Source organism: Protopterus annectens, chromosome 8.part0 (assembly GCF_019279795.1).
Source record: "Protopterus annectens isolate FY-2018-M chromosome 8.part0, PAN1.0, whole genome shotgun sequence".
Taxonomy (NCBI): domain Eukaryota; kingdom Metazoa; phylum Chordata; order Ceratodontiformes; family Protopteridae; genus Protopterus; species Protopterus annectens.
The window spans coordinates 251,126,383-251,198,471 of NC_056741.1; positions in this window are offsets into that span (position 1 = coordinate 251,126,383).

The following is a 72,089-nucleotide window of genomic DNA, read 5'->3' on the forward strand; positions in this document are numbered from 1 at the left end:
AAAGCATTGCTACTTTAATGCAGAGCAACAGGGCACTGCAACAGCATGCATTTTATGAATAATAAGAAGCATAAATCAACAGTATAAAAATATGACCGAAAACCAGAACATTCTGCAAAATCAAGGACAGATGAAAAGCCATGGTCGTACTTGTGGTCTACCTTGGATGGGGGAATACTCTGCACACTTACACTGCATAACTGCTCCTTGCCTTGCTTGGACACATCCAGATCCACTACAATGGGGAGTGGGGTGCAACAAGTAGGTCACAGTTTGAAATGTGTCTGGCTGATGGTGATGTCTCTGACACTCATACCTCTCAACCTCAGAGCAAGAAATCTGGACAAAACCATATATAGAAGTGGGACACAGGCCCAAAAATAAAGACAATGTTTAAATATTGCTCTTATAATCTTAGAAAGATAATAGAATAGTAGTAGGTCTTGCATTAGTATGAATTTTTGAAGGTATGGAATCTGAAGCTCAAATGTCTGCCATTATTTTCTAACTTCAGTCTTTAATGATTTGCTACTAATTTGCCAGAAAACCACAATTGTATGAAAAACAGACCAAAAATGTTATGCAAAAATATAAAATTGCCACACAATACAGCTGGGAACCTGTTAAAGAAGGGACACCCTTTTTAAAATTAGTACTGTTAACTTGAGCAGCTGACAAAATAAGATCATCTACATGCATTTCTGAAATAAAAGTAATCTATAACTCTGATCATTGCAGTTACTTATAATTGTAAACCCTCCATGTTTTCTTCCAAAATTTCCATTTTGCAGAGGGATTATTAGGGGGAGAGCAACATTTTGAGCCAAAATTGTGGCAGTTGAGAGGTTTGGATATTCCTAATTCTATAAAGCGATTTATTTGCATGTACCTCTCAACCTCTTAATGCAGGAAATCTGGAGAAGGCCAAATATATTGGGGGAACATGCAAACAGTATTAAAATTGCTCTTGTATAAACTTAAGACAGTTGATAGAATAACAGGTCTTGCTTTAGCATGCATTTTTCTGAAGGTTATGACATCTGAAACTCAATGTCTGTCATTATTTAATGACTTCATTCCTAAATACTTTGGCAGAAAACCACAAATTTTATGAGAAACAAACCAAAAATAAGAAGCAAAAATCTATTCATTCTGCAAAATTCTGGACAGTTGAGAGGTATAGTTCAGCCAGGGCTGTCTGAGTTTGCTGCCCCCCTCCTCACAAAATCATGGTCAAATTGAGCGTCCCCCCTGCAGCCATTCCAATGTCCCATTCCCTAGTTATTTCGCCCCATTTGCCATAAACACTGTAATTAGCATACAGCTTTACTTCTGCGATGATATGGATTTCATTTGAAAGTTTTATTTTATATTTTACAGCATAAGCCCTAATAGATATCTGCTAAACAAAGCAATGCAGTCTTACAATGAAAATAGACTTATCAATAAAATGTCTCTGCCCTTGAAACTCACATTCATTGAAACAGCATTGAAACCCACATTCAAAGAAAATACATTTTGCCAGTGGCAGATAAAGATTAATTTTGGCCTGTTTTCAAATCATAGGGCCCTTGAACACGAAACATATGCATGCTCTTTGATACACCTTCCTGACTGTATTAAATTATATTTCTTGTACAATACAGTACAGTTGTTAGAGGGCATTTTAAATTTATTGTTTTGAACATGTTTCCAGTAAATGAAACAAAATGCATGCACCAATAATGACAAAACTGCCCAATTCAGAACATTTACATCATAAAAGTCTACTCAAACTTCAACAGTCCACCAGTATCAGTAAATATGCACAATCTCTGAAGAAATAAAAGCCATCTAAATAATTCCACATTAAAGAAATCTGTTAACTAATGAAGAGGTTACTGCTAGCAAACAACTTTATATGTCATTGTTTCATCTACAAATAAAGTGCCTGTTGCCCTTGAGGAATAAATTGCTTATGTTGCATTAAAAAAATGATAATGCTAGTAATATCGCAATAGGGAATGGATGGCAAACTGATAATAGGTTCATAGTTACTAGGTATCTTCGCCAAAGAGGACTGCAGCATCCATCCCCTTTACAACAGAGTACAGTATCAACAATGTATCTACCTACTGTGGGAGTAGAACCCACAGCCTTCTGCATGAAAATCAAGTACAGTACCTGTTGTGCTATTTACCATATAAGCAGCTCTGGCATAAGCAGCACTAAACTTTTGTTCCCCTGCAGCTCTCAGCTCCTTATAAAATCTACTCGACACTCAGCTGTATCTCTGAACTTTGCAGCACATGAAATCTGGACAAAGCCAAAATTTATTTGGGGGGTGGACAAAAGCCCAAAAACCAGGGACACATTTTAAACATTGCTTGTATAATGTTGGAAAGTTGCTAGAATAAAATGCTGTGTTACCACCATACATTTCACTGTAAAGTATTGAACCCAGGTCCCTGTGCAAAATAGCCAGAGCAACATACCACTATGCTAAATCATCTATTTTTAGGAAAGAAAGGAAGACTGAAACTTAAATGGCTACCATTTAGTGAATTCAGTTCTCACCATAGCTGTCAACATCTTAGCACAAAACACCTGAACAAAGCCAATAATGGGGGAATACAGCCCCCAAACATATTCAGTGAGTTCAGTTATCACAATAGCTCTGAACCTTGGCACAAAAAAACCTGGGCAAAGCCAAAAATGGGGGAATACAGTCCAAAAAATAGGGATAAATATCCACTGAGGACACCAGAGCAAACCCACACACGACATGCAGACTCCACACAGAAGCCACTCCAGCCACGAATCAAACCAGACACTCCATAGCTATCAGGCAACACTGCTACCACAGCACTGCTGTCTGTTTTAAGTAACAAAAATACAGAAACCACAGATTTTATGAAGAACAGAACAAATATGGGGCAAAAATCTGCAAATGCTTTAGAAATGGTGGTGGGTAGGGAATTCAGGCCTTTTGTCACTTAGGCCCAAGGTACAGGAATCAAGCCTTATTCTCCACCCACCACCATGAAGCAACCAGGGCTTTAAACACATATGTGAAATGTGTACTTAGTGCCTGATCAGTCCTCCATACCAGCTCATGCTTGCTGTGGTCTCCCACTATGTTATTGGTCCAGCCTGCAGGTGATGCAGTCCAGTGACCTTCCGGTTTGTGTGGTTGTCACCACACAGATCTCTGGGTTGGAAGGGTGGAGTTAACTCCCTTCCCTATCCGGACTGCCTAACTGAGCAGTCTGGAGCTAAGGAATGCCTGAGCATGTGTGCTTGGAGTTCTGGTCTGCCTAACACAGCAGTCAGGAACTAAGCACGCATGTGTGGAGTCCGAGATTTTGTTTATTTTTGTATGTTCTATGGATATTTTTTTAGTTTTATATGTTCTACAGTGGGGGGACTGGGGACTTTATTTTATGCAGGTGGAGGACCCATTTTACAGGTGGGAGGGCTGCAGTCCCACAGTCTTATAGCATGAGCCACCCCTGGATGATACTGTGATCTGTAGTGAGAGTAGGGAACAGGTTGAGGAGACCCTGGAGAGGTGGAGATATGCTCTAGAGAGGAGAGAAATGAAGGTCAGCAGGACTAAGACAGAATATATGTGTGTGAATGAGAGGAAGGACAGAGGAATGCTGAGGATGTAGGGAGTAGAGTTGGTGAAGGCGGATGAGTTTAAATACTTAGGATCAACAGTTCAGAGTAATGGTGAGTGTGAAAGAGAGGTGAAAAAGGCAGGGTGGAGAAGAGCATCAGGAGTGATTTGTGACAGATAGGTATAAGAGTGAAAGGGAAGGTCTAAGGATGCTCTGATTTGTTTCTTAGTAACAGGAAATAGCCACGCTTGGATAGCTTCCATCTTAACAGGTTCTGGCCTAATTTTACCACTTCCTACTCTGTGTCCTAAGTAAGCGACCTCTGCCATACCCACTTGACACCTACTGGGTTTAATGATTAATCCTGCCCTACTTAATCTATCCAAGATTTCCCTCACATGTTGGAGATGTTCCGGCCAGGAGTGGCTATAAATAGCAATATCATACAAGTATGCAAGAGCATATTCCCCTGCTCCTACCAGGATGCAGTCTACCAGCCTCTGGAAAGTTGCTGTAGCATTTTTCATTCCAAAAGGCATCCTAGTAAATTCATACAATCCATAAGGGGTTACAAAGGCTGACTTTTCTCTAGCAGTAGATGTCAAGGGTACCTGCCAGTACCCCTTAGTCAAATCAATAGTAGTCAGATACCTAGCCCTACGCAGCTGTTCTAGGGATTTGTCTGTCCTTGGCATGGGGTATGCATCTGACTCTGTCCAACTATTTAAATTCTGGTAGTATACATAGAATCTCACATTACCATCCTTCTTTGGCACTAGCACTACTAGGGAAGCCCAAGGACTATTAGATTCTTGAATTACCCCCAGTTCTAGCATTTCCCTTATTTCTTCTTTCAGAATCTGCTTCACTCTCTCAGGTACTCTATAAGGAACCTGCTTAACAGGTTTTTGGAGTTCTGTGTCCACATGGCGCTGCACCAAGTCAGTACACCCACATTTCCCTGTGAGCATATCCCCAAATTCCTGCAATACCATTTTTATCTCCCAGACTCAATTAGGAGTTGACTGCGGTGATATGGCAATCTCTTCCACAGAGGTGTCAATCCTAGCCTCACCCAAAAGATTGGTTACCATATCCCTTTCAGAGTCTTCCTGCCATCCACTATGAATGCTCAATAATAGGGCCTCCCTGTCATGATAAGGTTTCATCATATTCGCATGGTACATTTTGTGCCCTTGTCTCCTACCTACCAAAATCATTTATTTATTTATTTTATTTTACATTTGTTGACCAGGTTTATCCGACTGAGCTAAGTAGCCCTTTTTCAGTGGAGGCCCGGGGAGAAAAGCTCCACATGTTCTACAGATTATAATTTACAAAAATAAGTAAACAATCAACAACTGGTTTACAGAAAATATTTAAAGCAACATATATTTAAAAAACAAGGATTTACTACAGTAAACTAATCATTATGTTTGTAAGATTTAGAATCCTACATCATTCAGAAGGACTAACAATAGTTTTGTCACCAGATGTAAAATCTTACATTATGCAGATAAGAATTATATAATGTGCTTAGAATAGAAATGTTAATGTGGGACAATGTCTAGAGAAAGTTACATAGGTTGGGAGCAGAGAGAGAAGTGTGCAGTTAGGGTTGGTAAGCTGTTTAAGCGGGGTGGGTACAGAGGCAGGTCCATTGTAGGGTTACCACCTGTCCCACTTTGTGAGGGACAGTCCCTCTTTGGGCAGTTGTGTCCTGACAAAAAACTGTAAAAATGGCAAAGGTCCTGAGATTTTAGGACAAAATTATTTCCTATATTTTATGTAACAGTTGGCTTAACAGGTATTCTTTAGTGGCTAGCTTGAATTGACTGGGTTGCTTGAGTGACCTCTAGTGGGAGTTTGTTCCATGCCTTGGAAGGATTATAGCTATAGAGAATACATCCTTTCTTAGTTGTAGGTTTGTGGATTTGTAGCAGATCTAGGTTATAGCTCCAGAGGGATCTAGCAGGTGAAGAGTGGCAGATGACAGATTACTAGGTAGGACAGTAAGAAGGCTGATAAAGTATGGAGTGGATGATCTGGAGTTGAGGGAGAAGAAGCTGGTAAGGTAGTTCAAGCCAGTTAAGGTGTCTGAGTGAGAGACAGCGATGTGACTTGTAAGTCTGATGTGCTGCAAATTTGGCTATCCTGTTGTAGGTAGATTCAAGTTTGGCAAGGAGTGTGGCATTGAGGCAAGTAAGAATTTGAGAGCCATAAAATAGACTGTAGGCATACAAGAGAGTTACTTTAGCTTCACTGGTGAGAAACTTTTTGTTGTGGTAGAGGAGCCCTAGTTTCTGATGAGTTTTCTTGATACAGTTATTAATGTGTAGATCATATTTAAGTTGGTCTTCAATGATGACACCAAGGAGTTTAGTGCTAGTTTCCACCTCGATATGTGTGTTATTGAGGGACAGGATTGTAAAAGTGGATTTAATGTGGTTGTAGTTTTAGGAAGAAAAAGCAGTAGCTTAGTTTTTGTTGTGTTAAGGATAAGCTGGTTATCAGAGAGCCAGTTTTCTACTGAGTTAAAGGAAGTCTGTGTTGTAGAGATGCGATCAGAGGGAGAGTCAGCAATAGTGATGACAGTAGAGTCATTAGCATATTAGACCAGTGATAACTGAGGACAGGGAGAATAAAGAAGATTACTGAAGATGTTGAAAAGTAGTGGACCAAGGATGGAACCCTGAGGAACACCCATTTTAACTGGGAGAGGAGGGGAGAGTGCAAATTGCCACTTCACTGCTTGAGATCTGTCAGTGAGGTAGCTGGAAAACCATGCAACAGTAGCAGGGGAGAAGTTAAGGTTGGTTCGTTTGTGCGGAAGGAGAGGGCGAGAGATTGTGTCAAAAGCTTTAGAGAGATCTAAGAATAGGCAGGAGACAAGTTTGTTGTTATCTCTGGTAAGGGCTATAGTATTAAGGAATGATAGTAGGGCAGCAGTAGTACTATACTTTGGTCTAAAGCCATGTTGAGTAGGTGTAAGCAGATTTTCAGAGAGTAGGTAGTGCATAACTTATTTATGTATACATTTTTCTAGAACTTTAGAGAGAGGAGAGAGAATGGCAATTGGTCTAAAATTAGTGATGTTACCTCCTTTATGTATTGGTAGAGTGAAGAATTGTTTCCTTATGGAAGGGACTTTGGACTCTGAAATGGAGCAATTGATTAAGATAGATACAGGGAAAGCAAAAGAGTCAGCAGCTAACTGAAGGCAAAGAGAAGGAATGTTGTTGGCAAAAGCTGAGCAAAGTTTGAATTTAGAAAGTAGGGATTTGATGTAGCTAGTGGGTACAGGTTTGAGGGAAAAAGAATCTGATGTAGTTCACATGACTGATTTTTCTCACCACCTCAAAGGGTCCCTCCTAAGCTGCTTGCAACTTGTTGTGTCTAACAGGAACAAGTACCATCACCTTCGGTCCCATACATACTCTCGGGCCTGAACATTCCTGTCATACCACACCTTCTTTTGTTGTTGAGTCACTGCTAGGTTCTCTTGAGCTAGACCCATGAGCTCCTTAAGTCTTGTCTAAAAGTTAAGAACATAAGCCACAACAGACTCTTTATGAGATTCATTCTCACCTTCCCACTCATCTCAAATTAAATCTAAAGGCCTCTTCACCCTATGCATGTATAACAGCTCAAATGGTGAAAAACCTGTAGATTCCTGCAGTACTTCCCTGTACGCGAATAACAGATGGGGCAAATACTTGCCCCACTCCCTTTTGAACTGGTCTGCAAATGCATGTTGCATAGTCTTCAATGTAGTTTAACCTGTCCACAAGACCATTAGTCTGGGGATGGTAGGGGGTGGTGTTTAGATGTTTCACCTCACTACGCTGCCACAGACAAGTCAGCAGGTCTGACATGAAGTTGGCACCTTGGTTAGTCAGTATTTCCAGTGGAAAACGTACTCTGCTGAAGATTTTTATCAAAGCATTTGCCACATTCTCTGCCTCAATAGACAACAGATCCACAACCTCAGGATATCTGGTAGCATAGTCTACTACCACCAAGATCTATTTCTTTGCTGTAGAACCTGCAGTACTCAGGGGTCCCACAATATCCAAGGCCATTCTCTGAAACGGCACTTTGATAACAGGCAAAGGCATTAACGGAGCCTTAGCCTTGTCCCCTACTTTGCCAACATTTTGGCACTATTCACAAGTTGTACAGTATCCTACCACATCCTTCATAATCCTAGGCCAATAGAAATTTTGCTTAATACATCTTTTAGCACGTCTTATACTTATGATCAGAGAAAGGATTGTCATGCACAATCGCTAAGAGTGGCAGATGGTAAACTCTAGGCACTACCAACTGCCATATCACTTCATCTTCTAGCCCACCTCCAGGAGTCCATTCTCTATACAATAAACCTTTGTTCCAGTGCACAGACTCCCCTCTTCCTTGAGTCTCAGGTGCCTCCTTAACTATCTTTCCCAAACCTTGTAATGTAGGATCCATAAGTTGAGCCTGTCTCAACTCTACCTTTGTGTCCTTCCCCAGCTCCTCTTCCACAGGAAGCTTAGTCATTTCCAACAGCTGTGCCTAGCTGTCAGTCTGGGTACTACCACTCACCTCCACCCTTGAAGTCACCGTGTCCAAGGGAACATCAGTGCCCACCAGCAGCTGTGGCTCACATTCAGACTTGCTGCTACAGATAGCACCTTCTCTGAAACAGCCACATCAGTCCCAGCTTCAGGTATGAGATCTTTCTGAGACTTTCCCAGACTACCAGACCTGCACATGCCTTAATCCAAGCCTGACTGCATGTCACTGCATGTACAGAAGGTACTGCATCATCAGTTATTCCCTATCAGGACATCTGCAGAAATACCCTCAAACACACCTACTTACTTGCTTCCTCTTCCACCACCCCAATCAAAATAAACCCTAGCCCAAGGTATTTGGAATGGGGTCCCTCCCAAAGCTCTGACTGGAGTGGACTGTCCAAGCAAGTACTGCTGTTCTCTAACCACTGCAGGCCTCAGAATGGTTATATCTGAAGCTGTGTCTCTCTTAGCAGTTACCTGTTTATCATCTACTAAGACTGGATAAAAGTTTGACGATAATTTGGCATACCAGTTGTTTCTAAACAACTTACCACTGGCAGTTTGTCATCGCCATTTGCTTGCTCCCTCAACTTCTCTTTCTCACCTTGCCTCAATGGACATTTGACTGCTATGTGTCCCCTCTGGTTATACTTGAGACAATTAATCCCTAACCGTGTACTTGGATTAGTAGTTCCCCCATTACTGGTGTACTTTGTTGGAGTGGTTTAGACTGTCCCCATGGGTTCTCTTATTTCCATATACAGCAATGGGTATCCTTCTCCTATGCAGTGGTACTCTGCTTGCCAAGTAGATATCCCTTTTCTCCCCAGCTCCTCTGCAGAGTTGCACTCACAGTCTGCTAACCAGGCTCTCATGTCATCAGGCAAAGTACTGAAGGCTTGTTCCCTCACCTAAAGGTCTGCCAATCCCTCAAAAGTGGTAACCTGACACGTACTCACCCATCTGTGAAAGTAAGTACTTAAATCAGCAATATAATCACATACACTTTCATCTGCCTTGCGTCTGTGTTCACAAAAAGTTTTTCTATAAGCTTCAGGTGCAAGTTTGAAACAGTCAAGCAAGCAACATTTCACTTTTTCATAATTCAAACAATCTACATCATTTAACTTTGATACAGCCTGAACCATGGAGTAAGGGAGTCAGGACCTGAACCCAGAGCTCACAGTCAACATCATACTGTCTACATACCCTCTCAAAAATATGAATAAAACTATCAAAGTTGTCCCCATCCCTGTACAGAGGAAACAGTTTACTGACCTTTTCAACTTCTGGGGTCCAGTTATTCCCTTCCCTATTACCTCCATTACCCTCTCTAAGGGTTTGAAGCTCCATTTCATGCCAGAGCTGTATCTCATTGTCCTCAGCTTCTAGACACCTCAGCTTCTCTGCTGATTCCAGTTCAAGATGTTTGGTTTCCAATTCATGTTGGCCATATCTCTCCTCAGTCTCTAGTCAGTTGGCTTCCAGTTCATATTGATGCTGCTTCTCCCTTTCCTCAGCCTCCAGATGTTGGGATTCCATGTGCAGTCCTTCCTCATTCTCCAGACATTGGGCTTCCAAGTGCAGTCTTTCCTCAGTTTCCAGACATGGGGCTTCCAGGTGCAGTCTCTCCAACTCCTGACAGATTGTCAGGTCTTCTGAAGAAAATGTGGACTGTCCTGTCTCGGCAGGCTGCACATAATCAAAACCAAGCTGGATATGCTCTGAATGGCTGGTCTGAGCTGTGGCTGCAACCAATGCTGAAATAATTGCTTCCTTGGTCAGGTTGGCATACACCAATCATTTGGCTTCACACTCCTTAGCCAACTGGATCTTTATCAGCTTGCTAAAATCTTCTGCTGACATCCTTGCCTGCTATCTCTGACTATCTAACTAAAAAATAAATAAAACTGTGGTAGGTTGAAATTCTGAATGTTTACCTTGTGGCTGTCAAGAGTGCAATTACCCACAGGCTACTGAAATCCAATTAAAAATCCCATACCGCTGTCACCAAGTAATGTGACGTCCGTCGATATCTCACCAGACTGCCAACAATTAAATGACATCCCTTACTATCCTGGGTCAGAAACTAAGGAGCTTCAGTCCTTACTACTGACTCCAATAAGAGACTGTCACTTAAACAGAAGTAATGTTTCACAATTTTCCCCTAAGAACACAAAAGGAACAAGCTCTATTTTCTGGGGCTGGACTATATATCTCTGTCCACCCAAATGTATATTCTTATTACACAATTCAGAGCAAAGTGTCCCAGTTTATGACCTCTGATACACTCACAATCAAAGTAAATTTAAATCTCACACATCCAAACACTTCTGAGAAAGCCTAACACAGATTTCCAGCTGTGTCTCTTTCCCATAATAAAGCAGTAACACTGCCACCAATCAGAGGGTCTTTATGCCCTTCTAAAGACATGTCCAGTTATGAAAATGAATTATCAAAATAAATGATAGCTATGACCAGAACAGCCAGGCCTTTGAGGTTACCTGGAGATTATCAAACAGGTAGAAGCACTCTCTAATCTCTAAAGAAAAACACTGGTTTCCAGTCACAATGTAAAGTAATGAAAAACATTTAATAATAGTAAAATATTGTAAATCAATAACTCTCAATAAACACTAGAACTCAATCACCAGAAATGTAAAATCAAACTGCAGGATATGAGTCTATTATTCTAGAACAAATATATCTTAATAACTAAGTTTTCTTGATCTAACTAAAGAATACTGTCCCTGATCTAGAGCAAGGCCAAGGCAAGCTTACAGTTTTCTTTGGTGAGTTGTCTTTTATTGGTGCTTCTGACTACTTAGTACTTGACAAACTGCAGTCTGAACTGTCTAATTTCAAAATATAAAAATCAGCTGTTTAAAAATCTCTTAGCACCCAGGAACATCCTAATGGCATCACTTACTGTTCAGCTGATTTTCCACAGTTTGTACTTTAGAATGTCCCTCTCAGACATGTGCAGTTAGAAATGTATCAAAACAGTGACAGAGTCATTAAACATTCTGTTTAAACAGAGAAATACTCAAGATTTTAAAACGTATTTACATTTTCACAATTAGGCATGCTGGCATACAATACAAGTTAATCTGAGAATATGCACAAACCTCCTGCTAGATACGGTAACACAGATGATAGTGTTTTCAGTTTCTTCACACTATGTATCTTTCTATTTTTATGTCTGTCTATATATATTAGAAAACACTGACTGAGATTCAAGATGGTTAGTGCATTGCATGGTGCAACTTATTGCATGGAAACTGGACAAGTCTAAGACTCAGATAGTGAAACTGCACAATTGTTAAAATATTACAGTATGCAGTGCATGCTAATGAGCACACAATAACATGTAAGTGAGAAGCCCCATGCAAATGAATCACATGGATTTCAATGCCTTCAGTCTTGTGTGCAGCTGCAGCAGTCCCTGGCATACAGCCAGCTCACAGACTAACAAAGAGTGGACAGACCATTTCTGAGTGAACAGTCATATTGTAAGGGATCTAGTCTGTGCTACTCATAATGAAATTGAGGGAGATGCATGGCATTTATATCTGCGTTCATGCAATGATATGTGTGCTTAACCATCTCAGAAGAGCTTTCTACTGACCAATGGGGGGGGCACATTAGAGTTACAATGGGTGTCAGTTTGGCCATTCCTAAACCAGTTCTTTGGCATTATAGTAGAGAACCATGTCTCATTCCTGAGAACAGCAAAAATATGAACTTGCATCAAGTAGACCTTTTATGACATAGCACATTTTCCTGAGGTTCTGGAACATTGTATACATGTTATTAGTAGACTCCACCTGCTCTAAAAGGCCTATGATACATCAAAATGAGGGTCTTCCAATCCCTGAACAGACAGGTGGCTTGTAAGGTCCAGGGCCTTATTTAGTGGCTGTGTATTAACTGGTCAGTTCACATGATACAGATACTTGGCACAAATCCATCTTATACCAATGGATCTTACAAGGGGTACATTGCACAGGGTGACCTGGTTGATAGGGGCACATACACACAGGCTTAATAGACAGGTTTATATACATAGGTACCATGCAAGATGGGAGCAGAACATATAAAATTGTATTTATATGTTGTTTGCTATGTGATGCAGGTAACATAGTATATTCTCTAGACCTATGGTTGATGACCATGAGATGGAACCCCCAGCTCTTACAGACATTAAATAATTTAGCTCCAGTGCATAATAAAATAGTAAGGCCCAACCCCACACCATGGTTGACAAAGAAAATAAAAAATAATGATAAGAGGGATAAAGCCTTGAAAAAATGGTATAAAAATAGAACTCAAAATGCCCTCCAGTAATTTAGACATTTTAGAAACCTTAACAAGATAAGAACACATATTATACCAAACTACAATACAAACATATAAACAGCCCAAATTTTTTTGGTCATCACTAAATAAACTACTCCACCCTGGCAAGACCACTAGTTCCTCTAACAGACAATATGACAGACTCTACCCCCACACTGTTTAACTCCTACTTTATACAATCAATATTATCTTTCTTAGATACTAACACATCTGCCCCATCACTCTACCCCTGTTCTATCAAAATCACCCACAGCTCTTCAATTTTAGTTCAGGACCTACCCCACTTTTATTTATTTACTAGTATTTATTTTCCAGGAAAGTCTGACTGGACACACGTCCTTTTTCAGTGGAGGCTCAGGGAGAAAAGCTCCAGATACAAGGATATTGTTAACATATACTAGTATACATAAAGTACAAGTTACAGACAACTCCATAGTTTAACAAACATACAGGATACAATTTTGATGGTAAAAAAGTACAAAAAAAGTTGAAGACATACATTTCATTTCATAGAAAAGGTCTCATTATAGATCATAATGCTATAGTTGCAGTTGAAATGATTGAGATGGTTATACACATACAGATGTAGTTGCTACAAATGTGATTGAAATGATAAAAGGGTTATAGTCTTAACAGATGAAATTACTACATGTTGTTATATAAGATAAAAAGGTTAGTAGATCATTTGGGAAATCAGGAGGGCCTAATCAGGGGAGTTACAAGAGCAAAGTCAGGTGTCCACTAGGTGTGATTGTAAGGAAGTTGCTCCTTAAATTAAAAACTGCATCTGTAGCTGTAGAATAAATACCATTAGACTACGTAAAAATGGCTGCAGAAGTCATAGCCTTCCCTGTGTCCATACTAATTGTTAGATTAGGGACTTCCATTTTAAAGTAGTTATTAGAAACTAAACATGCTAAAGGGTAATAAAATAAGATGTGTTTCATTTATGCATAAAAGACAGTTAAGCAGAAATTAAAATAACCTTGCTGGTCAGGCATGACAGTTTATTAGAAAGGAAAGCTAAGCATAAACTGTGTAAAAAATACAAAAATGCAGAATGTTCTTTTCTCAAGGAAAAGATACTGGGCAGGATTTACGAAGGCTTGCACGGAGTGTAAGAGATGTGTAAGACTCCATGCAAGCCTCACAATCCAGGAACAGCCCGAAACTCCGTGTAAGAGACCAGCTAAAACGTCTCTTACACGGACTGGGCGTGGATATGCTAAATACCTCACTTGCAGCTGAAAGGCATGCAAATGAGGTAGAGTAGCGATCCACGAAGCAGAAAGCAGCCCGTGTAAGAGCCGTTTTAACTGCAGAAATGTACTCAGTTGACAACCGAGTACGTTTCTGCAAAAATCACAATGGAGCCATGTCAGCTCCAAATAAAGGGTGCATATGTGTCAGGCAGCATGCCAATGGCCAAATATGTGGCCACTGGCAAGGTACCCTGATGCAATTATGAAAAATAATTTTTTTTTTCAGCGATGTTTAAACGCAGCGCAGCCCCGCGCAAACGGGTTGCGCTGTATAAAACATAAAAATGAAGGTTATAAACCCACAAATGTGGGTTTTATGCAATACATGGATTTACAATACAGGGACCAGCAGACCAAAAACAACATGGCCACCGTTTAGTGGTTGCTAAGGGGGGAAGCTGAGTCTAAGAGATGTAACTAAGCATTAGTAGGCAATCTGATGTAAATGAGTGTTAGGATACTGAATTCCACTGTCACATAGTAAATGAGCATATTCTGAGTAGTGTAAGAGATACATAAAGGGGAGGAATAGAGTAGGAGATAGGTGACATCACAGGGCGGGAATGGTAGAAAGAAATGCAGTTCATTGGAGGTCAGTGTTACATGACAGATGTCAGACACATATCATGGAAAGCGGAGTGCCACAAGATAAGCATGGAAAAGTCAAGAAATGGAAGGTGTACACTGTTGCTTACACCAAAGTTTCTTGTTGGGTGTGCATGTGCACGTGTGTGCACCATGAGGCGTGGGTAGGGCAGTGTGTGCGCGTGTAAGGCAGACTGAGCATGTGGGAGCCTGTTGGCAGACTTGTAAGACTGTTTGCGCTAGTGTGTGCGCATGTAAGGCAGACTGAGCTTGTGGGAGCCTGTTGGCAGACTTGTAACACTGTTTGCGCTGGTGTGCGCGCGTTTTAACCTGAATAAGATGATTCTAAACCGTGTAAGCATGTGTGCGCGCGTGTAAGCCACTGTGAGCGTGTTTCTGCTGGTATACGCGTTGCTCCCCCCTGAGGAAACAGAAAGGAAAAAGGAAGCAACAGAATTAGTAGGAAGCTAGCAGGGAATACTGCTTGAGCTAGCAGGTGAAAACAGTTAGAAGCAGGCAATTACACAGGCAGAATAGTAGCTCAGCCAAGCACTTAAAACTCTGCAAACAGCAGTGCAGGATGTTTCTCTCAAGAGACACTGCAAGACAGGAGTAAGCTATTAGAAGTGAAAACTGAAAAAGCTGAACTCAGAGCAGAAATGCTAGGGGCTGCCATAGCTGTCATAAGGAGACATAGACGACTTGCTGAGGGTGGTGACAATGCAGATGGTCCCAGACAACACACAGTGAGAAGACGGAGAAGAGTGTACAGGCCCAGGGTCACCTACCACGGGTTACATGAGCTGGAGATAGTAGAGCGCTATAGAGTGGACAGAGACCTCCTGCAGCAAATTGTCGAGCTGTGCAGGCCATGCCTCACACACAGAACCAACAGAGGGGAACCCATCCCAGTGGAAACCAAGGTATGTGTTGGCCTAAGAATACTAGCAACAGGTACCTTCCAGAGACCAACTGGTGATATGATGGGGATATCACAGGCATCAGCCTCCAGGGTACTGCACCAGTTCCTGGATGCCATGTCAGCACATGTCGGTGATCATGTATATTTCCCCAATGCCCGTGAGGTATTGGCCAGCAATATGCGTCTCTTCCAGCAAATAGCGGAATACCCTGAGGTAGTGGGTGCAATAGACTGCACGCACATATGCATCAAAGCACCATCCGGTGAGCGGGGTAGGGCATACATCAACCACAAGGGCTTCCCCTCCATCAATTGCCAGGTCATGTGTGATGCCCAGGGCATAATAATGAATGTGTGTGCTGGCTGTCCTGGGAGCTACCATGATTCCCACATCTGGCATTTGACGCAGCTGTACCAGACATTTGCCAATGGGGACATCCCGCACGGACACCTAGTGGGGGATGCAGGTTATGCACTGGAGCCGTGGCTGATGACACCCATCAGAAACGCACACACACCTGAACAGGAACGCCATAATGAGGCACATGCACAAACACATAATGTAATAGAGCGTGTGTTTGGGCTGCTCAAGTCACGGTTCCAGTGTCTGGACACGTCTGGTGAAGCCTTGCAGTACTCACCAACTACATGTACCCAAATTGTCATGGTATGTGCTATGCTACATAATATGATCTTGTGAAAACAGCTGCAGCAGGACCAGCATAGGGCCGGGCCAAACAGCCCCCCACCATTGCCAAGGCCATCACAGGCAGAGCGTTCCTCGGAGGAGGAACAATCTGAGCCTGCCCCAGTAGGCAGAAGGAGGCGTGCCCACTATGCCCTGGCCTTGGCAAAGAGGCAATGCATAACACATACACTGGCTCAGTAGGAACCCTGGGAATGATACCCCTCTCTGACTCACTCATATAATAACATGGATGCCTACAATGACATAACCTGCTCTCAAACATGTACAGGGAGTGTAATATGTGCATCCAACAGAGACAGCCCTGCAGCACCACCTGAGGCATGAATGCCATGTGTTAAGTAATGTAACACCATGTAGTATATGCACACTTGAGGACCCTGACTAACATCCTACCCTCACCAAGCATGATGCCACAATATGACAATGGGATGATCAATTGCATTAATTGGCTGAAGTATTGCAGTTAGTCAAAGGGGATCCAATGTGTGCCAGCCTGGGATGACATGCTGAGCATGACATGATGCTCCACCTGCTAGGGGTGGCGTGCACCTATCAGTCCAGGCCTCATGGATACTGGCAAAGGCTGTTGTTACCCACAGCGTGCCCTGAATAGGTAAGGCTCAAAACACAAACCCACCTCCATAGGTACCACAAGGGATAAGAACCTAGATGTAATGTTACCCAATGCCAGAAGTCCAAACAGCAAGATGCGTGCAGTGTAAACTCACCCAGTATGGAGAATGCTGATATCTGTCCTGTAACAGAAAACTGTGTCAAGGCTCACAACAGCACCCTAACACTACCAGGTTACACCTCACACTGTGCTGTACAGCCTCAAAACATGGAACAAGCTACAAAAGGAGGGTGACTAGCAATAATTGTCAAGGATAACCACACCTCCATGTTGGTACCACAACAAGAAGCAACATGGACTAGCCATGGTCAAGTAACAGTGGCTAAAACTGCTTCCCAGTTTGTAGCCTGCTACAGACTACCATCCTAACACCAGGAACTGCACCTGGCCTATGTTGGAATACATGAATATATCAAGCCCCCCAAACCACATTATATTGGTTAACTGAAAATACCCAGACATAGACTGGGAGCATTATACTAGCTCCAGCACTGTAGGAGAAAAGTTCCTAGAATCCATAAACCAAAATGCCCAGGAACAACGTACCACTCCCACAAGAGGGGTAAGCATACTGGATGTGATAATCAGCAACATGGGTACTGGATGGCGAGATGAGAAGTGTATCCCTCACTGGTAAGACCAGACCATAGAGTAATCACACTGGATATACACATCCTGACCACAGTCCCTGGCCAGAAAACCACAGTGAAAAACATGTGTAAAGCATAAGTTTCACTCCTCCAAACTGATGTGGAATCCATTAAAGGCCCTGTGCAGGTGCAAAATATGGGCCACACCTCAGAACCTGTTATACAGGCATTCCATGAACACAGCCATTAATGCTTGGATTATGCAATCACAAATAACAACAAGACACAATGCCATACACGCAGGCATCTGGCATGCTGGACTCCAGCCATTACCAAACCATGCAAGAGAATGAGGAAGCTACTACATGATAGAGCAAACATAAAAGGGAAGTAATCACTGATCAGTAGTATGGCAATGAAATATGTCCACACATAGAATCCACTAAGGCCAGCTACAACAAGTTGAATCTGTGAATCCTGAGGCAATGTTACACCTGCCCCAAGTACACAGACAACCCTCAACTCCCCCCAAGAAATACAAATATATGTGAGAGATGCAACCATTTATCCAAACCGGAGGCTGAGCTCCCTCAACTCAGTACTGTCAAAACTAGTCAGGAGGAGAAGGTAACCACACACACCACAAACCCAGTCCCACATAGACCTATCACAACTGCAAACCCAACACATAAACACAGAAAAACATTCCCAGAGGCCCTAATTACAAACACAGCACACCAACAGAGGCCTCCAAAGCAGACCCCCAAGAAACCACAACCTCCAAACATAGCACATGCAACACATAGTGCACAAAGCTGGTGTGCCAAACAGTCACAGGCCAGAAGGAGAAACAACATGCCTGATATAGTTGTAATAAGTGACTCCATAGTCAGACACACTGCTGTCCCGCTCGCCAGACTGAACAAGGGAAAGAGTACAGTAATCTGCCTGTAGGCTGCTACAATATGCCACATAACACAAGTACGCAGGTCACCCCAAAGCAAGTAGAAATATGATGCAGTCATTGTCCATGCTGGCGTGAATGACCTGAGATGTACCTCCCTGGACTACATGAAAAGAGATATAGATGAGCTCTCTGAGTATGTACTCCAGGCCGGTATGACACTGATCATTTGCAGCATCCTACCCTCACCAAGAATGATGCCCCAGTACAAACACAGAATGATCAGCTTTAACAAGTGGCACAATTACTGCTGTCTTTCCAAGAGGATCTAATGTCTGTCCGCTTGGGATGTCATGCTTGACAAGCCATGCTGCTGTTCCAGGGATGGCTTGCACCTGTTACCCCTGAGTGTCTGGATATTGGATAAGGCTTTTGCCACCTCCATAGAGCCTTAAGTAGGCAAGGCTGAAAAGACTAACCCACCACCCTAGAAAACATAAGTGGTAAGAAACATAAGGGTAATGCTGACCAATGCCAGATATGTAAACTGCAATATGCATGCTCCTGAGGCCCTCCCCAGTATGGAGAACATCGATGTCTGTACAGTGACAGAAACCTGCTGCAAGCCTCCTGACAGCACACCAGCACTACCAGGTTATACCTCATATCATGTGTTATGCCCCCAAAACCTGGACCAAAACATAAAAGGAGGGGGAGTATCCATATTCAGCACAGACACCCATACGTCCAGGTAACTGACAATGCACGAAGCATCGGAGACCACCCATGTGCACCTAACCATAGGCAAAACTGCTATACAGTCTGTAGCATGCTACAGACCACACTCTCACACACAGGAACCCCACCCAGCCATCCTGAAGACACTGGACAGTATGAATGTCCCACCAAATACCAAACAAGGTACTCACAAATTACCACATAGGTGGTAAACCATTATGTATGGAAGGAGTAATCAGGGACCTAGGGACACAAGTGGACAGTAACCTGTTATGTGACACTCACATTGCCAATGTGGCTAGGAAGACTGTCTATATTGGACACCGTATCATGAAAGGATTCACATCTACGTCAACAGAGGTCATTGTGCCCCTGTACTGTTCTCTTATCAGACCCATAATCTAGTACAATGCCTCATTTGAGATGTACCTTACCTGACACCTGCAGCAGTTAGAAATACCTCAAAGGTACCTCACCAAGAGGATAAAGGGTCTCAAATATATGTCATATGCTGCCTGGCTGTAGACACCCCAGCTGAATGCAGTCACATACTGCCTACACAGAGGCATTGTATGTCTGTTGTACAAGGCCATGTCCAACACAGGAGTAATGGACATGCTCCACCCCAGAAAACTCAAAGCCATCGGAGCTGTGAGAGTGAGAGATGTCAACCTCAACACATAATGAAATAGGATGTGCTGGTGGGACAGATACATAACCCAGAGGCTCCCCACACCCTGGAACAGAATCCCACTCCATGTTAGGCAAAGCCCCTCACTGACACTCTTCAACAGGAATCTTGCCAAGTGGATGGATGATCGCAGATGTACACTGGGGGTCTTCACTGTGTCACGTCCAGACAGAGGCACAGTAAATTAAATCATAAATGGCCATAATATTCACATAGCAAGGGGCGGCGAAAGACACACACACTCTGGCTAGGCTTACAAATGCCCTAGGGTGGATAGCCTAGTGTGAACCTATGAACCTATGAAGATACAAATTGTACAGGACACTAAGGATAATCCCAAGGCTTACTCAACTGATAGTAGGAACCATGTTGGGAATTCACAGATATGCTCTGAATCACACAAATATTACAAACAACATACCAAACACACACACATATTGCCAACATACAACCTGACAGGTGCAGTGCAACCCCCAGAATGCAAAATATCTATCCCAGCAGACTGCTGTCCCCCTGACATTGCAGATGCTGAGGTAACAGCCAGCATCTACAAAGCAAAACACACAGCAGCAATGGTATGAGATGGTGTCCTGGGCTGAGTCCAACATGGACTCCAAGAAGAATGGAATGCCAAATCACACTACTGCTCAATGTCAGCCTTACCACAGGATATGTACCCAAAGAGCAGTGTACAACAACAGTGGTCCTTCTCAACAAAGGTGTCGCCTGAATGGATACTGCAAACTACCACCCCAGAATCCTGAGAAGCTTGGTCTGCACAGCTATGGAAAGGATCAGCATGTACCGCAGACATAAAGATATTGGGGACCTACTGACACTGGACCCTACCCAGTGTGGCTTTCTTAAGTGCAGATCCTGTCCCTAAACATGTTTGACTCATTTGAAACAGTCATTAAGGTCATTGATGAGGGCAATGTGGTCCACACAGCATAGCTGGACCTTGCAAAGGCTTCCATACAATACCCTACATGTTCATTATAGATATGCTCACCAGCTTAAATATAAACCCCTATGTCAGTAGAGGGGTTGCAAACCAGACCAAGGACAGAACTGACATGGTCAGACATGCTGCAGCCATGTCAGACTACAAACCAGATATAACTGGCATCCCACAAGGCGTGGTCCTGGGACCTCCCTCATTTGGTATATATGTCCCATAGGTACAGGCCAACATGGAAGGACTGTGTCTGAACATGTATGCAGAGGACTACAAACTGCCCACCATATCTGACCCTCCAGCTGACACAAGCATCCCACAAAAGGGCCACATAGAAACAGACAACTGGTGCCATAGCCATGTCAGCAAGCTAATTGCAGAAAAGTGTATAGTCAACCCCCGTGGATATACAGTAAGTGCCCACCAATTACCACATAGGTGTTAATCCATTATGTACCTAACATGTAATGAGAGACCTGGGGACACAAGGTGATAGATATCCTGCATTGGACAAACATGTGGCTGTAGTGTTCACAGAAACATACCATATACCCACCTAATCATGAAGGTTGTCAGATCTAGATAAGGGGAGGTCATTGTGGCTCTGCAGTCATCCTTCATCAGCATTACAATTGACTACAATAGCCCCTGTGGGATGTACCTCAGCAGACACCTCCATCAACTGTAAAGTCCCCAACAGTACCTCACCAGGAGTATCAAAGAGCTTGAACAGATGCCATGTGTTGCCTGATTAAACAAACTGCAGCTCCACACACTGCCATACTGCCCACCCAGAGGCAAACTGTGCCTGATGTATAAAGCCATGTCCAAGCTGGAGTCAATGAACATGCTGCACCTTGTACAATCTGAATGGCAGTGAGCTATGCATATGAGAGACCTGAACCCCAGCACTGACATACACAGGACAAGCTGTACTGCATGATCCATAACACAGAAGCCACCCCCACTCATGAGTAAACTCCCAGTACAGGTTATCCATAGAGTCACTCATCGATTCTCCTCAAGAGGAATCGTGATGAGTGGATGGAAGATGGTAGGTTTACCCTGGGTATCACTGTTATGTCACAGGTAGACGGAGGCACAGTATACTAACCATGACATATGTCATGGCAAACTCCACTTACAATGTGTGTCGAAGGAAAAACACACTCTCTGACTAGCATTAGAAATGGCCTAGGGCCCATCGCTACTGTTTGCCAATGTACACCTATGTTGTGGAATACACTACCAATGTTGGACAAGCCTGGTATAAGTAGTTCATATCTGAACATAATGCAACATGGTCAGATGTGCACAACTGGCCCCTAACCAGGCTGTTGTGCTCACTATGGAAATGTAAAGCAGTGATAGGACTAATGCCCAGGATACTGTCCACCACAGTGAAAGTACTGAACCAGTACACTATACGGTACTACAGTGTTAGGTCAGTATGAAAGGATGTTGACAACTGTATGCAAAGTATCCCATGCAAACCCTGCAGGCACAGTATAATCCCTGTTGTGTTCACACACAAAGCAGTTGGACAGTAACTACACAACATGACACACAACACACAACCATAAACGGAGATATTGTTGAAGTTCACACTCATCCACAAATGTGGTGGGCTGCAGAGTTCAACATATGGAAAGCACACACTGGGCATGCTCGCACACTTTGATAAATGAGACATATGTCAGACAACATGCCATGGGAAGGCTGAACTGGGCATGCTCACACACTTAGGCCAAATCTCAGTTTAGCAGTTGGCCACACATATCTGGTATTTGTACGTGTTATTCCAGGAACCAACCACATTACAGCAATCTGCCCAGTGCACACAGTTAAATGACTACAGAGACATACGTGATATAGTGGATCCCTCCCATATGCAAACATCTTCCACAGATACACAAGTTGTTCATACAAACAGGAAATGCTATGGCAATAAAGACCTGCAAACAGTCTATCAGCAACAAATAATGTGCATCTGACAAACATATGGGTGTAGAGGTCAACACTAGGCTGTTTGCTCTAGGGAATGACAGCTTAGCCAGAGTGTGCTTGGCGTCTGCCTCCCCAGTACAGTAGGCTACTGTGCCACTGTAAAGTAGGTCACATAAGGCACCATGTGAGGCTAGTGTGCTGTGCCTCTGTCAAGCAGGGACACAGTGGAGATCCCAGGGTTTGAATGTGCTAAGCCACGTCCATGTTGTTGGTGTTTGCTGGAAGAGGGTTGCTGAGGACCTCTAACAGTAAGTGGGCATCAATAACAGACTGAGGGGAGCCTTATCTGCATTGTCTGGACAATTTCACTGTCAAAACTGTGTCGTGATAATTATGAGGGATTGAAGTGTTGTGCAGGTACTGTTCAGAGATGTCCTCCCTCTGTGGGCTACTGCTCTGCAATCTATTAGCTCACTCTGTCTGTTGGACAGCTCATATATGGCTGTGTACACCTGACAGGTGTCCTTTTGTGGAGCAGTCATGGGTATATTTGGGATAGCATGATCAATGCAAACCTTCCACATGCTCATAGAATGCAATTGTCAAGGATTATGCAGAGTTTACTGTATACTCCCCCAGCATGGGTCCTTTGAAGTCTTCCACCCCAGTCTTCACAAGTGTAAAGTCTGCTTGTGATAAATACAGTTTGTTTGCAGTGACAACCTTGCCTGGGGGTGGGGATGGGATATGGATGTCCAGGGAAAGGTGGGTATGGTCAAATATCAACAATAGTGGTCTACCTCTGGTGTGGAACAGTGAGTACCCATGTTGCAGATGGTCAGGTGCAATATGTATTCTCCCTTGTGGCTGTGGTGAGTGGTTCTGTCATAGCACATGGACTCACAAATTGTAGTGGCTGTAGGGTAATGTTGTAGAGGCCTGAGTAGTTCCCACACACAATATGCCTGTACCTGACGTTAACAACTGGAATGGTGTATGTGAACACCTACATATCCTGGCACTGTTCCCAGGGAAGCAAAGTGTGTGTCCTGGATGTGGGAGGGGTGGTCTGGACTGGTTGTGTTGTGTGTTACAGGTCCTGTGGTCACGAAGCATGGTATAGAACATAACCTGCCAGTGTGATGTGCATATCTGACCCTGAAGTAGGTGGCTGCAAATGCATATATATGCTATCCCCCACCTGACAGGTAGTACTAGATGTACATACCTCTGTAGAAATAATGATGTCAGCACCCTATAAATACTGCAGGTGGAGATCAGATGCCCAGTAATTCGGATAGTGCGCTCTGCTAATGCATCTCCCTCAAGTGTCATAATATAGTTAGGTAGGGGTTTGAATCCTGCAAATGCCCCATGTGTGTGGAGGGGGCTTAGTGTGTGTGCAAGTCTGTGTGAGGGAAATGTCCCTTTTGGCAACTAGGAGAACACACTACAGGAAGCACATTCCCCTTTCTAAACACTGATGATGTCAGCACCCTATAAGTACAGCAGGAGAAGGGAAACCTCCCAGTAATGCGAATAGCGTGCTCTGCTAATGCGTCCGTTTCAAGCGTCATAACATAGTTCCATAGGGGTTTGAATCCTGCAAATGCTCAGTGTGTGTGGAGGGGGGTTAGTGTGTGTACAACTCTGTATGAAAAAAATGTCCCTTTTGGCAACTAGGAGAACACACTACATGATGCACATTACCCTTTCCAAACACTGATGATGTCAGCACCCTATGAGTACAGCCGGAGAAAGGAAACCTCCCAGTAATTCAAATAACATGCTCTGCTAATGCGTCTCTTTTCATAACATAGCTAGGTAGGGGTTTGAATCCTGCAAGTGTGTGTGTTTGGATGAGGGGAGTTTGTGTGTGTGCAAGTCTGTATGAAAGATATGTGCTTTTTGGCAATTAGGAGAACACACTACATGATGCACATTACCCTTTCCAAACACTGATGATGTCAGCACCCTATAAGTACAGTCGGAGAAGGGAAGCCTCCCAGTAATTTGAATAGCGCGCTCTGCTAATGCGTCTCTCTCAAGTGTCATAACATAGTTAGGTAGGGGGTTGAATCCTGCAAATGGCAAGTGTGTCTGTTTGGATGAGGGGAGTGTGTGTGCAAGTCTGTATGTAAAATATGTGCTTTTTGGCAATTAGGAGAACACACTACATGATGCACATTACCCTTTCCAAACACTGATGCTGTCAGCACCCTATAAGTACAGCCAGAGAAGAGGAACCTCCCAGTAATTTGAATAGCACGCTCTGCTAATGTATCTCTTTCAAGTGTCATAACATAGTTAGGTAGGGGTTTGAATCCTGCAAATAGCAAGTGTGTGTGTTTGAATGAGGGGAGTTTGTGTGTGTGCAATTCTGTATGAAAGATATGTGCTTTTTGGCAATCAGGAGAACACACTACATGATGCACATTACCCTTTCCAAACACTGATGATGTCAGCACCCTATAAGTACAGCCGGAGAAGAGCAACCTCTCAGTAATTTGAATAGCGCGCTCCGCTAAGGCATCTCTCTCAAGTGTCATAACATAATTAGGTAGGGTATAAATCCTGCAAGTGTGTGTGTGTGTGTGTGCGTGTGTGTGTGTGGGGTAGTAGGGTGTGTGTAATTGCAAGTGTGAGAGAACAGTTCCTTTTGGCAACTACTACAATACACCAGATGCTGCATATTCCCCCAGTAAACACAGGTGATGTCACCACACTATAACTACAGCCAAACAGGGCAAATCGCCCAGTAATGCAAATAGCGCGCTCCGCTACTGGGTCTCTTACTACTGTCAGAGCACAGTTAGGTATGTTTTGGAAACCCACAACTGCCACGTGTGTTTGTGTCACACAAAATGCCCATGTGTGGGTTGTTGTTCATAACAATGCATGACATTGCTTAAACCAGCAATGGCAATGCACACATGATGTATGTGTGTGCCACATACACATATATACCTGTGACCTTCAATAGTACCCATGTCTGACACGTGCCTCAAGTGAATAAATGGTATTTGCACTGCATAACATTATGACTGTGTCTTACTGTGCAGGGGCTGCATGCGGTATGTGTATATACAGTGTGAGTTGTATATGGTATCATCCTAACAGCGGGGGATACACATCTGGTCTGGGCCATATAGTCTACGTGTAGTTGATGAACAGGTGCTGCATGTTCCCACCTGTTGTGGGAGTGGTAACATGTTGTCCCACTGCAATTCAGTGACTACATGCTAGGAACCTTTCAGCTAGTGTGTTGTAGCTACAGTAATGCTCACACACAATGTTCAGCTGGATGCAGTCCAGCCATATAAAGACATATGTAGAGACCGTCATATTCCCAGTGTTGTTAGGGAGGACAGGTGGGTTTCCTGTGTATGGGAGGGTTGTGTGCCAGGCTATGAACCAGAAGGCAGTCCAACACACTGTTAGCTGCACATGGATAGGCCCTGATGCTTTGTGCTGTGCCAACAACCTGGAGGTGTGTGTATCTATGATGCCTTGAGATACCTCCCCCCTGTTCATGTGTGGTACATATGTAGGGGATGACAGGCATGGTATGAGGTATAACCTGGCAGTGATGGGTTGCACCTGTGAGCCGTGAATCAGGAATCTGTTACTGCACAGATATTGCAGTTTACCATGCTGAGGACAGTGTCCAGTGCATGCATCTTGCGGTGTACACTGCTGGTGTTGTGTAGCATTACTGTTAGTGTCCTATCCCGTGTGATACCCACAGAGGTGGCTATGTAATCTGAGCCCTGCAGCAAAAGGCACTATGTGTGTATCAAGGGGCTTCGCCAATATACAATGGCCCATGGGTGACACGTGCAAGCTGCCCCTCGCAAATCATTGTGGCTTCCCTAGCATGTAAGCACACGCTGACAGCCATTGGATACCCTATGAATGACATTGGAAATTGAGCAAAATGTAGACATAGAACACCCTTCCTACATATTGTGGTAGCATACCTGGTGAGGGTATGATGGCAACCAAGGTCAGGCTCATACCAGCCCGTGCCACATGCTGAGAGAGCCCTTCTATGTTCCCTATCATGTAGTCCAGGGAGGTACGTCTCAGGTCATCCATAGTGGCATGGACAATGACTGAGTCATATGTGTCCATGCCTCTGACTGACCTGTATGCATGTGTTATGTGGTGGACCATAGTGCCCCATGGGCATATCACTGTGACCTTCACCATGTACAGCCTGTTGAGCGGAACCCCACTGCACCAGCCAAGAGAGGTACCTGACACATCTGTAGCAGGTGTGTTGTGTAGCCCTACAGACTGTGAGTGTTTGGCACACAGGATGTGTGTGCCATGTGTGGCATGTGCTCTGTTCCAACTTAACGTATGCCTGTGTGCCAGCTGTGGAGGTGTGTGATGCTCAGGCAGGATGCTATTCTGAGGCTCCAAGTATGCCCCAGTGTGTTCATGTGTTTGGATTGCTGTCAGTGCAGGTCTATGTCAGACTGGTATTGTAGTCACTGTAGTATGTCATGCCACCTGACAGGGTATGCCAGTACTGGGTTCAGAGTGCTCAGTCCCCAGATTGGCTATGTGGTTGCATCTCACACATGTGTTGTACGTTCCTGGCCAGGGGAGAGGGTTGACTGCATACATGTGGCAGCTGTGACATTGCCACATGACTCACATATTCCACAACTGGACCATAGAGGTGATTCACAAGTTACCTTTGCACATGCTACCATAGTAGTGTGATTGCCATGGTGATTGCCAACACATAGGGCCAATGGGGAACAACATACTGAAGGTGAGTATGTGTGGGTGTACTGCTTCTGATTTCATAGCGCTGGCATTTATAACTGCACACGTGGGCAAATGCCAGGTAAGTCATATGCAATGTGTCACAGGCAACGTACATGCAAACAGGACAGACAGTGATGTTCTGTCATGTGAGACATTGACATACGTTTAGTAAGCTATGCAGATGTCACTAGGAATCCACAGAAGCTCTGTAAATCTGCATTGCAGGTGGAATCAGTGTTCCAGGGAACCTCAAGCAAACATGCATGCAAACAAAGCTACAGTAAGCAGGGCTGGAAGTAGTCCATTGTACAACAAAGAAGAGGTACCACTTCCAGTAGGTAACAGTGCAAATATGCAGGCACTATAAACATGTACCCAGGAATGCACAGCTCAGATGTCCATGGTAAAACTGTAATTATTTAAAATTTAATTTAATTTAAATTAAATTGGTACTGCACACATATCAACATGCGCAAACATCCACATTGCATAGTCATTGTGGGCAACATGCCACCATTAGTGTACATGTCCATCATTGCATATCACTACTTGCATTACCTTCTCCCCTGTGCTACCTATGTATGTGGCTATCTGTTGACATCCTTACCACCAGTATGCAAAAATGTGCAGCTGTTACACTATGGTACTTACTATGGGTGTAGATAACAATTCAGGACAGTCATACAGTTACTGCATCAGGCATGCTAGGATATACACACAATCATATCAGCACACTGTACTGTTACCAACATAATACTATTAATACACTTCTATGTAGTCACCCTGTGCATCAGCAACATGTTAACCTGTCCCTGCACTGATGTTGGAGATTGCAGGAGGTGGCACAGTTTCATCATATGCACAGGGTGTGAACTAGGTATGCCTGAGTCTGCCACTGATACCACCAATTGACATGTATGTGTATGTGTGTTGGTGAGGGACAGCAGTACAGGGTGGGGCACTGTTGATGCAGTGTGTGCGTGTATGTGGTATGTGGTATATTTTAACATTTCACATGTGTGTATGCATGCACACAGTTCCACCTCATGGCTGCCATATACTGGAGTTTGTGGACAGCCACAGACTGCACCTGGCAGGTCATACAGATCAGTGTCTGTGGCAACGGACATGGTACCTGTGCCTGGCAGGGGTGCTATGGACCATATCCGGTACTAAGCCAGACTGGGTACTGTCATCAGAAGCGGGTGTTCGTTGACCAGACACAGGTCCCTGTTGGGACTGTCCAGAGCCACGTGCACATGGTCTCCTAGGGCGGTCTGATGACAGCACAGACCCAACATTGCTGGGGCTGCTGCTGGCACTATGGGGGTGTCCGCGGGCCTGTTGTCATCCGCGCCGACTGCCAGCTGCTGCTGTTGCTGGCATAAGGCCATGTCAATGCCGCAACCATTCACCATTGCCCTAGCTCATGGACATGTAGTTGTGGAACTGCTGTAATATGTCTCCACAACATCTGTCTATGACATCGGTGAAATTACAGATAGCATCCGCAATGTCACGCATACTGTCAGTCATGGATGTGCGACATGCTCTCAGCTCCCTCAGACCCTGTCTGGTGTACCTTTCCATACATGACTGTGCCTGCATGACAGCCCAAAACATAGCTGAGGTTGACAGACCTCTTTGGGCACGTCTGCCAGAGGCAGTATGCCCACGGATGCTCCCACGAAAACCCATGGGCAACTGTCTGTGTGGTACCATCTCAGGACCCTGCCCATGGCTGCTGTGTGGGGAAGCATGTGCCACAGATACCACATTACCCTGGTCAATGCCCACTGTATCCTGTCCATCACCTAGGGACATTGGTGACATAGGATGTACTGGCAGGATGACTGTGCGCAATGATGGGGTTGACAGCTGTGTACTGTCAATTGGCTGACCAATGATGGACCCTGACACACCTTCCTGTGCCATTGCACAGATATCATCATCAGTACCTGTGGCACCAGATTCAGGTTCCATGCTGCAGGACACCAGAGCAGCACCAGAACCTGTGGGAGAAAGACAGGAAACACAGTTTACAATGTCTACACAATGTTACCAGTGATGCATACATGCACACATGCACACGTGGACACATGCACACATGGACACATGCACACATGCACACATGCACACGTGCACACGTGCACACATGCACACATGCACATGTGGACACATGCACACATGGACACATGCACACATGCACACATGCACACGTGGACACACGCACACATGCACACATGCACACCCCGCAGTATACACACAGAGCACTACTGAGTTACACTATTATTACTAGCACTACCAAGACTATTATAGGTATTGTTAATACACACTCACCAGTATGGATGGGCTGCCTTGCTGTAACAATCTTCAAAAAGACCAGAACCAAGAACAGTAAATTCCAAGCCACTGAGCACAGCCAAGAATAATGAATTAAATTCTTTTAATTTCAGCCAACAAAACCAAAACCAAGACGACAAAATAAAACAAGCGCTTTCGCTCAGATATTCCGAGCTTTATCAAGTTACAAATCTCATGAGAAAGCAACCATTTAAATAGCATACACAATCATAGTGCTATTAATGAAAGAACTTTTAATTACTTACATGTTCCTAAACCTAGGTTACCAGTGATCTTTGGAATACCTAAAACTCACAAAGGTATAGATCCGTTAGTTTTTAGACCAATAGTGGCAGGAGCCGGCAGTATTACCTAACCACTTGCAAAATTCATTGATCATGTAACTAAAAGGTTTGTACATTTGCTTAAATATGTATGTAAGGACTCTTGGGACTTTTTGAAAAGCATCCCTTTAGCCATCTTTTCTCCCAATCTTCTTATGGTGACAATAGACATCAAAGATCTATTCCCCAGCATCCCCCATGACACAGGTTTAGATTGGTTTGGTGATTTTTTCATCAAAGAAACTAATCTAGGTGGAAATTTAACCAACTTATTAATAGAACTGATGAGCATGGTGTTGGATAACAACTTTGTTTTCTTTAATGGGGAGCTTTTCAAGCAACGTAGGGGGGTTGCTATGGGAGCCTCATGTGCTACAATCTACGCCAATGTTGTCCTCCACAGATGGGAGCACATGTATGTTTTTAAATCCCCTTGGGAACAACATTTATTGTTCTATCGAAGGTTTTTGGATGACATTTGTATACTTTGGGAGGGAACCCATGGCCAACATTTGGATTTTCTCACTTACATTAACACCACCATTGACTTCCTTCAGTTTACGCACATAATAAGAACAGATGAATTGCACTATCTTGATGTCACCCTTTACAAGGATGACAAAAATAACACATTTCAATCCAAAATTTACCGAAAGTCCACGTTTTCTAATTCACTCCTACATTTTAAGAGTGCTCATCCTTTTTCCCAGAAAAAAGGAATTCTTAAGGGGCAATTAATAAGGGCATCTAGAATGTGTAGTACTGAATCTGATTTTGCACAAGAAATTAGTACATTAAAAGGAATGTTTTTGGAACGTGGTTATCCACTTGATTTATGTAATGTACTGGTTATGGAAGTACAAGAACAAAGAGAATCACTTTACTTTCCACTGCTTGGTAAGGGCTGTTTAGACAATCTACTATCATCAAATCTAAATAATGGTTTCAAAGGTCCGAATTTCATTTACACATATTGTAACAATGCTTGTGAAATTGAAAAGACCATCATTAAATACTGGCCAATTCTCACTTCACATGAGGATTTTAAAGAAATTCTTCCGGTTAAGCCCAAATTTATTAAGGAAAGGGGTACTAATTTCAAAGAGATGTTTGAAAGGAAGTTAAAAGGTAGCACAAAGGGACCTATTAAAAAGGCAGGTACCTACAAATGTGGGGCCTGCAACCAGTGTCATGCCATGATGGATGATGTAGGCATATATATTCCATCTAGAAAGATGAAAATTAAATCTCAAGCTCATTTTTCATGTAGCTCGAAAGGAGTGGTTTATTTAGCCTTCTGCACGTTCTGTGTAAGTTTCTACGTAGGCAAAATGGAAAGAGAAATGAGAAAAAGGCTTTACGAGCATTTTTATGATATATCAAAAAAGAAAGAATCGAATGCCTTATTCAAACATTCACTCACTTGTCCCAATTGCAATTTTAAATTTATTATTTTAGAGCAGGTTGCTGCTGATGGTAGAGGTGGAGACTGGGAATCCACCCTTGAATACAGAGAGCTGGTCTGGCAGCTCAGGCTAGATGCTGGGAAACTGCCTGGGTTAAATGATACCATCAGCATCAAACCAGTTCTGAAATTGAGAAGAGCAAGATTATAAAAAGCTTTGAAGGCTACATTTTAAGTATTGTACATAATTCATTCCAATATTTTTTTCAAGTGGGTTGAATGAGATGCATTTTTAAAAAAAGTTTTAGTTATCCACCTGTATTTTTATTTAACATTTTTACACTGTATTATTTATTGTTTTATTATTTCATGAGTGTTTTAAATTTATTCATATGTCTAGATCTAACTGGGTAATTTTGTAACCTTGACAAATTGCTATTTATGATGTCTTCACGAAGAATGGTCGACATATTTGTTCTAACACTTTTACCTTAAATCACAGGAACGCTTATTTTTAAGATTCAATCGACTAATTAATGACTGATTGATCAATTAGTGATTGTGTACGCTATTTAAATGGTTGCTTTCTCATGAGATTTGTAACTTGATAAAGCTCGGAATATCCGAGCGAAAGCGCTTGTTTTATTTTGTCGTCTTGGTTTTGGTTTTGTTGGCTAAAATTAAAAGATTTTAATTCATTATTCTTGGCTGTGCTCAGTGGCTTGGAATTTACTGCCTTGCTGTAACACCGGAGGGACCTGCGGAAATGAGGGGATTAATGTCAGTGGGCACAACTGTGCCATTGATACTGCGTATGATACAGTTCAGTAGTACAACAGTTGCCTTTCACATGTCAGCTGCTGATATTGGCAATATCACACATACCAAGGACACACCTTACACATGCATAAACTAACAGTGTACAGAACAGTCAAGTGTACATATGGCATATTACCTGCATGCTCCATGTCGTGTTGCTGTGTGGCTCCAGCCTCCATCATAATGCAGGTGTGTTGCTGTTGATGTTCCTGGGCTGGAGCCACAACACTTAGGAGTAGCCCCTCCAGTCTGGTGAGGGGGGGATGTGTGGCCACCCCACCTCCTGTGGCGACCTGTTGCCTGTGGATATCCGACGCACGCTGACGGACATTTCTGATTAAATCACTGCAGTGATGTCGTACCTGCTCATATGTCCTATTATGTGTGCCAAAGTCATTTACCCTACAGACAAGGTCTTGCCACAGTGCAGCCCTCTCCTGCTGATTCTGGCTGGTGCGGGAAAACAGTATGTCATAATCCCGCACCAGGCTCTGGTGTATCTCTTCATCTTCTGCAGCAGAGTAGGCAGGATTTCGCTGATGCGCCATGTCCCTGAAAGAGAACACAAACAGGATATCAGCAAACTATGTCAGCAAAATATGGCACACATACTATACATGATACTCAACTGTAGTGATATACTACTACTCCCATACGTAGCACGTGTGTGTCTCTTGGTGGATACACATATACATGGCCAGATATCAGTGCTCAGCTGACACCTGTGCAACAATACCTGCCACATTCCATACAACATAGTACCAAGCCCCATCAGTCAGCACACTGAGACAGGTCCAATGCACCACCTTACTCTGGGGGTTCATAACAAGGTACTGTATGTGGAATGTCATCCACTAGTGTGATCTGGACACAAACTAATCGGCCTGGATATACATATCCCACCACCACCACCAGCACAGTAGACTACTTTGAAATATATGTGATTAGACAGATTTTCACTTGTTAGGACTGAGATGGTATCCATGCAGTCCACTGGGCCAGTGGAAGCCACAACCCACAATGCTGACCCCTTTGCAAATGCTTCCCATGGACATCCCCAAGAATGCATGGAACATGCACACACAATTCTAACCCAGACCCTATGCACAAAGGTTCAGCATCCTGTCTGGTGGACCCCAGCCAAAGACAAATTGTATAACAATAGAAGGAGGCTACTGCAAGACAGAGCAGAATCACATAAAGGGAAGGCATCTGTGGTCAGCACTAGTAAAAAGCTAAGTTCTCTCATAACAACATCCAAGGTCAACTCTGACAGGAAAATGGCCAAGGACACTAAAGATTACCACAAGGCCTTCTTCAGTTTTGTTAGAAACATGGACCAAAAGCCTCAGATATGCTCAGAGTTAGTACACAACTACATAAAATTCACTGAACCCACAGATATTGGCAACATTCTGGCAGACAGGTTCAGTGCAAATATCCCCCCTCCCTCTCCCCCAAAAGAAGAAATACTTATCACAGCTGAAAGTAACCTCCCTGTCATCTCAGATGTCCAGGTGAGGGCTGCCCTCAGCAAAGCAGAACACACAACATCAATGGGACCTGATGGCATCCCTGGATGTGTGCTACGTGAACTCCAAGAGGAGCTACAACCGCATATATAAATGATATTTAACCTTAGCCTTACTACGGGATATGTACCTGAACACTGGCGTACAGCAACAGTGGTCCCACTCCACAAAGGAGGCACCTCTACAGACCCTGGGAACTACCGCCCCATAAGCTTAACCAGCCTGGTCTACAAAGCTATGGAAAGATTCATTATGGAACTCATATACAGCGACATTGGGGGCCTACAGACATTTGATCCCACCCAGTTTGCCTTTGTGAAGGGCTGATCCTGCCTTTTGAACCTGGTTGACTTTTTCAAAACAGTCACTACAGCCATTGATGAGGGCAAAGCAGTCCATACAGCCTACCTGGACTTGCCTAAGGCCTTCAACACAATACCCCACTCAGGCACCATAGACAAGCTCATCAGCTTAAATGTTAATACATATGTCACATGCTGGGTTGCAAACTGGTTGAACAACAGAATCCATAAAGTCAAAATTGCGGGAGCCATGTCAGACTCAAAGCCAGTCACAAGTGGTATCCCACAGGGCTCTGTCCTAGGACCCTTCTTGTTTGGCATTTACTTCTCAGATGTGAAAGCAAACATGGGCGGGTTGTGGATGACAACGTTCCCAGATGACTGCAAACTAGGTGCCATAGTCGATACACCAGCTGACACACACATCCTACAGACAGGCCTCACTGAAACGGACAACTGGTGCCAGAATCATGGTCTAACACTGAATGGCATGAAATGTATAGTCATCCCCTTTGGGTAAAACAATGTACACACAACTTATCACATAGACATACATATAGATACAGACCAATAACACATATGGAGGGTTCACAGTATGTAGACTATTAAATTGTTACTTTACATTACCTGTGTTTGTCACAGCTGATTGCGATACCATTTGTATAGGTTCCAGCTGCTGCTAGCCCAGCTTGATACTGTCACTGATGACAGCTTCAACTTAGTTTTTCTTAACTGTAGTTTTTGTTTGTGTTTTTATTTTCTTTTTTTCTTTCTCTCTCTCTCTCTCTCTCTGCCTCCAGACAGTGCAATGAAAGTATTGTATGCGTGGACTGGGAGTACAGGATGCTTTTGTAGGTATCTGCATATGTCCATGTGATGGCCTCTGCACCAATTGTTAGCCAGCATTTGCTGATTGCATGCAGCCAGTTGTGTACTGATTGCAGTTCTCACTGTGATTTCAGGACAGTGCTATAAAAGGGTATGTGAGATAGGTGTTGCCCTTTCAGATTGTAAGGGCGGGGACCATGCTGGTATGCTGTGGACACTGTTCTGTGAGTGTAAAGGTTAGTATCTCTCTCATAATTCAGGCTGTGTTGTAGATTAACATTTCTACATTCATCTTCTGTTTCCTGTACTAAGTGTGTATGTACACTGACACCTACTACTATATATATATATATATATATATATATATATATATATATATATATATATATATATTTATATATATATAATAACTGACATTATTACCTACTAGCTACCAACTAGCATGGCTGTTTCTGTTCACACACTACTATTATAGAAATCCACTAGATTTGACAGTAAATATATATGACATGCTTTGTGTACTACACATCCTATATTCCCTTTACATTCATTCCTACTATTACATGATATATTTATTGTAGCACAATGTTCTCATGTAACAGTCATGGCTTAGTGGTAAGTAATGCAGACTACTGTTTCCAAGGTCCTGGGTTCGGGACTGACAGTGAGATTTTATTTTGCTTTTGAACAGACTACAGGACCTGTCATTCAGAGTGACTAAGGCACTTTTAAGCAGTTGCAACCGGGTTAGTGCTGGTTTGCGCGGAGCTCCCGCATGCGCACTGGCGTTCAGCTCTGCGCACACCCGCTTACAACCGCTTAAAAGTGCTTACTTGTGCGCACACCTGCACTATTTTCTTTGAAAGAAATGAAAATGGGGAGACAGGAAAGTGGTGAAAAAGGGGTCACAAAGAGGGTAAGACAGTAGGGAAACAAGCTTGGGTTTTGCAGGAGGGATGTAGGTAAGGTCCATAGCTTCCCATTTCTTCATCAGCAACAGCTGTGCATATGTTTGTAATTTGGTGTGACATTTGAAACCTTCCACCCCTGAGAGAGGTGTAAGGACAACAATAATACTTGTTGTACAGCCAATTGTAATTGACAGTTTCCATGTCCAGCAGACATGTGTGCGAAATGGGCAGCTATGTATGGGGCATAATTTTTTTGTGGGTACAGAGTGCCCTTTTTTTTTTCAGGTGAGAGTGGTATGTCAGGTAAAGGAAGTCGGTATAGCTGGGGAGATAGGTTGGGTAGGTCAACAGACAAGACAAACAAGACGCATACAGGTGCGGTGTATGACACGTGTGGGGGGGTTACACAATTGACGGGGACGGATGTTTGGATATCCAGAGCCCATGAGCCCACAGATGGCAACAGTGGAACTGATATCCCCACCCATGGGCAGTTGCCACTGTATCTTCACTGCCCAGGACGGGGCTGTGCTGGGGGCTGTGTAGGCCGGGCAACAGGCAGTTGTGTTAGTTGTGCCACCTGTGCCTCAAGCTGGCATAGGGGCCCAAGAACAGCTTTCTGGATCTCCCTACGCACCACAGTCCAGACGCTATGGAGGGTGAGTGGTGGTTCTCCTCCGGCCACACTTGCAGAGGGGGGATGAGCCCCATCCCCTGCAGCGCTTCCACCCGCAGGTGGCACAGGGCCACCAGAGGAGGGTCCGGACTGGGCACTACTGTCAGGTGCACTCGCCAGATGAGGTGGGAGAGGTGGGTCTGCTGGAACCCGCCTTCCCTGTCATCCTATGTTTTGCATTATGTCATGACAGTTTGGGTTAGTAACATACAATACCATTCTCAATTAGTTGTAACAGCATGCATTAGTATTCCCATTAACCAAACACCCAGATATTCACACCATTGAACAGCAAGCATAACACATGCATAATTTGAACAGCAATACACAGTCCAACAACATGCAGGGTTGATTAATGGCAACAGGCCATCAGGTTTGGATGTATGAACAGGGCAGATGCATCAACGTACATGCAAATATGTATGACCCAACAGGACAAATGTCCAGGGTTGTTAATTGTGATTGCACATACCAATTTCACGTGGAATGGATTATATGTGGTTATAGGGTAGGGTGAAGAAAATATGATTAACACCTTCAAATACCAATACATATGCTGTACATTTCTAATAGCTGCAGATATATACACACTACAGTTCTACCTACAGTTTCCTATGTGATAACTACTTCAAGTTGGTGATAGGAATGTTACTGCTACATCAATATACATTTTCATTTTTATTCATACACGTTCATATCTGGCTCTGTTCAGCTACATCAACCTGCTACATTTGCTTTATATAGCTATAGACAACTGTGGATGTTTGGTATTTCAGACAATCATACTATCTGCATATTGCAGACTGAGAGCAACATATCCAGATTTTGGTATACACATTCCAACTGCAGGAACATTTTGAACACGTTTTGCAGTTTGGTTCTGCTTGTCACATTCATTTCATTCTGTACTGACTGCAGTATACTTTATTCGGGAGTTATTACTACTTTATTGGTGGATTCATAACTCTTTCTCACACTCTCTCACTTGTTTTATTTTTGCAATTCAGGATGGTACTTACTTCTAGGCTTTATTGACATGTTTTACCTGTAGTTATTACAATCCTTTCCAACAGTCTCACTTCTGTCATGTTTCAGTATTTCAACAGGGATATATTTCACACATGTGATTTGCTCATCTTCTGCAGCTGTACTTTTCAGCCTGCTGCAGGTTGTGTACTATTATATTACAGGTGGGGCATCTTTATTTCAGACTTTATTTCAGACATTTTCATTTTTCTGTTTGGATTACAGACTGCAACACACTTTTGTAATCGAGCAATACTTGCAAACACTCTTACACTGTTACTTGCACATTTTATCACTTAGTGACTACACTGCACTCTTTTGCTAACTGTCATACTTTTATATTTATTTACAGTTACAGGGAGAGGATTACTGACCTGCCTGGTGGCGCAACCGCACCAGCCTATCGCCATAGGCTCTGCGGTTCGCAGAACGGACACCTGCAGCTGTAATATAAATAAAGTAATATTGGAATACACATCTCCATAATATCAGCTAGGTTAATTTCTTACATACATAATTAGATGTAACTTACTCAGTAGTGGGGCGTTGGGCATTTGCTGGGCCTCCTGGATCCAAAGGTTCAGTTGGTCCTGCTTACGTCTCTTCAGGTCCGCATGGTGGTGACGGACCTGCTCACCAGTCCTTGGAATCCCTGTGGCACTGGTGAGATCATGAGCCAACCGGTCCCACGCCTCAGCCCTATATGCTCCCCACAGGACCTGGCCCTGCATGAGTTGGGCTTCATGATTGTGGACAAGGAGCCAGACCATATATCTGGACTCCTCAATGCCCCACCTCTGTGCTCGGAAGCAACTACCTTCACCTACTCCTGACATTTTGGCTGCAAGTTAGTTCTACAATCGGTTATGCTGTGTATTCCCACCTATGGGGCTTATATATATATATGTCATTTTTCCCGCACTTATCTGTGATTGACCATTTTGGAATTGTATCAGCTTCACAAAACCTGCTTTGTCATGCTCCTCTTTCTATTCATTCCTACATATTTGCTATTACTGCATTTCTAAGTACAGCTGTCATGGCTTAGTGGTTCAGTACCTTGACTATGGTGCATGGTATCCTGGGTTCGAACCTGGCCACTGCTTTTTATATTTTATGACTGTCTAGACAGGCTAGGGGGTGTGTCTGTGTAAAGGCAGTTTTGTTACAGCTTGCTCAACGTTGCCCGTCGGTTAGCTTGTTGGCGTGGTGCGCAGCTCTGCGCAAAGGGGTTACGCTGGTTTACACCTCATTTGGCTGTCAGCATGCATATTACACTCAGCTCAGCTAGGGGCACACAGTTTCAGCGTGTTAAACTACGGCTCACCTATGGGCACTCATTTTGCACCTGTTGAACCACTGCTCACCTACGGGCACTCATTTTGCACCTGTTAAACCACTGCTCACCTTCGGGCACTCATTTTACACCTGTTAAACCACTGCTCACCTACGGGCAGATGCACTCACCTTGTTAAACTGTAGCTCAGCTATAGGCACATCTGGCATTTGTTATTATTTTGTTATCTCACATTTCTTCAACATAAATGGCCTATTTCATTACATTTTGCATAAAATTTAATTTTATATGTGTACATATATGTCAGGGACTTGTTTCGTGCTTATTTCACTAAAAATAAAAACTGATATTGTGGGGGCTCGAACCATGACTGCCTGCTCTTCAGCCAACGTCTCTACCGCTACACTATTGCTTTTTGGCTTACTTTGCATAGTTAGTTCTTATATGCTTTTCCACTTACTGCTAACTGTGGCTGAGCTACGGGCACACCCGCGCAAACGAGCGCACTCACGGGCAAACATCTTTACAATTTAAAAAAAATATAACATGTTCATTTATATAATTTTATGTTCATAGTCTGTGGGGGCATGTGTTGTGTTTATTCACATTTCCATGTACTCTGTCGTGGGGGTTTACTTTAGGCACATTTACTCTTCTGGGGGGTGTGTCCACTTGCAGGGCTCGGCCTACGGACACGCCCCCTACTGTCTTCCATGGACCGTGTAAGCCTTAGGTGTGATTCAGCATGCCCTCATGCATATGCATGACATGCTAATGTCACACCGTTTAACTGCAGCCTCCGTGTAAGCCTTGTAACTCTTACACGGAGGCTTCGTGAATCCTGCCCTTAATCTTGCCAGCTACAAAATGTTCCTTAATGGAATGTTAACTAAAGCACATATGAGACAAAGCCTGAGACAGCAGTACTTCACACAGAATACAAACAGCACTACTTCATGCAAAACAAGAATGCAGAAGACGATCTCTTCATATAGTAAACACAGCTGTTAACCAAAGAACACAGCACCAGTGTTTATTTCAGAAAAGCTTCAAACAACTTCAGCAGATCAGTATTAAATCAAAGCAGTGTTCCTTCAGAACATAAAAGACATTATCCAGTTAACAGATATCTCCAGGAACTTTCAAGTTTCCATTGTGATGTCATTCAACCAAGAAGAAAAAAAAAAGGTTAATAAGCTGCAGACGACTGCTCACATTCTTCCAAAACCATAAAGTTATGTAAGAATTTATATGCATTTTAATTGCCAGCTCAAAAAAGTTTAAATTAATCAGCTAAAGTAATTTGCATATAAACATGTCAAGTAATACTGCTGCAGTTAAAACATCAGTAAATCTTTTGTTTAAATTTAAACATATTCTCTTAAAGTTAAAAGTTATTAGTTCAAAAATGCTAAATATTGCTAAACACAAAGGGGTTAAGTCACAGAAGCAAGCTTATGAGTCAGCTTTATGCTTTCTTTCTGTCACTACTAGTTTGGACTTAATTAATTCTTTTGTAAATGCTTCAGCGCATACAATTCAACATAATATTTTCAGTTGTAGTATAGTTTCACTTGCAGATGTTCAGAATATAATCCATGCAATTCAAAATACAAAATTATGTTGTAGTATTAAACATACAAATGTCAGCACAATCAAAGTACAGAGCATGCAGGCAATGTCTCCAGTTCACATTACTTCATACAGTTTCTTATTTTCAGAATCAAGTGTAATGTTTGCAACAAAGGGAGATAAGAGGAATCAGAGTGCAGATTTTAATACAGTAAATTGCAGTATAACTGAAGAACATACTTCAGTGCTAAGTAAAATAATGCATTTCACAGCTTTCTGTAAAGATCAGAGCATTAATATGTTATTGTTTAAGGTTAAAGAAATAACAATATTTCATTGTTTATAGACAAATCAATTTCAGTTACACATAGATCTTTATTAAAAGACACACATGCAGTTTTGTCAGAATTTAAAAGGTCAAAGATTACAGCAGCTAACAGTTCAAAGTGTAGCAGCTCTGTACTAGGTATGAACATGCCATTAGAGTTATATGCTGTTTTAGACAAGATTTGTGCAACTGTACAGATTTTAAAGAATTGGTTATAACAGGAACATGCAGATTTATGGGTTAAACATAAAATAAATTCCAGTTCAGTTGATGCAGCTGAAGTGCTCAGAAAGACATACTGGGTGTGGCCAGTTAGAAAAAAGTGGTAACCCTATACCTCTATATCTTGTAAGGTACATGAGAACTAACAGTCAAATTAATTTGCAGAATAAAAGGGTTACAGTTACAGATTTAGCAAATTATTTTTTTGTATTATTGTTTTGTTTAGCAGTCATTAGTTAAGAGCTTTGTATTAAAGTGTTGCAGTGCATAAACAATATCATAATATAGACAGAGACAAAATAATGTTTGCTAGTTTACAGAATGTAAAATTTAAAGTCACTGCTACATTGTAAAAGTGACAACACAGTTAAGAATTCAGATCCTGTGTATAAAAGAGTATATTATGTAATCAGTTTGCGACTGTATATGTTTCATATGGAAATGGCAGTTTACCAAGAACATCAGCTCAGATTACAGTCAGCCTAGCAAGCTGAATTAACAGTATTATATGCCATATGTCTATATGGCAAAATCTATTTAATGCATTTACAGTTTTACTATTTATCAGAAAAATTGTAGACAGAAATAATAAATTCTTGCAGCATGCAGTACTACTGAAAATTTAAATGGCAGCTAAAGAAATGGTTATGGTGAAACAGTGGGTGGAGTTTTCACTCACAAAACACATTGTTAATATCTAAGGGTCACGAGACAAAATGTAAAAAGTTCAACAGTTAAAATTGATTTTATATAAATGCAGAAATGCACAGTGTTACATTACTACTTTGAGTTTTATTTAAAATTATCAGTTTGCCTCCAGACTTGCAAGAGTTTATTAGCAGTAAATGATTATTTCATGCAGAAAAATGTAAATAAAATCAGCACACTAAGCAATGCTGACAGTTTATAGTTGTTAAAGCTTCATCTCATGCAGAAAAATGTAAATACGGTCAGGGCAATAAGCAATGCTATCAGTTTATAATTGTTAAAAACGCAAATATTATTTTAAGTATCTGATACTAAGTACAATCAAGAACTTTAGCTACCCAGCTTTGCACAAGAAATGAAAAGAAGAGGTTTAAAAGGCCTAACTATAAAGAGGACACTTCAACATTAAAGCAGGCCTTCCTTTACCTCATCAGTGACTGGAACAATGCAGAGTAAAATTTGGCAAGAGCTGTGGTGCAGAAATTATCTATCTATTGTGTTTCAGTTATTTCTTCAATGTTTGTTTAAAGTTAAAATGTATGAGTTAAAGCAAGTATGTGTGTTTCAGACAGTTATATAACAATACTAGTTTCAGTTTATATTTTTATCAATATTCAGACAATACTGACAAAAAAAACAGATTTCTGTTCATTTCATAGGTTCATAGGTTCATAGGATGATGCTACGCTATTGGCCTGGAGGCCCTTATAAGCCTAGCCAAGAATTTCACCCATGTTCCCTCAAAGTCAGCACCTGTTTCCAGTGTCCAGCAGGGACACAGGTGGGATCCCAGGGGTATATTTTCCATTACCAATCCAGTCATCCAGGTTCCTCTTAAAGAAGGCTAGAGAGGTACTCTGCTTGACATGGAGAGGGAGTCTATTCCACATAAGGGTGAGTCTTTGGAACACAAATCTGTCCTACCAACAAGTTCTATTAATGTCACAGAGCAGGTTAAGGCCTTGCATGTGGGTTGCATGCGTGGAGTTTGTCTTACGGATATACAGCAATTCCATCAAGGCTGGGTCTGAAATGGCCTTGTATGCCAGACACAGGTCACGTCTGAGCTGTCTGTATGAGACTAAGTAGAGGGACAGGGCTTTTAGGTGATCTGTATAGAATAGGTTTTTGAGACCCTGGATTTCCCTGGTCAGGAATAATTGCTGTCTCTCCAACTGCTGCATGTGCTTGGCAAGGTACATGCTGAAGGGGGCATTGTACTCAATAATGGGTCTGATAAGGGAGGAGTGCAGGGATGTTATGACCTTTGTTCCTGGATGAAATACCCTTATTTATGAGGTGGGCTGTGTAGAAAGCCTTCCGTACAACTGAGACAACGTAGTGGTCAAAAGTCAGGTTGTTATCAACCTGGGTGCCCAAGTCCCTCATGACTGATTTCTTATCTGTGTTCATGTAACACTGTCAAAATGTTTTCATGTTTTCAAATAATTGTACAATAGTGCTAGTTTCAGTTTATCTATGTTCAGACAATGTTCTCATGTTTTCAGACAATTATATTCTTTTAGTTAGTTAGTTTCCAGAATATACACAGCTATTTTTAAATATTCAGATTATGCTGATGTGTCAGTCAAGTTTCAGAATATGACATTCATATTCAGTTATGTGTTCAGTATAGAATATTTCAGTCAAATCTCAAAATACTACAAATTATTCAGTCATTAGCTTAAGAGTAAAGTAACAGAATTACATTATTCAGTCATTAGATAAGGGTAAAGTGACAGAATTATTTTTTACAGGCTTATTAAAATAAGTTATGTAAATAATATGTAGTAATAGTTATACAGTATACTCAAGGTATAACATGGTAGGCTTAATTTATTAATTAATTTACAAATTACAGTGCACTTTACATAATTATTGTACATTAGTCAGAAATTAATAGGACACTAACAGACAATGTAAAGGTATAGACTTGAAATACAGAAAGTATAGGTTTTAATAAACTATTATCGCTCATAAATATTCATAAAAGTTAAAAAAGATAACTACCATTATTGAGCAAATTTAAATAAAAATTTCTAGACACAAGTTAACACAGAATATGGTAATTATGCTTCAAGACCACTTATAAAGTTATATTTTCAGTGCAGATTTCAATTAGTCTTCAGAAAATAGCCATCATGCTTGATAGGCTATACAATACAAAGAAAGAGTACAATGTTTAAAGATGTAAATCTATAAATAACAGGAAAATGTTTCATTTGCTATAAAAAAAGACACCATAGTACACTAAAGCACCAGTTCATATGGTAAAAACATAGGTAATAAACAATGTAATTTTACCATTACAGCATAAGAGATATAAAAGAAAAATAGGCATGGTTAACAGTTCGTTCTCTGTCTAACTTAAATAAAACTTCACAAAGACAGGTTAATCAGCTTAAAAAAACACATAATTAAAAGACATTCATTTTCAGAATAATGTACAAGTTTTACTTAGACTTAAAGACTCTAAAGACTATAAATCTAAGTAATATAAAAATCAAATCATAAAGTTAAGAGACTTCAATCCAAACAGGCCATAAATGCTCAAGTGACACCTAGTAGTCAAAATTAAAATTGCAGGTTTAACAAATATATTTTTTTTATTTTCAGATTATGAGTCAGGTAACATAAAGCTGTATGCAGTAGTTAGCAATATAAATGTGAGGTAACTACCAAAGTAGGTCCCTGTAGATTTTGATCAGGGACCTCAGGGACAACTGTTAGATTAGGGACTTCCATTTTAAAGTAGTTATTAGACATTAAACAGGCTAAAGGGTAAAATAAGATGTGTTTCATTTATGCATAAAAGACAGTTAGGCAGGAAGAAAAATAACCTTGCTGGTCAAGATTGAGAGACAGTTTATTAGAAATGAAAGATAAGTATAAAGTGTGTAAAAAATACAGAATGTTCTTTTCTCAAGGAAAAGATACAACCGTGCCAGCTACAGAATGTTCCTTAATGGAATGTTAAATAAAGCACATATGAGACAAAGCAAGAGACCAAGGTTAAAAACAGTAAAGAAGGAAAATTACTGGACTGAAGCAATATAATATGTCGTGTTCAGGATAGCAGTTCAATTAAGGTTAGTGAGTTCATTCAACCTGTTACTTCAGAGAAGATTTCAGACACTTGAGCCTGAGTACAGAAGACAGGTCAAATAAAGACTATATTAGTTTATGTTGTTCAGGACATTCAGAATATGATGTGCAGTAACTGAAGACAGTATTCGAATATTGTGAACATCTAATAAAGCCTTATTAAATGAACTACAGTATTTAGAAAATTTATTTTGGAAAGTACACAAGACTTAGTCCATAAAGGACAGACTGGCATCTGTTCAGCATGAGTTTGGGTAATTAACATATAAAGACGTTTATTCTCAGTCTCATTACAGTGTTTTCAGCTAATTATGGTACAGTACAGTATTATCAATTCTTACACTAATTAATAGGTCCATAGCAGAAAGACACATCCCGTCACTGTGGAAAAAAATCCTATATTATACCACTACACAAAGGTGGCACATCTACAGAGATTAATAAGTACAGACAGATGATGATTCTCATCCCCCTATCCAAAATGTTTGAGAAATGTATTCATATGCAGCTGATGCAGTACCTAACCTCAAATAACCTGGTCTCAAAAACACAACATTACTTTAGGCCACAGCACAGCACCACTACTGCTCTACTACACTTTACCAATATAATAAACTGACATAGAAACAATGGTATGCTTGTATCCACCATGTTCTTAGACTTGTCAAAGGCATGTCATACTGTCTCAAACCAGCAACTGCTCATTCGACTCTTCTCAGTAGGACTTTCACAATACTCCTTGTTGTGGTTACCTATCTGGAAGGCAACAAGCCATTAAATGCCAACAAACCTACTCATCATTTCAACCAGGTACTACAGGTGTCCCTCAGGGCTCTATCTTGGGTCCTCTACTATTTAATATGTTACTAATAACCTCCACACCTCCACTCACCATGCTAGCTTAGTTCAGTATGCAGATGACTCGGCATTAATATGTGTAGCCTCAACAATAAATAAGCTCCAAGTCATTACCCAAAAGTTATTCTTCTCTGCAGAAATCTGGCTCAAAGAATCAAACCTCCTATTCAACCCAAGAAAACTAAGTTAATGCTTTCCACTTCAGTTGCCAAAATCAAAAGCAATCTATTACCATAAAGTCAGCAAATAATAGTGTCACTGAAACTGTAACTCACAGTAAACTACTATGCATTATAATATAGATGACAATTTCAAATATGACCACCATATATTGCACACCATTAAATCTACATGCCAGAAACTGGGCTCCCTTTATAGGAGCAATGGATTCCTCACAGATACTGCAAGAAAAACTCTAGCCACCACTTTCTTACTGTTGACTCTTTCTTATATGCTGCTCCTGCCCTAACAAACATAAATAATACTCAAAGAAAGAAACTTGCCTCCTTCTACAATAAAATAGCTAAATTTGTCACCAGTCTCCCTCATAGGACCCACTATTGTCTTTGCTTAAAGCAATTAGACTGGCTTGAACTGCACAACTACCTAACACACTCATAACTAACTACAACACACAAACTCATTCATCATCCAGAAAAATGCCCTACACTAAAAAACGTATTACTACCCTACTGTCCTGCAAAGGACCTCCGTTACAAACTCTTACTATTTACAAATAAGTCAAATGGAGACTCTCTCTCTACTCACAATACATTTCTAAACTCTGGAATAGTATCCCCTTGCAAATAAAACTCTCAGACAAACTCAGTAGTTTTAAACAACTGCTTAAAAAATATCTTAACCAATCCTGGTAATGTACATGCTCATCTCAGGGTTAAAACTTTTTCACTGTACAACACTATCCTTAAACATAATATTCTCAACCTCTTACTGAAATGACACAACAAATTTTATACATAACTGCTGCTGTACAATCCACTAAGTTGCGCCTGTGCTTTCTCTTTACTAATTTCCACCTCTGCAAAATCTTAGAACACAGAAATATGTAACTAATGTATGTGTATAAATGTAAATAGAAATGTAATTACTGTTTGTGTATAAATATAAATAGAAATGTAACTATTCTGTGTTTGACTGGAACTTAGTATAATACAATGTAAGCAAATGGAGCTTTTCACCCCGGGCCTCTGCTGAAAATGGGTATTACCCAGTCGGACTTTCCCAGTAATCAAAAACAAACAAATAAATAAATAAATCGTGCAGGAAATAGCTTACAACACAGGAGTTGCAGAAACACAAAGCATATTGGAGCATGTATTCAGACTACTGAAGAGATGCTTCTAACCTCTAGACATCTTCAGGAAGGGCATTGCAAAAGAGTCCAAAGATATGAAGCAAGATATTTGCTGTGTGAACCATACTCCATGACATTAAATGGACATTATGGTAGAGCCTTACATACTAGTCATAGCAGTAGCCATAGCAGCAGGGTGGGGAGGCGAGTCAGGAGAAGATCATATAGCAGCAGTGTCACAACCACAGCAGAGGTGGGCACAGTGTACTGCAACACTGGCAAAGAATTAGCATCTTTCCACAACTATGGGTCATGACACGGGTACCACAGGAAAAAAAATTTGCATGTGGTACCATAGCCAAGTTATGCAGGGCAGTGGATGGGCTGGCCACTATTTGTATCAGATATAATCATAACTACATAGAATGGGAGATGCACAGGGTTCGGTCATCATAACTGGAACAGGTTGGGAGAAGACAGTGACAGGTGACTGCAACACTGGGATATGGGCCAAGGTCATGGGAGGTGTGTGGAGCTGTGGGAAGTCAGAGATCATATCCTCCAGTGGTGGGGTTGAGCTACCAAGATGTGGCCATTGCTAGTGTCCACTTGTTGGCTTGTGGTGTCAAGGCTCAATGCAGTCCATGGTAGGAAAACTGTAGAACTGCAGAGACATCTACCTGCATCCTGATGGGGCATACCATGTGTTGAGCCTGACAGTTTGCATCACTCATAACCTGGAAGACATCTCATAACCAATGATGGCAGGACATGTGCCAGTAAATTACAAGGCAGGGGTACAACTATGTGACTCTGTGTTCAGTCTGATGAAGCATCCCCTTTGTTGACCCAAAGGAGCAGTCTCACCTACAGCCAGGACAATGCTCGCAACTAGGGATGGCAGGCCATGTACCCAGAAGTAGCTGTGATGCTATTTCAATAAATAGTTTGACCATTTGTGATTCAATGAAATGAGCATTCAGTAAAATGACATACATACATATAAGGCTACAGCAGTGTTTCTACTATGAATTACTGAATTGCACAATCCTGAGCACTGGCAGCATTGAAAAATAATGCCTAGAACACAGAAGAGTGAAAAAGTTAACTTTAAGTATTTTTTGCAAAAGGACAAGAGCCATATTCCTCAAACTTATATATACCAACCAACTCAAAAATTGAGAAATCTTGCAAAAGAAGGAAATCATTGTTAATGCACACATAGAAACTACACTGGCAATGATCTCCTATGTAAAACAACAACCACAGCGATGTTCCTTGGTGTCCTTTTTCCTCAGGAAACTGGCACTCCAGGAATTTTGCCTTGATCACCTGTACAGTAGCCTTCAGCAGCTCCATTTGTTAGCAAAAAAGGTAAATGAAATGATTTTCATGACATGCCAGCATCCATGCTGATTCAGTTTTATTTTATTAACATGTATTTTGAAGGTACCATTCCAGTAGTATGGAGGACTGAGGTGTTATATGTTATAACACTTTCCATACTGACAGCTCATTATCAAGAACAACCTTTCATCATGGAGACTACTTGTGAGAAGTGGTGGAGTGTATGGAGTGGATAACATAAAGACTTGACAGCAACCCTCTCCAGGAGGGGGAGGGCCATTTTATTGTTACTTGGCTTCCATTAATCAGAGGTTTTATGGAACCTACAAAGGCGGAGGAGTGTATTAGGGACACAGATGTAGGAATAAGACCAGTGGTCCTTGAATGTTATTATCTCTTTGTACATGTCATTCATCAAGAAGTGAGAGAGTAAATACTGACAATTACATACTGCTGAAGCAGCATCCCTTCATGTGTTAGATACTGCTGAAGCATTTCCTCATGTTCTTATATCTCCTTGCAGTGAATGTCTGGACAAAACAAGATGGATAAAATAAATGGTTATTCATCTGTGCCTGGACACAGAGCTGATAGCATGTATGATTCCAGTTATAAGGCTGTACATTTCTATGTAAATAATGGCTTTTGTGGCACATTTGATGACACTGATTTATTGTCACTAAAGTTGCCTACTAATCACAATAACAAGTCTTAGCTGTATTGATTGTGTAAAGATATGAACTGCTGTACTGACTAACGCATTTGCAATTGGCCCAGGAAGTTTTTAGTATTAACGCAGAATAATTACTTTGGGCTTTGAGGCAACATATTAAGAAATGTTCTGGGATTTTATGTATGCATTCCATCTTACTGTCAAGCATATATTGATTAAATAATATATGCTATATTAAGTAGTAATAATCCAGTTTAAGGCACAAGACATGGCAGACTGTAATTAATACCTCAAAAATTTAATAAAATGAACAAAAGGTAAGCACTTTCACAATCAGATTGCTTCTTCAGACCATAGAAACAGCATAAAATACACCTATATATAGTACTAACAATTAGATAATTAATTAGATTAAAGAAACAGTAGTTAAGTAATGGTAAAGACCTCCAGATTGTAAGTGAGGTTTCAAAAAAACCTCCCCATTTAAACCAAGTAACTTATCAGCTTGTAAACTGAACATCCAATGTAATTCTCTTAGTTCTGTAAAATTCCTTAAATCAGCTCCACATTTATTTTCATAAAACACCTCTGTTACCCTAAAAAGAAAGGTGTGAGTGACATCAGTCTCTAGAGTGTGTTTAGCTATAGCACTCCTAATATCACCTACCTGAGTGCTATACAGATGTTCCCTTATTCTTTTGTATGGGTTGCTTTTACCTACTAAAAACAATTTAATGAAACACAAGTTACAAGATAAATTATGTTGGAAGTACGACAATCTGCTGAAACCTTAAACGTGTATACATAACTAGTAAGAGGGTGAATGAAGGTGGCACAAAGCTTTAGATATTTGCAAAAATTACATCTGAGGCACTTCCTCATGCCCTGTTTAAAATCAGGACCCATATTTTAATCTTGATGTACCTTATAGCACAACTGTCTCTTAAATTACTTTTTATTCTTATATCTAAAACTAGGTCTATCACCAACCACACCTCCTACAGCATCATCAGTCTGCAGAATGGACCAATTATGTCTGATGACTCTATGTATTGCTTCCGCATCACTAGTAAAATATAAAGTAATGGGAAGTCCACCTGGGCTATCCCTTCATGTGTTGGAAATATCATCTTGGTGCATGGTTGAATCCGAAAACTTAGCTTAGCTAAAAACCAAAGGACTGGTAAAGCTAGACCATATTTTTCGGATTCAGCCATGCGTCAAGATGATATTTCCAACGCACAGTATTCTTTAGTTAGATTAGGAAAGCTTAGTTATTAAGACAGAGTCTTTTCTAGAATAATGGACTCCTATCCTCTAATTTGATTTTACATTTCTGGTGATTGATTTCTGGTGTTTATTGAAAGCTATTGATTTACATCCTTGTAATAATTGTACTTATTATTAAAAGTTTTTAATTACTTTACATTGTGGCTGGAAATCAGTGTTTTTCTTTAGAGATTAGAGAGTGCTTCTACCTGTTGGATATTCCCCAGGTCCCCTCTGAGGCCTGGCTGCTCTGGCCATAGCTATAATTTATTTTGATATTTAATTTTCATAATTGGACACCCCTTTGGAAGGGCATGAAGAGACTCTGATTGATGACAGTGTTACAGTATTATTTTGTGGAAGGGACACAGCTGGAAATCTGTGTCAGGCTTTCCCAGAAGAGTTTGAATGTGTGAGATTTAAATTTACTTTGAGTGTGAGTGTATCAGAGGTCTTAAACTTGGACACATTGCACTGAAGTGTGTAATTAGAAAATACATTTGAGGTGGACAGAGGTATATAGTCCAGTTCCAGGAAAATAGTGCATGTTCCTGTTGTGCTCTTAGGGGAAAATTGTGAAATATTACTTCTGTTTAAGTGACAATCTCATATTGGAGCCAGTAGTGAGGATTGAAGCTCCTTAGTTACTGACCCAGGATAGTAGGGACATCATTTAATTGTTGGCAGTCCAGTGGGATATAGCTAGATATCACACCCCTCTATAGACTGGGAATCCTACATGGCCTCTAAACTACCGGCATAGAAATTCCTGGACTTTGTAAATACAAACGCCCTTGACAAAATATTGAATATGCCCACAAGAGGCTCCAGCTACTGGACCCTGTGCTTAAAAATATGGGAGAACGTTGCACCCATCCCCCTATGTCTCATCCTTCCTGTTAGATCCAGCCATAAAGATGCCTCCTTCAAAATCAAAATCAAATCCATAATAGCATTAAAACCAGTAACAGTTAAGAACTATTCCAAAGCAAATTATGTTTTATTAAATGATGGCTTGTCAAAATTCAATGCTTCTCCAAACCCAGAGAATACAGACGCCTATGCTGAATTGGTCTCAGAATCCCTATGCAACCATGCCAATGCCTAAATAGAGGCTGCTGTACCTACTAGAAGTAAGCCCAGGACTAGCCCTAGAAACAAACCATCCTAGTGACATCCCAAATTAAACAGGATATACAACAAAAGGAAAACAAATGGCGAACATCAGGAAGAGTAATTCCCATATAGATAGAATCCCTCTCATTAAAGTAAATAGGTAAGTAAGTGGGCTAATTAGATCAAGCAAAGCCAGCTTTGAGGTTAAGATAGCCTCCCAGGTGAAAGATAACCATAAGGCCTTTTACAACTATGTCAGAAAGCTCAAGGGCAGCACACAGCAATGTGCTGAACTAGTGGTTAATGCTGACACATTCACTGAGCCTAGAAATATAGCAATCCTGTTGGCAGACAAATTTAAATCTAACTCTCCCCCCTCTTGCCCCCAACCATCCATTGAATAATACCTTCAGATATAACCCATAGAGCTATAACTAGTGAGCATGTACTGGCTGCACTCACTAAATCCAACAACATGTCCTCAATGAGCCCTGATAACATCCCAGCATGCCTCTTGAATAGTGTAAAATATGACTTATCAGGACCCCTGGAGTCATTATTTAACTATAATCTTAAAACAGGCTTTGTTTCGTGTGAATGGAGGACTGCAACAGTCATCCACTGCATAACAGAGGATTTTCAACAGATCCTGGAAAATACAGACACATTAATCTGGCTAGACTTATTTGCAAAGCCATGGAAAGAATTGTCATGGAAATTATCAACAACGACATAGGAGACCTCCAGACACTGGATCCATCCCAGTTTGGCTTTGTCAAAGGAAGGTCATGTTTACTGAATCTGGTGGACTTCTTTGAAAAAGTCACTAAGGCAATGGATGAGGGAAATAGTGCATACTACCTACCTAGCTCTGGATAAAAAGCATTTGATACAATACCCCACTCAGGCATTGGCAAGAAACTTATGGAACTAGGCATAAACCCCTTTGTAACATGCTGGACACCTAGTTGGTTCGCTGATAGGATCCAGGAGGTTAGAATCAGTGAGGCCACCTCCACAAAGAGGCTGGTCACTAGTGGAGTCCCCCAGGACTCTCTTCTAGGCCCACTCCTCTTTGGCATCTACTTCTCAGATGTCAAAACCATTGTCAAAGGCCTTTGGCTGACCAAGTTCACAAAAGATTGCAAACTTAGAGCAGTCATTGAATACGCCCAAGATGAGAAGATCTAATACAGGCAAATGCTTGGTGCCAAAGCTATGGCTTAAAACTCAATACCAGGAAATGCATTATAGTACCTTTTGAGAAGTCTACCACCCTTGGTAATTACATCATCAATAAAATACACTTGAAACTTGATTCACTAGTCAGGGATCTGGAAAGCCATATAAATAGTAACTTAGCCTTCGACCAGCATGTGTTCAAGTTAGTAAGAAAATCCTTCTATGATGCTCAACTTAGAAGCAAGGGCATAGTATCTGGGCCAGAAAGGTCATCATACCACTGTACGTGGCTCTCATCAGACCCATCATAGACATACCTCTCAATCTGGAAACATCAAAAATCTGGACAAGGCCCATGAAAAATAGGTACAAATCTGTACGCTGATTAACATAAAATCTGCATACATAATTAAACAACCCCGCCCACTCCAACGGAATTGTAGGATACCAACTTTGAAATGCAAACTGAAGAACGGAACCAATCTATAGCACCAATGTCCCATTACCTGGCTATTTCACCCCATTTACCATAAACGCTAATGTGTGCATACTGCTTTGCTTCTGCAATGATTATTTGGATTTTAGTTTTTTACATTTTATAGCACAATGCGTAAACACTAAGACAGTATTGCTTTTTAGCAGATATCTATAACAATGAAAACAGACTTGGCATTAAAACTTCTCTGCCCATGAAACTCACATTCATTGAAACAGCATTGAAACCCACATCACATCCAAAGAAAATGCATCTGGCCAGTGGTGGATAAAGATTACCTTTCGGCTGTTTTCAAATCAGTGGCCCCTTGCACACAAAACAAGAAACATACATGCATTCTTTGATACACCTTCCTGACTTTATTAAATTATATTCCTTGTATAATAAATTTAGATTTATTGTTTAAACATTTTTTCCCGTAGGCAATGAAACAAAAATGTATGAACCAATGACACAATTACCCTATTCAGAGCATTTCCATGATAACAGTCTACTTCCACACACAACTGCATTTTAAATTTATTGTTTGAACATTTTTCCAGTAGGTAATGAAGCAAAATGTATGCACCAATAATGACAAAACTGCCATATTCGGAACATCTCCATGATAACAGCCTACTTCCACACACAATTGCATTTTAAATTTGTTTGAACATTTTTATATTTTCTACTTCTACACCTAATTATATATATATATATATATATATATATATATATATATATATATATATATATATATATATATATATATATATATTTCAAATCTGCACTTGCACAAACACAAAAGAGACAGAAATCTCTCAGAACACAGGCCAGCATGCTTACAGAAACTTCACCAACAGTGTTTTCTAATGGCAGGCAGCCATTGCCATTTTGAATAAAGGCACCTAATACTTGCCAATTATGCACTTAATCTGTAGAGATGTCATGCCATAGGTCATGTGTAACACAGAGCACACTGATGCAGATCTGTAGCTGAAGACACAAATATATTCTGTAGCAATTCAGCGTTTTGAATGCATTCTTTTACTGCTTGAAATATATTACATCATTTTGTAATCCCCTTTTATTGCTATCAAGTCTAGCAATTCATCAGCTGTGTCCTACAGGCAGCCAACTCCATTGAATACTATACACAGTGTAGTGTCTGTTAACATTTGCACACTCATCTCATGCAACTGAACATGCTTCAGTCTTGTTCATTTAATCAATTATTTCTGCACATTGTTTGCTGATTCAGTGACCCATGAGTCAACTCATTAGCAGATTTTCTTATCCCCAAAAAACTTTCTTCTTATAATGACTTTCTTGCATTTAAAAGACATTTGTTTTTAAAATAATGTCCTTCTATAAATGTTTTCTTACTGAATATTCAATAAACTTACTAATATTATAGAAAAGATCCATTGTTTCACATTTGTAAATGCAGCTTTAAGTTGCAGAACTTTTTTCTTATTTGATTTTTCCACAATTTACATTGTATTTTCAGGATATATAGTGGCACAGTACCAATGCACATTACACTGATTTGGTACTGAATGGACTGGTCAACAAGGAAAGTAATAACTTTTATCTAGCACCTCGCTGAAGAAAAAAATAATTCTTTCATTTCTCCTGGTCTTTTTTTACATTTGATAGCGATCACCAAATGTTCAATAACATACACTTTCACAAAGTTGCCAATAAAAAATGAAAAGATAAACAACTAAAGAAGTTTACATTTTTCTACAGACAGTAGTTTTATATGAGATCACACACACACAAAACACAATCATGGTTCCTTACTTCTAAATACACAAGGTTCCTTACTTCTAAATACATCCAGCCAGGCTGCAGAAACGGCAAGCATCTTCTTCTAAATAAATCCATAACTCCATCTCAGCCAGCGAGTGCCTTCATTTTCTAAATAAATCCATAACTCCATCTCAGCCAGCGAGTGCCTTCATCTTCTAAATAAATCCACAACAACAACCAGCCTTCTAAATAAATCCTTTCTGGCTCTGGCGACTTGCCGCTTGCAAAAACATTTGAAATAGAGCCAGAAATGCATGCTACATACACAAGCTCAATTCCGACAGGCTGTTGGAGTTAACGTTAGCTCAAAAAGTGCGAAAAATTTAAAAATTAAAAAAAAAACAAAGCACGGAAAAGAAAATAAATCGGAAATGAAGGGGTGCCACTCGGGAATCGTGGCACCCCATTATTTGGACCCCAAAACTCGGTAAAAACCGAGTAATTCGGGACAGTTGGGAGGTATGATCATAGTTTATAGTCCCCCCTTCAGTTTGTACCTGACCAAACACATGCAGCAACTGGAATGTCCGCAAAGATTCCTTACAAAAAGAATACAGGGAGTAAGCAGAATGTTCAGTGTTGACCACCTCAAAGTCCTGTCTCTTTACTCAGTATCATACAGACTTCTGGGAGGTGATCATTGTCTGGCATACAGGACATCCCTGGACCCTGTTTTGATGAACCTTTTGCACATCCGCAAAACAAACAGCATCAGAACTACTAGATTAAAAGACCTAAAGTTTGCTTGTGACTTAAATAGGACATGCTGGAGAGACAAATATGTTATTCAGATAATTCCCATTCTCTGCAACAGGTTCTCCATCCACATGAAGCAGAGTTCTTCCCTATCCCTTTTTAAATGTAACCTGGACCAATGTTTTGGCAATTGGATATTCACCCCTAGCCTGGCTCCTATGTCTCTGCTGGACAGAGGTGGTCAGTAAATACCTATATAAATCAATTTGTGGGTCACATTTAGGTTGCATGGCTAGGCTTATAAGGACCCTAGTGATCATTAGCCAAGTACATACCTATGAACCTATAAACTTAAGGTGGTGTTGCCCAATACTTTTCTTGATAAATAGAACATGGCTGTGCTAGGGTAGACAGTAGTCACCCAATGTATGTATTGAGTAAGAAAACATGCAAAGCTGTAATGGAAAATAGCAGGTAGAAAACTTTATACTTTACTGATTATCATTTACCAATAATAGTGTGTCTTCTAGTAAAACTTGTTACTACATTAAACATTTGTGAGAGTTGCCTGCATTATAACACAACAATTTGTCATGTACTCATTTAAGGCATATGTAAGCTACACCAGCTACATTTGAACTTAAACTGTTAATGAAATTAGAAATACAATAAAAATCATTCAGCTCCTAAGAATGCAAAACAGTGACTTCATATTTGATTTATTAATAGTTTCACATTATTTCACATTGCATTTTATAGTGTCTTACTTTTCTCTGCTACAAATACTGTAATTGTGTTCTTCTTTGTCAGTTCCTTTCTGCTTTATTAACTTTCAGATTTCTTTTAAAGCCCTATGGAAATATAGATGTAATGGTCCAGACAGTATGCTCATTTTAAGATCTCAGTGTAAGCCACAAGGGTATGATAAGATACCAAACAAACAGTCAAGTGTCCTTATGTGTCTAGAAAATGCACCAAAGATCTCTAACAAACACTCTGGAGTATATATTTTATTTACAAAAATGATAACAAATAGGATTTTTGGAATGAATATAAGCAGAACAATACAGTCATTAAACATTTCTCATGCAGCTTCATAACTCTTCTGCGCACACTGTTTATATCTAATTCTGCATAGCAGCAGATGTGTATTCTGCTTATGTTCAGTCCTATTTACCATATGTTATTTATTTCCTTTGGGCATCTCCACAACCCAGAGCAAACTAACACTAAGCTCAATTAGCACACAGAAAAACATCCAATTCAATATAATCATTTGAAAAATTTTAAATGGCTCTGAATTCTGAAACTTCAGACTGTGTTGGTTACATTGTCATTAGGAAGTTATCCATCACAGGATGCATTACAAATTTAGTGCTATTTCTAAATTCTCATTTCTGTAAATGATTAGCAACTGTTTCATCCAGCTTTGCCTCTGTTTCGAGAAATATTTATGTGCAACTTACTTTTTATGGTGTTTGTTTTCAGTCATCACAACATCTAATAATTATGTTTTCAGTTTTTATTTTTTTTTTTTTTTTTTTTTTTTTTTTTTTTTTTTGCACCTTGTGTGACTTCACATGATGGCACCACTTCTTGTATGTTTTTGCCCCTTGTGAAACTTCATCCAAGGGCTACTTAACCCATTTTTGGGGGGGATGGGAGCTGGACATTCCCATGCTAGGTGAGAGCCCCATGTCCCATCTGTTCCTTCTCAGGCATCTCAACCAGTCCTCTGTTGTCTTGTAAGAGTCAGGGGGTAGGAAGTAGGCCAGCTTGCTGGCCCGGTGGGGTGATCTACCCTCTCTGCATGGGATCACACCCTCCTCATCTGGCAGCATTTTGAAGCTCTGTTATTGCTGTCTTGCAGGGGGAAACATGCCTTTGCATGCCGGGTTCCACTTGACGTACAGTGTAAATGCACTTGGACAGTGTGATCTTGGTAGGCTTGAACTTGACTCAGTGAAACACCACTTGCTTGTGCTAGGGCATCACCCATGTGGTGAGCCAGAGCTACCTCCTCCCCTTAAGATGGGGCAGCTTGCATTAACTACTCAGTTACATTCTATCCATAATCTCTGGCCAGCTCCTACAGACACCTGGACCACTAGTCAGACTTGGGCCACCTGTGCCATAGTCATGGCTTTATCCCTGTAAGCCAAGGAGCTGGAAGCAGTTATATTTCTTCCTGATCACAGACCCAAATTACCAGCTGTACTCTCATTCTTAGATCACATTTCATCTTGCATTGTAGCTGTTTATATATCTGCATTTTAGTGCAGTTTATTCGAATCATGTTTATCTATATATCTTTTTTTGATAAAGGGCAGCACTGCTTAAACTGCTCTCAAAATATAAAAGGATATATAACAGAGATTTTCAGAAATAAAGATATAAGATCTTGCCCACAGCTGTCTGTTACTCATTAGCTTAACACTGTAGCATTTCAGTGTCCAGAGTTAATTTAACATTTCTTATTAGTCCTTTAGAACTCAGCATTCTGTTTTGCAATTATCTGAGACTTAATATGTGAATATGTGAAAGAGCTGTGTTAAAGAAAACAGCTCAAAATGGCACCGGTACAATTTTGCATGTATGCCATGCTTCTGTACTATTTATGCAGTGGAGTTCCAAATAATGCGTGGTCGTGGCATGTCACTTTTGAGATATGCATTTTTTACTTCACTGTTCTTACACTGCATTAAATATTAAATCTCATGAATATGGAAAGAAAGCAGTTCAGGGGTTAGAAGCCTAAACTACGTTTGGTTTAGATTAATGCTAGGCAATCATATATACTTTAAAACTGAAATAATTCCACGCAATCCCTCTTTATATGGACTTACATGCATTCCTTTCCTTCTGTTGCCCCCATCACAACAAACAAATGGCTTTTCTTTATGTAATGACATGTTTGCCTGTTCAGTCTTTCACCATGCAAACATAAAAGTACATTTATTTGCATATGGTACCCTTTCATTACTGATTTTTCTTGGCTAAGGATAATTTGGTGCAATTGCAGCAAACATCCCTTCTAGCACCTTCAGTATACATGTTATCTCCCCTTTGCTCCAGCATCAGTATGAATTGTCACTTAATAAACTCTTAGATCATTGCTTTGGGCAGAGATCATCAATAAATGTAACTGCATAAATGTTACCAGTCTGTGTTGTCTAGTCAAAATCATACTCTTCTATATAAAGTCTCTGCTCATTAAATGCATTATGTAAATCCTTCAGCCTCTGTCTCTCTACAGCCATATCACAAGAAAAAAATCACAAGGCTGAGACTTTTCTGAAAGACAAATCCTCTTATGAGATAAAGATATAGGAACCCAGACAGAGTTAACTATAGGTCAGTGCAATGTTATTTTTGGAAATGCAGGGATCAGAGTAAGCAGTTAATATTATGTAACAACAGATTAAGTTGCATCAGCTTTTTACTGTAGAATTTGTTATAATTTACAATCAAGTTAAATGTTTAAAAATATATTTATGACAGTTGTTATTATTTCTCATTTATTTCTTCATGTTAAATTATATATTGTACATTTAGTAAATGCAATGCTCCAAAGACATGCAGTTGGTGGACTGGACCATAGCTCTCAACTTCTTAGAGGAAGAAATGTGGACAAAGCCATGAATAAAAGTATAACAAAGGTCCAAAAATAGGGACATTTTTTAAATATTGCTCTTAATAGGTCTTGCATTAGTATGAATTTTCTGAAGGGTATGAAGTCTGAAACTCAAATGTCTGTCATTCTTTTCTAACTTCAGTCTTTAATAATTTGCAACTAATTTGCCAGAAAACCACAATTTTATGAAAAACAGAACAAAAATATGAGGCAAAAATCTGGACATTCTGAGAAAATCTGTAAAGTTGAGATGTATGGATTGGACACCAAATTGGCTGTAGGTGTGAGTGGGCATGTGAGTGGTATGAAAGTACAACCATGGCAGGGCTGGTGCCAGGTGGTATGAACCTTGTCTCTAGATGATTGTCACAGCTGAAGTGACATCCCGATCCCACGTGGAAAATGGGAAAAAAGGTTTGTGGATGGATAGGTGGATAGATAAATGGGTGGATGTATTCACAGCCTGTACTAAAATGGATGCGCATATGAGAACACAATATAAATCTATGGAAGGAGCTTTATAATGGTGAAAAACTAAGTAATGAGAAATATAGATGAACCTCTTCAGCACGGCAACAGTGTGACTTATTCCAGTGTAAACCAGGCTGATTATCTGAACCACCATTCACATTAATTGTTTCTAAGGTAAATCTCCTGGTTAGGAGGAGACCATTGACAGTAATGGGATGCCAGAAAACTGCAAGCACCACAAAATGTGATCTTCACAGTGCAAAACTTGAAGTGTAAAAGAAGGGACATATGCCAAGTCCAAGACTGCTGTAGCACTGAGTATTCCCCTTGTCCAAGGTACAACAATCTCAGTGATAACAGACAGGCACACACACACACACACACACACACACACACACACACACACACACACACTTATATATGTACACACACACACACACACACACACACACACACACACACACACACACACACACACTTATATATGTACACACACTCACACACACACACTCACAAACACAAACACACACACACACACACACACACACACACACACACACACACAAACACACACACACACACACACACATATGTACACACACACACACTCACACACACACACACACACACACACACACACACACACACACACACACACACACACACACACACACACACACACACACACACACACACACACATACACACACGCACAAACACACTTAAATATGTACACACACACACACACACACACACACACACACACACACACACACACACACACACACACACACACACACACACACACACACACACACACACACACACACACACTTATATATGTACACACACACACACACACAAACACACACACACACACACACACACACACACATATATATATATATATACACACACACACACACACACACACACACACACACACACACACACACACACACACACACACACACACACACTGGGAATGGAATGCAGGAGGGTGCTGGAATTCTTTAATGGTATTATAGTAACTTATTCAATATGTTTACCTCCAATTTGCACTTTAATTTCACAATTGCTTCATCTGTGGTCACTCAGTTGCATTTTATATCCAGTCTTAAGACCATAACAAAGCCTTTGAAGATAAACATGAGCATTTATAAACTGTGTTGAGAAAAATTCTTACTATGTAGAACACTGTGTTTGAAAGAGTAAGCATTAAGTCTGAAAATGAAGCCACAAACAGCTCAAGATACACATGCTCACTAGGTTCTGAGAATTTGCGGCTATATTAGTGTGCCGAACTTTACCTGACACAGGTAGGAACTGACATCCTCGATCACAGGTTCAGGTGTTTTATTACAAATTATTTCAATTCATCTAATAGGGAAGGAGGAACAGAACAGCATCATGAAAATCCTGGCCTCTAACTTCTGAACCTGAAAACAGACAGTGACATAAATACTGATATTTGGAATAAGACTAACATTTGTGGTAAAGAGAGGAAAAAGTCAACAATAATAATAATATGTACATTGATAAATTAATATGCACATGTCAATCAAAACAATAATAACTGAGGCTAAACTAGTGTCTCTGTTGGAAGAACAGTATTTTCAGACAGAGGCAGGAAGAGAAGCTTGGGGTACAGAGTACAATGACTGAGATGTATACCGATTTGAATGCACAGTTTATAATTTCAATATGAAAATACAACACTATTTGGAACAGCTCTTTGTATAAGGGTATGGATAAAAGCAGCATGTCAAATGAGTAAACATAAAGGAAGGAATGCACTGAGTCATTAGTTTGGTTAAGGCTCTCTTGGATGGTGCTCATATCACTAGGGGAATCCAAGACAGCACCCAGCTTTCAGTCGTCTGCAAACTTGGTTAGCCACAGACCACTGGTTTTGGCTTGTACCTCTTAAAATTATATCCCAAACAGTAGAGGCACCAAGGCCGATCCTTGGGTATGCCGCTCTTTACAGGTCTACTACTAGTGGTGGCTTCCCCTATTTTGACTGAGTGGGTTCTGTCAGTGAGCCTGTTAGCTACCCATCTGGTAAGATACGGGTTGATGCCTAACTGGGATAGGTTATCTATTATACCTGAGTGGGGAATAGTATTGAAGACTTTGGCTAGATCAAGGTAGGTGATGTGCACTGTCTTCTCCTCGTCTATGGCTTTGGTGACTATTTTAAAGAATTCGACCAGATTTAACAGGTATGATCTCCCTTTGACAAAACCAAACTGTGTGGGGGTCAAGCATTTGGAGGTTGCCAATGTCCTTGTTTATAAGATCCATGATAATGCATTCCATGACTTTGTAGATCAGGCTAGTTAGGCTGATGGGCCTATAATTGCTTGGGTCGGTGGACGTATGACCTTTGTGTAGAGGGATGACAGTGGCCATATTCCATTTGGCTGGGAACAAAGCCAGTGCTCAGGCTTTGGTTGAATTGGGTGCCTAATGGTGTTGAGAGGTCTTGCCTGGGTTCATGTAGGACACAGCCAGGCATGTTGTTGGGTCCCATGAAGGCTGTATTTTTTGCTTTTGAGAGTGCATTAAAGACCTGCTCCCTGGTGATGAGGGGAGGGGGGCAGGTGCTGGGGATTTCCTGATTTGCTGATGGACATTGTCCATGGATTATAAATGTAAGCAATAATTCTTAAGCTGTTATTTCAATTCTGTGGCATGAACAGGCTGAAAGGCAGGAGTGTTTGAAAATGTCTTCTTGTGGAATATGGAGTACATTGTCAGAAGAAAAAAACTCTGCAATAAAAAATTTGCGTCAGTCTGATCACTCCCCGGGAACTTTGGGGGTAGGACAAGCAAATAATAATTTTTTTATAGTATTGCAAGGACATTGGTATATGAAGAGCATCACTGTAAGATTAAAAACACCCTCACACACTCATATAAGTATATTCATTATACTGATAAATTAGATAGATGGATAGATAGATTTTTTCTGATCTTTCTGACCATAGTTATCTTTTAAGGGTTAGTTTCCTAGTGGCTAATGAACTGTACAGTGCAGTGTGGCATGAAGGACCTTCTAAGTAAATATTATATAGGCTGATTACTTATTTCAGCAGGGTCATGAAGTGATTTGATTGCCGGCAGTTGCCCAATATCAGTTATCATTGGGTTACTGAGACAGGCTTTATTTAAACATATTACCCAAGTGATGGCAGTGTGTGAAAAATGTGTTCTAGCCAACTTCTTTCTGCTAAGCAGTGAGGCATCTGCTCAGCATAATGGAAACGTAGGTGTGTGCCCTGCATATAGCAAGACAGAAGTACAGAGGTATGAAAAACTCTTCTGTGGACACTCATTGTCCTGGGAATTAAGTTTTTGTTTAGAATATCTTTTGGACAACTTCCATTAGTCATTCAGAAAAGATGAATTTAACAGTGTGTCCCCTCACAAACACTGCGAATCTTTACTAGGATACCAGGAAGGTGCATGCTGAAAGTCAAAAGACGAAAAAAATTGGAAAAACTATGTGGGACTCATTCTCATATTTCACATGAAAGATTTTTTCAAAGTATTTTTCATCTGGTGGCAGTATATACCTTCTGTAACAAGAGTAAACTGAAAAAATAAGATGCTTGTAAACTCTAAGGATTCTGGAACTGATTGAGGTAAAAAGGGTTGAAGATAGGTGGCTGGCACACACATTTGTGGGATACAAAAGGAGTTATATTACATGTGAGGAAAAAAGCATAATAAATAATTTGAAATTGGTGCAAATGCACATACACCTCAAGTAAAAAATGATGTATGAGTGAATTGTTAAAATCCTAAGAAATGGGCAATTATGTCGAGTTATATACTGAGACACAGTGACAATATTAATGTAATACACTTGATTAAAGTAAAAGGCATTATTAGACTGTATCTTGTAGATATAGGTTACATTCCATAGATTCAGATTTTGAGAAATTATTCTGGTCTAAAACCTTCTACACCTTCATGGAAGCTGTAGAATTGGTGGTGTTTCTCTTTTAAGTCTTGGCATCCCCTACAAAGTGCTATAAATGCAGTAGCGGTTGTAATTTTCTTTCACTTTCTGCTTTGGCTGGATATTTTTTCCTTTCATGGTGGCTATGGTACCTCTGTGAGATTAGATTGTGGTGCTAATTTCTTCAGTAGCTGTTTTGTTCTTTTCTATCCACTGCCAGTAATGTCCAGTTTTTGTTAGAGTGTGAAGGCTACACAGTTAATGAGACAGACTCTGTGGTGTACACACAGATAGGAAAGTCACATTTATACACGGATGCACATTCCTGGGTGGCAAATATCTCTGGCTTTAAAATTGGGTGTGGAGACAACAGGGAGGGCACAATGACTTTACCAGATTCAGAGGGTAATTAACATTTAGAGTCACTGTGTTATAGAGTCAGGCCAGTCACATAGATCAAAAAAACTGAAGGCATTAGATAGGACATGGGAATATATAAAGGACCACATGTAGGACATATATTTGAGTGAAAGGGAAATCACTGAAACGTTAGCAATGACATTATGGGAAAATGTAAAATGTTATTTTCACAAGCACTGAATAAGACTGCTTAAGAGAAACAAATGAGTTCTGGAATGTAGTTTTTAAGAAGGTTAGCATGAAATGAATTCACAGCAGAAGCTCTGGACAAGTTGATAAAACAATAGAAGTAAGACTAGTAGCAGGAATCTCAGAAAGCAGGCAACATTATAAGCTACATTTAGAACTAATTGTCACAGTTCTTACATATACAGCTCTATGCCATATTTCTTTAATGAACAAATAGATAATGCATCAGAGATTCCAGAAAAGGCCTTAATTCTTTGGAGAAGCTGTAATATGGAACTAAAGATACAGCCTGATTTTCAGCCTGAAAGCCATCATCAGCTTTGTTTACTTAAGTCATGCAGGAAACAGTAGTAAATAAAGGGGAAGAATGACAATTTCTATATGAAAAGAAAATACTCTCGTCGAAAACAGACATGGCAGGATTCTGAGATTGCTGGCTGACTGTTAAATCATTTTGCAGCTCAGTTGTGTTTAATGCATCCATCAACAGAAAAAAAATATATACAGATTATCAGATATGGATACACTTATGAGAAAGCAGCCATATAGCAGAGTCCAAAAGGTCAATGAAGTAGGTAATGTCAGTGGGAAGATTGGTCTTGATGGATAAAGCTATAAACTGCTTACAAGCTTCAGCCTGCTGGCCTGGCTCTTTTATCTCGTTTTACTGAAGCACAATTTTGTTCAAACACATCTGAGTGAACTTTGCAAATGCCTGAAACATTTTCTGAAACTGGAAATGCCTTTTGGTTTATATAACATTTCCTATTTAGCGTGGTTTGTGTGGAGACGGCCGTTAAATATGAGTACCTGTTGTATTTAGTAACAGTCTTCACTTGGAATGAATGGAGATACTAAAATCTTCCTCTACATTCCTTTCTTTGCCACTGTCTGCCAACAATGCATGGGATTTTTTGTCATTGGCAAATTACTGTTCAATGTGGCATGTGCTTTTATATTATTAAAGGCGATGGCTCGAAAGTGACATGAAGTAAGACTGTGTAAAGGAAGAGATTCTGTGGCAGTTTCAAAATAGACACAAAGTAGGAAATTAGATCAAGAACAACACAAATCCTGTTTATTTTGAGGAAAACGTTGCAGTGAGCCATTTTCATATTTGCCAGGCCATACTGTACAGCTAGATTCTGAAATATGAAAATGGACAGAAGCAGCCTGTTCTTGATTGCACTAATCAATGAATCATAACACTGCGGTATGAAATTTAATTTGGGATGTCTTGTGTTGCTAATGTTGCACATGCTCAGTGGATCAAATGATCAGTGGAATGCCCACCACACAAGCTCTAAATGAATGATCCCAATAGAAGAGGATTTGTCTCATCATATCTGTTGCAATGTATAAACAGCCGGGGCTTTCTCTAGCTTTTTTCCACTTCTTTTTCTATATATTTTTGCCCTTATGCCTGCCAAATATCACACCTCCTCCTATTGAACTCATGCTCATTTGTCCCGTACTGGTGGGGTCATCCACTAGATCCACTAGGGTAGGAGTCATCCAGGAGGTCATGATTCAGTCAGCCATGAAAGTTGTTAATGACTTTACTGGTATCCAGGTTATGATGCTCTTTTTGCCTTAACTTAAGCTGTACCCTGGGCAGGGTACATGTGATCTGCATCACTTTGGGAACCATAATGCCTTCCACTTCCATAAGTGTATGCTCCCATGTACTTGTTCAGTAAAGGCTGCCACCTGCTGGCAGCATGGTGTACTACATGCTCTCCTCCAGGCTGCATGCCCCTCACCTTCTTCCAAAAGAAAACTACTGCACTGCTCCTGTGCTGAAGATAGGAATGCCCATCACCCTTACCAGATCAATCAAGAGTCGAAGTTAATAACTGAACTCAGGTTTGCCTGGGCTGGAATCAGATCTTTATTCCTGTAAGTATCAGGCTGGAAGTTTACTTTATAAAAAGTGTGGTCTAGCATTCTATGACTGTACACTGTATTATTTTTAAACTGTGATTATTAGTAAGGACAAAGTGTATAATTTACAACATCATGGATAAGACAGATGGGTGATATTAAGAATTTTGAATTTTTTATTAATTGTTCCATTTTATTAATGTATTAATCAAGTAAGCCCAATAGGCATAAAGGCCTGTTTTCATACTGACCCAAGTGCACTTTCTGGTTAACTGACTGATCAGAGTCATAAGGTATGCAAGAGGATCCTGGGAGAATTAAGCTAAGGACAACAAGATAAAATTCATTAGGGAGGAGGAGGTACTAAAGGCTACTACTCCAAGATAAGCAAAAGATTTACTCACACAAGTGCTTGCGACATCAAGTGTGCAGGATGTAGAGAGAGTTAGCACATCCAGCGCATTCAATGGTGATACAATGTGAAGAGAAGATCCACTGTAGCAGCATGTAATAACATCTGGAGTACACTAATGTATTAGGTGCATCAACACATAACAGAATGTTAAATGAATCAGTAAAGCCAACAGGTGGAAAAACATGCAGTGGAGTAGCATTGCCAGGGAACCCGTATATGGCAGACTGTGTAGGAAGGTAATACATGCAGTGGGCCAGCAGATGGCAGAATGACAAGAGAATAGTAAAGCTACTGCATTGGGAGCTGGAAATATATTTCCTGAGGCAATACAAGCTGGGCATCACTAGGTGGCAGAATAAGAAAAGACATTGATGCAAGCCACGCACTTCAAGTTGGGAGTGGTGGTTGAAGACAGTCTTCCAGTATAGCATCAAGTGACTTATTGAGAAGGAGGATAACAAACCAGCACACCATGATGTGAGAGAACCTAAAATGAGGCAGTATATTTATTACACCTGCAGATGGCAGAATATGAAACTAGTGCTTCCAGTGTATCAGTAAGTAGTAACCTATAGAGAAAATGAATGTATGCAGTACACTGGGAGGTAGCAAAATATAAAGCAAATTAAGAAACTAAATGCACCAGGAGGAGAAAGAATCTGCAGGAAGGGAATGCAGCTAGTGCTCAATGAAGTGGCAGAATAGGAATGGAGGCAGTGAATTCCGTTTCCCTGCAGGTATGCAGGTACAGCACATGGAGAGATACAGTGCATTCAGTATTCCTGTATGTGACACTACATGATGGGAATGCATCTAAAACACACACACACACACACACACACACACACACACACACACACACACACACACACACACACACACACTCGCGCACACACACACACACACACACACACACACACACACACACGGGCACCCATATACCTGCAGGTGGTAGAAACATTGTGGGAGGTAGTATATCAAATATACTTTCAGATGGTAGAAAATGGATGGAGGTTACACAGATGTGCAGTAGCAGGTGACACAATGCAAAGTGAATTATTGCACTCAGTGCACCACTATGTGGCAGAATATGAAGGATGGTATGCAGGCAGTACTCCCATATGTAGCAGGACATGATGAGATTTAAAGTATCCAGTGCTCCCATATGTGGCAGAATTTGGTGAGTGGTTATAGATGCCATACTCCTGCAAGTGGTATATTGTGGCTGAAGATAGCACATCCTGCATAAGGACAAATGTCAAAATGTGAAAGGAAGTAGTGTATTCTGCATACACCAGGTAAATGAGGGGTAGGAGGTAGTATATCCTGTATGACTACAAGAATGCAGAAGAGAGAAAGAGAGCGAGATTGCAGAGTGCATGCCCACAGGTGGCAGAATACGTTTGGAAGGTATCCATCCTGTATGTGGATTGGTGGATACACACTGTATACCCACAGGTGACAGAATCTGTTAGTAGATAGTGAAACCTGTATGCCTACAGGTGACAGAATATGTTAATAGGTATGGGATCCTGTATGTTCACAGGTAACAGAATGTGGAGAGACAGAAAAAGAGTTTGCACATGATATGTCCACGGGTGACATAATATGTTTATTTATTTTTACTTATTTAATTTGGTAACTGGGGTAGAGCACTGATTGAAATGGACCTATTTCAGTCTCAGCCCAGACAAGTATAAATGACAATAGACAAGCATGTCCACAAGAAGTATTATGAATCCAAACAAAATGTTGTGTATCGAGGGCAATGAATCAGTAACAGTAAGAATAATGGTAAAGCAGACAGTATAAGGGACAATATGAAGGAACTGCTAGAGGACAGAGGGAATAAGAAGAAGAAAGTGAAATAGTGAAGAGATAGAGCACAAAGTATAAAAGCAAACATAATGCAAGGACTCACAGAAATATGCTATATATAATGTATACACTGTAGAAGTGATATCACATATTAGTGCAGGGAAATAATGTGAGGAAGAACAAAGGTGACTTACTGGTGAAGGTAGTAGTTAATGTATCCCATATGCACTCATGTGATAGAATTCAGAGACAGGTTATTCACATCCTAGTCCTACAGGGGACAGAATATACTAGAAGGCAGTGTATCCTGTATGCATGCAGATGACATAGAGTGGAGAGAGGCAGTGTACGCTATATGCCTACAAGTGACTGAATGTGATGAGATATAATGTATTGGGTATATTGACAGATGAAATGCTATACTGTGAGGCAGTGTATCAATCTATGCCTATGGGTGACACAGGAGGTAGTGCACACTGTATACTGACAGATGACAAACACTGATAGGAAGAAATGTACCCTGTAAATCATAGATAGTAGGGAGTACGGACAGGGAGAGTATCCTCTAGATGTGCAGGTGGTGGAATGTGAGGAAGGTAACATACCCTCTATTCCTACAAAATCCAAATTGCAGAGGTAGGTAATGCAGTCAGTGTAGAGATACGGAGTGCAGTGCAATCATTTCAGCTAATTAGATTTAATGTTCAACAAAGTGCCTTAACCAATAGTTTACTAATGAAGACGGAGTACTGGTAGTGCAGAGATCTTTGCATAATGTCAGATTAACCTTGGTTGTCATAAAGATCTGATTTTGATAATAATATGGAAATGGCTGGTAATTCAGAAAATTATGATGAGTACAAATATTGATCCCTGTAGGGCCCTACTTATATATCTCACTGGTCCTGCATCTCATCATGTTATGTAGAACAGCAAATTATAGAAAGGAAGGCAACCTTTGTAGAAGATTTGTAAGCTTTGTATGAAAAGCTGCTGCTACAGAAACATTAACTAGTGCTTACAAAACAATATGCTTTATGATACTGATATTTTCCCCAGAAAATTGACTTATGGAATTGATTTTAAGCTTTCATTTTATATTTTAGGTAACTTTTTTCTGAAAAATTAAGGCTTCATAGAGGGCAATGTTATCACAATAATTTAAAATGTGTCCTTAATGTATGCATAATATTTACATTAATTTACACATTACCACAGTTGACAAGCTTACAGAAATAGACTGAACTTTTAATGTGACTCTGTTAACCAACTCCCTTAGGCTTCATAATCTCTTTAAATTAAAAAAAAATTATAATCACTGCATCATCTGTAAAGTAATGTAGGTGGTGGGACTGACTTTTTTTATTTAAAGTGAAAAAATATTTTCTCATCATCTTTGTATTACAACAAAAAAAGTCACTGCCTGGAGTCCTTAATAACAAACGTGCACCTCAGCTTTCCCGTATCTATAAATATACTGCACTCACCCAAATTACTAGTCTTCACGAGGAATTAGACATAGGAAATGCTACTGTCATCTGAGGGGTACGGTTTACTTGAGGTCTGGGAATCATAAAATAGGTGTGAAGACATTAAATATTTTGAAATAAAACAATATCCCACTGTTCCTGTGCCTGTGTTCTCTTCCAGGAAATTTGCATTCCTATCCACTTTTATAAACATTTTTTTGTTTGCTCTGCATCTTTCTAGATAGCTTAAGATGGCAAATGCATGATACACTTTCACATTTAATGATATTAAATTACATGATGTAAGACTTTAATGCCCACTTAACCTGTGAGATGCTCTATAAAACAGTAAAACATGATACAGTTATCACAGCACTCTGTAATGAGTGAGTTTCCAGGTGGAATGTATACTTAATAAAATGAAAAAAAAAATCTTTCTTTTTTGTTTCCTGGTAAAAAACATCCCCAGTATTAAAAATATTACCTTTGTGTTAATAATTAATGTTTCCCCAAGATGAATGATGCTTTCCAGGAATATATTAATTCTTTAAGGAGGCTTGGTCATTTGTATCATGGCCCCATCTGTCTTCAGGGGCATACTTAATGAGATCCACTGGTGTCTTCTTTGTCTTCTGATGTAAAACTTGAAACGCTTGTTTCTCTTGGGCTTCTGCTGAAATAAAGGGTCTTGCATGGACCAGCCAGACTATCCCAGTAAACAAATACAAATCATTACATACATTTCATGGATTTCTTTCAGCTTATTTATGCTGTTTTGCCAGGGATGGCTATCTCACTGGAAGACAACATGCCATAAAATGGCAAACAGACATTTATCCTTTTTAAACTTTGTAGTAGGTGTCCCTCAAAGGTCTATTCTAGGACCAATCATTTTCAACATTTTTATAAACAACATCCACACTGCAAATAAACATGCTACCATCATCCAGTATGCAGATGATTCAACTCTAATTTGCTCTGCAAAAACTCTGGAAAAATTGCAACAGATAACCCAATAATCCTACTATCTATAGAAAGTTGACTCCATGACTCAAAATTGCTCCTAAATCCCATGCAAGTCCAAACTAGATCTATTTACCCCCAAGCAGTTGTCTCATCAGAAGAAGCTTTTCAACATAACCTCACCAAATGTATCAAAACCGGGCTAGTAACTCACAGAAAACTTCTAGGGTTTATAACTGATAGAAATTGAAAATTTGACATTCTTCAGAAACAAGCAGTAAACAAGACACCCAAACATTGTGGTCTTTATAGGATAAAGCCCTGTCTAACTGATGGCACTAGGAAAAGAATTGCTGTAATTTAGCTACTCCCCACCCTTCATTATATGCTCTTATTTTTATAAATCTGCAACACCCCAATGCCACCTACTTGAACAGTGTTACAATAAAATAACAAAATTTTCAGCTAATATCCTATATAGAAAACACCACTGCTTAGCTATAAAACAACTTCGATGAATTGAATTACAACATGCCCTAACTATTTCTCAGTGAAGCACTACACACAAGCTAATTCATCAACAATGTAATGCATCACTAAGATCTAGTCCAAAAACCTAACTGTGCAGGTGTCTTTGTCTATTCCTAGTATGTATCCAAACTATGAAACTATACCATTCATCCTAAAATAAACCCATAACCTCATAACATTTAAACAGTATCTTTAAAAACATTTATTGAAAACATAATTATGTTCATGCCATTCACCAGGGTAATACCTCATCTTCTTAATACCCTCTAAACTTCATCCTCCAAATATTATAAATATCCAACCAGACCTAATAATTCATATTGACATTCTTTAATCGACCCTCTTCTGCCTTCCTGCTCTTCTATGAATCCTCCCCATTCATTCCTCCTATACCTTCCCTGTATTCCTCTCCACTAAACCATCTCTCCCATGCACCTCATCAAACTTATTTCACTATGTTCTTGTATCTTACAACTCAATATATCTGCATCTGTTTACAGCCATTCTACTGTACCTCATAACCTACTGCTTACTACCATTCCTCTATACCTTTAAATTACTGTTTTCATCCTACTTACCCCACCTTTAGCAGCCAGTGCACCCACTTATGAATGCTGTATACAAGTCTGTACCCAGAAACCAATGTTAGTAATGTGCACTGTAAGGCTTTCCTCTACGTATTTGCTGTTGACTGCTCAAACATGTCTCTCTTTCTCTTGTTGCCAATTAATTTAGTCTTATAGCCATTTCTGTAGCTTGCAAATAAAATATTGTTGTACTGCAATAGCTCTAAGACCTGCTCTTAATGCTCAAGGTATTCTATTTCTTGTGTTTCTTGGTTTAACAGTTAGGACTCATCGGTATAACATACACTTTAATCTTCTTACTATTAACTGACAGATGCTTATATTGTTTT